General features: G+C 51.5%; 2 protein-coding genes and 3 pseudogenes across 2 annotated transcripts; all 5 read left to right on the top strand.

Moving 5' to 3' along the window:
- The first annotated feature begins 8,588 nt into the window (after nt 1–8,588).
- LOC130842232 (cancer/testis antigen 1-like) lies at nt 8,589–9,777 on the top strand. The gene is made up of 2 exons (XM_057718876.1): nt 8,589–9,319; nt 9,496–9,777. Exons 1-2 carry the CDS (start codon nt 8,589–8,591, stop codon nt 9,632–9,634), a joined length of 870 nt encoding a protein of 289 aa, XP_057574859.1. The 3' UTR covers nt 9,635–9,777.
- Nucleotides 9,778–13,449: 3,672 nt separating this feature from the next.
- LOC130842014 (olfactory receptor 1D2-like) lies at nt 13,450–19,105 on the top strand (annotated as a pseudogene).
- Nucleotides 19,106–28,358: 9,253 nt separating this feature from the next.
- Nucleotides 28,359–29,744, top strand: LOC130842231 (cancer/testis antigen 1-like). Its single transcript, XM_057718875.1, has 2 exons — nt 28,359–29,086; nt 29,263–29,744. The coding sequence occupies exons 1-2, from the start codon at nt 28,359–28,361 to the stop codon at nt 29,399–29,401; spliced, it is 867 nt and encodes a 288-aa protein (XP_057574858.1). The 3' UTR covers nt 29,402–29,744.
- Nucleotides 29,745–37,394: 7,650 nt separating this feature from the next.
- Nucleotides 37,395–38,902, top strand: LOC130842230 (olfactory receptor 1D2-like; annotated as a pseudogene).
- An 18,880-nt stretch (nt 38,903–57,782) lies between these two features.
- On the top strand, nt 57,783–59,441 carry LOC130842168 (olfactory receptor 1D2-like; annotated as a pseudogene).
- The last annotated feature ends 11,095 nt before the right edge of the window (nt 59,442–70,536 follow it).

Raw genomic sequence — 70,536 nt, 5'->3', positions numbered from 1 at the left:
AAGGAAACCAAGATCTGGTCCCTTGAAAAGAGCAACAACATAGACAAAGAAGAAAAATCCAGACAGACACCATTAGAAATGAGAAGACAATCTAACAACAGATATAGACATATGGAGGACATTTTAAAAATTCACAAAAATACTCCATATTGTTTTATGACAATCAGTTTTAAACTCTAGATGGGATGGGCAACTTTCTAGGAAAGTATGGAAAATATATGCAGCTCAAGAGGAGGTAGGAAAACAAAGCTGATCAAACAGCTTAGAAGAAATAGAATAAAAGATTTGCTTTTCCAGAAGGCACTAGGTCTTAGTCTAGTAAACTTTTTAGCACAGATGATACAATGTTATTTAACCTGTTGCAGAGCATAAAGAAGAAAACTTCTCAAGTTATTCCATAAGGCTGGCATTACTCCTGAAATACCTAAACTTGAGCTGAAGCCAGCACACAAAGTGAAAAGGGTTTAAAAGTGATGAAGAACATGTATCTTAAAACAATTTGGCCAACTTAGTACTAATGCCGAAACGCTGGGCATTCCCATTACGATCGGGACAACTGTCATTGAACATTTTTGTCAAAATTCTAGCCTAGCAATAAAGTGGAAATAGATGTATTAACTATTAACATCGGAAAGGAAGGGGTAAAAGTTATGATCATATGTAAATATGATTATCTTTCTAGAAAACTCAAGATAATCAGCTGAAAAACTGCTAGAGCTAGAGGATCAATCAAATGTAACAAGTGAGAAATAAGTAATGCAAAAATCCATACTACGACTCCAGTCCATGGGGAAAAAACTACTTAAAAGTGGCATTGGAGGGGACCTACCTGGTGGTCCAGTGGGTAAGACTTCATGCTCCCAATTCAGGGCGCCCAGGTTCCAGCCCTTGTCAGGGAACTAGATCCCACATGCTGCAACTAAAGATACTGCAGCCAAATAAATAAATAAATAAAAATATGTTTTTAAAGTGGCATTGGAAAAATATCCTAACACAATAGTAACCAGGATAAAATATTACCTTAGCAAGAATAAGAGGAGCTTATGTAAAGAGACTGAAGAGGTTCTCTTGAGAGAACCTGGTCAAAGGAAGGGACATAACACCTTTTGGTTTCAGGCATGTAGAACCCGAATATAATCTTTTTTTTTTTTTTATTTTGATGAAAGACTTTTACTGCTCATTTAGAAGAATAAATGTCAGAGAAAAAAAAATGTGATCACTGAGGACTTTTTGTACCAGACGTTAAAGGGTAAGATACTTTAAAGAGAGTGCTATTGGCAGACGAATCAACATACAGATCATGTGAATATGCATCCATCCTCACAATAGAGCATGAGGGTGATGGAAGAGATCACGAAGGAAAACTGATAGATTTGGCAACATAAAAATGAAAAGACAATCCACTCCCTAGAATAATGGAAATAAAAACAAAAATAAATAAGTGGGACCTAATGAAATTTAAAATCTTCTGCACAGCAAAGGGAACTATAAGCAAGATGAAAAGACAACCCTCAGAATGGGAGAAAATATTTGCAAACGAATCAACAGACAAAGGACTAATCTCCAAAATATATAAACAATTCATCCAGCTCAATATCAAAAAAACAAACAACCCAATCAAAAAATGGGCAGAAGACCTAAATAGGCATTTCTCCAAAGAAGACATGCAGATGGCCAAGAGGCACGTGAAGATGTGCTCAACATCACGAATAATTAGAGAAATGCCAATCAAAACTACACTGAGGTCAGGGTCATCAGAAAATCTACAAACAGTAAATGCTGGAGAAGGTGTGGAGAAAAGGGAACCCTCTTGCACTGTTGGTGGCAATGTAAATTGATAACAGCCACTATGGAGAACAGTATGGAGGTTCCTTGAAAAACTGAAAACAGAGTTACCATATGACCCAGCAATCTCACTGCTGGGCATATACCCAGAGAACGCCATCATTCAAAAAGACACATGCACTCCAATGTTCACTGCAGCACTATTTACAATAGCCAGGACATGGAAGCAACCTAAATGTCCATCAACAGATGAATGGATACAAAATTGTGGTACATATATACAATGGAATATTTTTACTCAGCTGTAAAAAGCAATGAAACTGGGATATGTGTAGAGACATAGATGGACCTAGAGACTGTCATACAGAGTGAATTGAGTCAGAAAGAGAAAAACAAATATTGTATATTAACACATATATGTGGAATATAGAAAAATGTTACAAATCAACTGGTTTGCAAGGCAGAAACAGAGACACAGATATAGAGAACAAACACGTGGACACCAAGTGGGGAAAGCGGGGGGCAGGGGTTGGGGGGGAATGAATTGGGAGGTTGGGATTGCCATATATACATTAGTAATAAGAAAAAAATATCAAATTGTATTCCTAAATGTATGCAGTTTATTGTATGTTAACTGGATCTCAATAAAAGTTCTTTAAAAAATGAAAAGACAAATCAAGTGGGAAAAGAGCTGACATTTATATAACAAACACTAATATCCTTTGTAGTATGATACAAACATATATAATACAAACATATATTTGGTCTTTGTCCCTGGTTCCTGACATAAAACTCTCAGAACTTCCTGCATGACAGAAGCATCTTTTGTTCTAATATGGCAACTCTTGTCAACCGCTAGATAGCTCCAGGACGGGGCTGCTCACCAGAAAACCAGCTCTTTATCAGGAGCTTGGAACCGTCATTCCCATCCCTTCCTCTCAACATCTTGAGAGAGGAGAGAGACTGGAGACTGATTTATTACTCTTGCCCACTTGATGAAACCGCCACAAAACCCTCTAAACGGTGATTTTCCACGTGCTTCCGGGTTGGTGAGCACATCTATGTGCTGGGAGGATGGAACGCCCCAACTCCAGGGATAGACGCTCTTGTGCTCAGGACTCTTCCAGACCTTGCTCTATGTAACTCTTCACCTGGCTTTTCATTGCAATCCTTTATAATATACAAATACACATAAGTGTGTTCCTGAGTTCTGTGAGCCATTCTAGCAAAATGTTGAGCCTGAGGAGGGGGTCATGGGAACCTCCGATTTATAGCCAATTTGTCTGAAGCATAGGGGGCCCCTGGGACTTGAAAGTGACATGTAAAGTGGGGGACAGTCTGGTTGGACCGAGCCTTTAACTTGTGAGGTCTCTGCTACTCCAGGCACTTAGTGTCAGATTTGAATTAAATCGTTGAATACTCGGTATCTGGAGAATCAGAGAATTGATGGTTGGTGTTGGAGAACACCCCATCCTGAAGTCACCTTCAAAACAAGTCTAAGAATCTGAATTTCCAAAATACTCCTCTAACCTGACCCAGTAAGTTTAGTGAAAATCCACTATATGAGATAATGTGTGCCATTCACTACCACTCCCCACCTCAAATCCAACGGTTCCATATTAGGAGAAACACCTGGCTTAAGTTGATTCAAATGTTTGAAAACAACAATTTCTAAAATGTACACTCTCTGTCTTTTATTCAAAGGATCACTATAGGTTTATAAAATGTGTAATACTCATAAGCAATTTATTCCCTTCCTCATAGAATTGAAAATGAACACTTTCCCACTTGGGTATTAAAAATAAAATCTGTTGTTTTGTCCTGAGGCTGTTTCTGAAAGGTTCGCCTCTCACAGATTAAAATGCCAACCTTCACACATTGGTGCGGAAGCTTGAGAGCTCATCGATCCTTCTCCCAGTGGACACAATTATATACTCCAACTTGACAGAAATTGTTCTATCCTTTTCTTTTCTTCAAAATCACTAGTGTCTTCTAGTGATTTGAGCCTGAAAGGTCATTTTAGCATCCAGCCTAAAGTCCATCAGATGCAAGGTAAGTGTAAAATCATGGAAGCCCCGCATGAGTAGAGACTTAGAGAACATCTAGTCCTGTCTCTTCTATGATTTAAGTATTCGCTTTGGCATTCCCACAAAGCAGTGTGGGAACACGGAGAAACTTGAAACAGCATATGGAGTGTAGGCTGTGACAGTTATTACTACGGATTAAAAGCACAGGCATAGGGACTTCCCTGGTGGCACAGTGGTTAAGATTCCGCCTGTGAATGCAGGGGACTCGGGTTCAAGCCCTGGTCCGGGAAGATCCCACATGCCACAGAGCAACTAAGCCCATGCGCAGCAACTAGTGAGCCTGCGCTCTAAAGCTCGAGAGCCACAACGAGTGAGCCCACGTGCCACAACTACTGCAGCCCGTGCTCCACAACAAGAGAAGCCACCACAATGAGAAGCCTGCCACCGTGACCAAGAGTAGCCCCTACTCATCGCAACTAGAGAAAGCCCTCGTGAAGCAACGAAGACCCAACACAGCCAATAAATACAGAAATAAATACAAATTTATTTTTTAAAAAAGCGAGCCATAGACGTGGAGTAGCCAGACGGAGGACTCTGTGGCTTGGCCCCTCGCCATCTCCTCCGGCCTTTGTCTGGTAAGCCCTCTTCTACCGCACACTCTTTGTATGTGAGAAATCAAAGCTGCATTGCCCTGAGCCCTTTTGGAACCAGCGTTCCGGGTGTGGTCCAGATGCGGACAGCTCGCTGCCCTCCCGTGTGATGTGGGGGGCACAGTGAGACGGAAGTCCGCTTCTGGGTGCCCTTCCTGTGAGTCCAAGAACCGCGGTTTCTGTGGGAGTCCTAGCAGAGTGTGTGTGTGCAGTGGGAGGCAGGGTGCCCTGGGGGGTGTGTTGGGCCACCTTAGACCTGCTGCTGACAACAGACCGCCGGGAGCATCTCTGTGCAGCTGGGAGACAACCGACCACCCGGGAGCATCTCTTTGGGTGACAGCTGACCGCCAGGGAGCATCTCTTTGGGCGACAGCCCACAACCAGGGAGCATCTCCCTGCAGCCAGGTGACAGCCAACTGCCCAGGAACATCTCTTTGGGCAACAGTCAACCGCCAGGGAGCATCTCCCTGCAGCCGGGCAACAGCCAACTGCCGGGGAGTAACTCTTTGGGCGACATTCGACGGCCCGGGAACATCTCTGTGCAGCTAGGCCACAGTCGACTGCCCAGGAGCATAGCTTTGGGAAACAACCAACTGCCCAAGAGCATCTCTCTGCAACCGGGCGACAACCGACCACCAGGGAGCATCACTTTGGGCGACATCTGAGTGCACGGGAGCATCTCTGTGAAGCTGGGTGACGGCCGACTTCCTGGGAGCATCTCCTTGGGGGACAGCCAACCGCCTGGGAGCCTCTTTTTGGGAAACAGCCAACCGCCCGGGAGAATCTCCCTGCAGCCAGGCGAGAGCCGACCACCCAGGAGCATCTCTGTGCAACTGGGCAACAGCCAACCACCTGGGAGCATCTCTCTGCAGGAGGTGACAACTGACCACCAGTGAGCATCTCTTTCGGCAACAGCCAACCGCCCAGGAGCATCGCTGTGAAGTGCGGTGACAGACAACCGTGCAGGAGCATCTCTCTGGGCAACAACCGACCACTCGAGAGCATATCTTTTGGTGACAATCGACCCCAAGGGAGCATTGCTGTGAAGTTCGGCGACAGCTGATCACGTGGTCGCATCACTTTGGGTGACAGCCGACCGCCCAGGACCATCTCTTTGGGCAACAGCCAACGGCCTGGGAATATCTCTGTGCAGCTGGGCGAGAGCCGACTGCCGAGGAGCATCTCTTTCGGCAACAGCCGACCACCCGGGAGCATCACTTTGGGCGACAGCTGACTGCCCGGGGGCATCTCTCTGCAGCCGGTGACTGCTGACCGCCCTGGAGCATCTCTTTTGGCACCAACCGACCACCCAGGAACATCTCTTGGGTGACAGCCGACCGCCCAGGAACATCTCTTGGGTGAGGGCCGACCACCCAGAAACATCTCTTTGGTCGACAGCCGACCACCTCGGATCATTTCTGTGCAGCTGGGTGACAGCTGACTGCCCGGAAGCATGTCTTTGGGCAACAGCCGACCACCCGGCAGCATCTCTGTGCAGCCGGGCGACTACCGACCGCACGGGAGCATCTCTTTGTGTGACAGCCGACTGCCCAGGAGCATCTCTTTGGGAGACAGCCGATCACCCAGGAGCATCTCCCTGCAGCCGGGCAACAGCCAACCGCCCGAAAGCATCTCTATGCAGTCGGGTGACAGCCGACCACCTGGGAGCATCACTTTCGGCGACAGCCTACCGCCGGGAGTTTCTCTTTGCGTGATAGCCGACGTCTGGGAGTTCTTCCCCGTGGCTGGGCGACAACTGACCTCCTGGGAGAATCTCTTTGGGTGACAACGGACCATGCAGGAGCTTCTCTGTGCAGCTGGATGACAGCTGACGGCCCGGGAGCATCGCTCTGCATCCAGACGACAACCAACCGCCTGGGAGCATCTCTTTGGGTGACAATCGACCATGCGGGAGCATCCCTGTGCTTCTGGCTGACAGCCAACCACCCAGGAGCATCTCTTCGGGGGACAGCTGACCGCCCAGGAGCATCTCTTTGGCTGGCAGCCAACCACCTGGGAGCAGCTCCCTGCAGCCAGGCGGCAGCTGACCACCTTCGAGCATCTCTTTGGGCGACAACCGACTGCCCAGGAGCTTCTCTATGCACCTGGGCGACAGCCCACCGCCGGGGAGCATCTCTTTGGGTGACAGCCAACCACCCAGGAGCAACTCTTTGGGCAACAGCCATCCACCCGGGAGCATCTCTGTGCAGCTGGGGGACAGCAGACCGCCCAGGAGCATCTCTGTGCAGCTGAGAGACAGCCGACCACCTGGGAGCATCTCTTTGGGAGACAGCCAATTGCCCAGGAGCATCTCTCTGCAGCTGGGTGACAGCTGACCGCCCGGGAGCATCTCTTTGGGCATCAGCCCACCACCCAGGTGCATCTCTTTGGGTGACAGCCGAACACCTGGGAGTATCTCCCTGTGCCCAGTTGACAACAGACCACCTGGGAGCATCTCTTTGGGCAACTACTGACCATTCATGAGCATCTCTGTGCAGCTGGGCGACAGCTGACGGCCGGGGAGCATCTCTCTGCAGCCAGACAACAACGGACCGCATGGGAGCATATCTTTGGGTGACGGCCGACCACCCGGGAGCATCTCCTTGGGCAACAGCAGACCACCCGAGGGCATCTCCCTGCAGCCTGGTGACAGCCGACGGCCCGGAACATCTCTCTGCAGCCGGGTGACAGCTGACTGCACTGGAGCACCTCTTTGGGCGACAGCCGACCGCCCGCGAGCATGTCTCTGCAGCCGGGCGCGCGGTGACATGGTGGTGGCGGCCCGCAGGCGGCTGTGGCGGGAGTGGGTACAGCCTGCAGATCCGCAGGCGCAGGGCCCCGGCTGCGTGCGGAGAGCCCCCCGGTCCGAGGGACGCTCCTGAGGGACGCCTCCACCTCGGGGCCGCCTCTGGGGCCGGGGCAGGGCTGGGGAAGGACGGTAGCCAGCCCAGCACGGGGCGCAGCGGCCTGCAGGCAGCCGAGAGGAGCGTGGAGCCCAGGCCTGCCCGGGGCCCCTCCCGGCCCGCAGGTGTGAGGGGCGGGGCGGGGCCGCCCGGGAGCGGGAGCGGGAGGGCCCACACCCCCGGCAAGGGCCGCAGGCGAAGCCTGTGGCCCGGAGGGAGCCCGAGGAGGGGAGGGGACGGCCGGGAGCAGGGGAGAGGGTGGAATCAGCGTCCGTGACCGCAGCTGCTGTCCCCCCCCAGCTCCGTGGATTCCCGGAGCTTCCTTAGGGCGCCGGGCTGTGACCTGCTTTCGCACTGCCGTGTCTCAGCATCGTGGACTCCTGTCTCCATGCCGCCCCTCAGCTGGGGGAGTGGGAGGCCTCGGCTGTCGGATCTCTCGGGACGGCTAAGGTGGCTTCTCGGTGCCCGGGAAAGATGCTGGTGTTCCGTCTGCCCAGGTCGGTCGCTGGCCACCCCCCCACCCCACCCCCCCGCCGCTGAGAATGCTCACGTGACCACGGATGGGGCGAGCTGAGCAGCGCTCGCCTCTGGACGGAGCTTCTGAGTCCCTCCCCCCCCAGCTCACCCGTGGAAGCGCCCGCCCCCGCGGGATGCAGTGTGGAGACGGCCCTTGGGAGGCGATAGGGTCTGGACGGGGTCCTGAGGGTGGGGGCGGGGCCTCAGGGAAGACCCCAGCAGTCCCCACCGCCCCCCTTGCGGGAGACCCCTCTTCTCGGAGGTCCCGCGCGTCCCCTGCTGCTTGTGTTTTACCTGGGGTTTTACCCGGGGGAGGGTTGCAGGGGCGTGGGGCGGGCGCCTCACTGCCTGGAGCACATGGTTTGGGAGACGCCGTCAAGGCCTTGCGAGTGGGACGCTGTCGTGCCCGTCTCGGCGGTGGCTCTGTCTGGGCCAGGGCGGGAGGGGCCCATCTGCGCAGGCGCACGGGGGGCGCCCGAGAGGAGCTGGGCTTCGCGCGGGAGGCGAGGCTGTCCCGCCCTACGGGGTCTCCGGGGGCAGCCCGTGGGTGGCAGGGCGGGCTGGCGGCAGCCAATGGGGTGCCGGGAGGGGCCCTGAAGGGTGTCTGCGCAGGCGCGGTGGGCCTCCCTGGGCAGAAGGGGCGGGGCTTCGTGAGGGGCTCGGCCTCTCCTGAGTTGTCGTTGGCCTCGGAGCCGGAGGCGGCAACCATGGAGGCGTCCGACGACGACGACGCGGGTGGCGCGGCGGGCGGTGCAGGGGACCAGGGTGGCCAGGGTGGTCCTGGTGGCCCTGAGGGTCAGGCCGGTGCGGGCGCAGGCGGTGGTGGTGGTGGTGGTGGTGCGATTCCGAGGCGAGGGCCAGGCGGAGAAGCGGCGCCTGCGGCCGGATGGCCCCCAGCCCATCCGAATGAGTTGTATCCTTTGGGCAGAAGCCGCGGTGGCCGGGAGGCCGGAGTCCCCGGGGAGGCCGGGGTGGCTGAGGGCGGCGGGGGGCAGTGCAGGAAGGGGAGCGAGGACGGACCAGCGGCTGCTGGAAGGCAAAAGCTCCAGGGCAGTAGGAAGGCCAGGGCGGCCGAGGGGACAGGATGGGTGTGGGGGGGGACGGCCTGCGGGGCCGGAGGAGAAGGCGGGCAGAGTGGGTGCGGGGCGCGGCGGCACCGAGGAGAGGAGCCGGGCCGGGGGGACGGGTGGGGTGGGGTCTGTGGACGGTCGGAGGGCCACCCTCTGGGGGAAGCGGGCCTGGGCGACGAGGAGACTCGAAGCACAGGTGACGCTGGTGACAAATGGCGCCTTGACCAGTCCTCCTGCAGCGTCCTAAGAGTGCCGTTCCTGTGTCCCATAGAGGCGGAGGCGGCGCGGCGGGCCCTGGCTGCTTATGAGGAGCCTCACCTGCAGGGCGTTCAGAAGGAGCTGTCGGTGGACGGCAGCTTCCTGATTGTGTCAGTTCTAGAAGGGCCCCGGGCTGGGGGTGGGGGGGCAGAACGTGCTAAGGGCCAAGCTCAGACGGAGGGATACTTCCGTGGCTAAGTGTTGAGTCCAAAGAGACGGTGTGGTGGGCTGGGCCCCGGCACGCGTTCTCACAGTCAGCTTGATTTTCCTTTGTCCTCACTTTCAGGAGATGGACTGCTGAAGATAGTCGCTGCCTTCAAGTTTCCGTCAGGTCCTTTCTTGACGACCTTGCCCTGGTGCAGCAGGTCATGCAGCACTTTGGGCCCCTGTTTCCCCCTATGTCTCTACCAGGAAAAGGGGGCTGAGGCCCAGCCTTCTGCCCCATGCCAGGCGATGCTTCCTTTACTGAGGCATGGCTTCCTGTAGTAGATGCCACTTCATTCTTGGAGCCTACTGTTGTTTTTTGGGTGCTCGGGGCCCACTTGTTTCGTTTCCTGGTTGCTGGAGGAGGGAGATGATTGAATGGTTCTTATTGCATGAAATAAAACTGAACTACTGTTCTGCATCTGAGTTTCTTTTTGGCTACAGCACCAGTGTATTGCTTTTCTCCTTGGGTTGCAGGGAAGTTCTGAGATTCAGATACTCAAGCAGTACAAGGTGATTGAAGACAGTTTAGGAAATGGGAGAAAATGAAAATCAGTTAAGTCCTACCATTCAGCATTATGTTCTGTCAACGTTTTGGAACATTTTTTTTGGTTTTAAATTCTTTTCATTTAACACGTGAGCTTTTATTCTTTGCAAAAATCCTTCAAAAACATGCTTTTAAATGGAGGCATAAAAGATGCATTATAATGTAATCAGTGACAAATTTTTCTCTTGTTTTCCCTTATTATCGATAATGATTCAGTGGAATTCTTGTACGTAAGTTTCCGCATCAATGCTTATTTGCTGAAGATAGATTCCAAAAGGTGCAAATACTGAGACAAAAGTTTACTTTCCTAGTTATTTTTTAAAAACTCAGTTTTTACACCATTGCTCTCACAGTACACAACTGCTCTCCAGGAAATGTGCCCTCCCACCAGAATTCTGACATAGATGTCTCCCCACATCTATGTCACCATTGGGTTAGTTTCCTGCAAAAATAAAACACTGAGTTTGCACGTGAAGAGCAAACAACCCAGAAGCACGGCGATAGGAGTTTCGTAGTTTACTGGCTTTGTTTCGGACCCGTGAAGAAAAGTGCTCGGACACTTGGTTCAGCATCTGGGCAGGCGGACTTCGCTCCCTCTAAAGTATCCTGTGATCTTGGAAGTTTTACTTCTTCCTTTTCAATCCGGATGCCTTTTATTGACGGCTCTATCTCCTTATAATGGGCTGGATTTCACTTCCTGTGTTCATGCCAAGTGTTTTTGATTGGATAACAGACCTTGTATGCTTTCCCTTGGGTGCTGAGTATTTTTGTATCCCCAAACTGTTGTTTTCTTTTTTGGCCGTGCTGCATGGCTTGTGGTATCTCAGTTCTCTGACCAGTGGTTGCACCCGGGCCCCAGCAGTGAAAGCCCAGAATCCTAACCACTAGGCCACCAGGGACTCCCCTTAAACCTACTCTTGAACTTTGTTTCCAAGTGCTGTGGTTACTTGGAAACAGTCTGATTCTTTAGACTCTTGCTTCTAAGATTTGCTGCATGGTACTAGAGCAGTTTTTAGTGTAGAATTATTTTGCCACTACTGAGGCTGGCCCCTTCTGAGTGGCCTCCCTCAGGCCTCTTCAATTCCGAGGTTTCCATTCCGGCCAGTGGGACAGGTGTTCCTCCGGGTCCTGCTTGAGCCCTGAGCATCGTTACCCTGAATCCTTGCTGGAAGCCCTGTCCCAGGCCCGGGTGGTTTCCTCACACACTGGTGCTGATCAGCACCCCCTGATACTCCAGGGGGACCCTCAGCAGATCCCCAGGATCCTCTCTGCTTGCAGCTCTTGAGCTACAGCATCCCGGGCTCTAGGGCCCGACGTCAGACTCATCCTCCCTCCCTCACCCAGCGAAGCCCAGAATCAGCCTACCGCCGTGGCCTGACAGATGACTGGTGAAGCTGCCGGGTTGTTTTAAGATGGACGTCAGATTGCATCACTCTTCTGTTAAAAAAAAAATCTGCAAAAGGGACTCTTAGGGACAAAGCCAAAGAACTTACAGTGGCCTACAAAGCCAGACGGGATCCAGCCCGATTCCTCTCTGACCGTCTCCACTCTCACCCTTTCACTTGCTCAACTTGACTCAGCCGCACTGGCTTCCTGACCCTTTCAAAAATGCCAGGCCGGGGACTTTGCTGGTGGCCCAGTGGCTAAGACTCTGTGCTCCTAGCAGGGGACCCGGGTTTGATCCCTGGTCAGGGAGCTAGATCCCGCGTGTGCAACTAAAAGATGACGCAACTAAAAAGGTCCCACGTGCCGCAACTAAGACCTGGCGCAGCTAAATGAATGAATATTTAAAAACCAAACCAAACCAAACCAGAAAACGCCAGGCTGACTCCTGCATCAGGGCCTTTGCGCTGGTGCTCTCCAGACTGGAGCCCTCTTCCTCTGGGGATCCACCTGGCTCACCCGAAAAGCATTCCCGGCCACTCTGTTTAAAATTGCGTCCCGCTTTCTCCCCACCCGGACTCCTTTAACAGGTGTGTGTGGGCTAAGAGGGAGGTAGGAGCGCAATGATGGCAGCGCACGCGGGGCAGTAAAGAGTCGGCAGGTACGAAGGCGTGTGGGGGCCACGAAGCCCTGGCCGGTTTTGAACAGAGTGGGGACAAGGTCCACCGTGTATCTTAACAGGGTCCCAGTGCCTCCCACGTTGAGGAGAGGCCGAGGGCGGCCAGGGCAGCAACGGGGAGACGGGCATCCAGGCAAGAGACAAGGGCGGCTTGGACCCCTTGGGGGCCGTGGAGGTGGGGAGAAGGGCGCAGATTCTGCAGGTGTCTCGAACGTGGAGCCACCGGGACTCGCTGATGGATTGGACATGGCCCCGGACCTCCTCAAATCCTCAGCAGCCCTGCAGCGAGTCACCCTTCCTCCCGTCAAGGGCGTCCAGCCCACGCAGGGTCCGGCAGCCCCCCCACCTGCCTCCACGTTCAGGGAACGGCCACCTGCCCCGAGGACAAAGCCACACACCGACTCCACTTCCCAACATTTAATTAGGAAAAAGATTACATGGGCAAAGAAAACCGCATGCAGAAAGAAAAAAGAAAAGCCACAGGGGGGCCGGGGGGGCGGGTGAAGTGGGTTTCCAGGAGCGCGGGCCGGGGCCAGGTTCCTCCAGGGAGTGGGAAGAACAAAGGAGGAAGGCACTGCCGCCTCTGCCCCTCGGGGCGGGTGCAGGACAGGGCAGCGGAGGAGGCGGGGCCCGGGCGCGCAGACCACGCGGAGGAGGTTTGGCGGTAGGGCCCGGAGAAGGAGAGCTGGGGGCCCCCAGGCCCAGCTCAGGCCCTGGCGGGAGCCTGCTTCCAGCTCTCCGGGCGCTCGGAGGCAACAGGGCCCTGGGAGGGGGTGCAGTCCCCGCCCGGGAAGCCCGGGGCGGGGGACTGCTGTGGCGGCCGCAGGGGGACCCCTTGGCAGAGCCACAGTCTGAGGGCGGCTTCCGTGCCTCACCCGCCCCCAGTGCCGCAGGTGCGAGGCCCCCTCCTCGGGATGGCTGGGGCCAGCCAGGGCCAGGGCGAGGGGCCAGGGGCTAGGCCACGGCTGACCACGTTCCAGGGGAGCCGGGAGGAGGGCTCGAGGAGAGCCGAGGGAGGCCGGCAACCTCCGGGGGGCGGGGGGGCCGCGTATGTACAGATGGAGGCGGTGAGGGGAGATAAATTAAATAAATAGGTGCTTGGGGTATAAACAGGAAGGAGGTCGGGGCGATCACGAGCCCCGGGCGCGAGGCCGGGAGGGCGGGGGTATTGCTGATGCCGGGGGTGGGGGTGGGGGTGGTGTGGGGGCTTGGTCTGGGCACCCCCTCCCCACGCAGGGCCCAAAGCAAGGCACTCATGACGGGGGCCCAGGTGTGCCGGGGGCATCTCGGCCGGGTGACCTCTCCCGTGCCACCCGATCCAGGGCTCAGCCCCGCGACCCAGGCGGGAGACCACCCCCCACCGCCCTGGGACCGGGGGGACGGCTCGGGACTGAGAAGCCCCCTCCTCACCGGGTCCGCCACCCTTAGCTGTTGCTGGACAAGAGGCCGATGATCTGTTCCAGCTTCTGGCGCAGCTTCTGCTTCCGGCAAGAGGCGTCCAGGTCCAGAGCGGTGAGAACCTGGGGGAGCAGGCCCCGAGCTGGGCCCTCGAGGCCGCGGCTCCTCCCGGCCACGCCCCCCCCACCCCCCGCTCCCCGCTCCGCACCCCCTCCCCGGCGAGAGCGCCCCCCTCCCTCGGGCCTCAGCGCCTCCCTCCCCTCCAGGGCCCTGGGCACGTGGGGAGGGGCCCGGCCCCCCTCCTCTACCACCTCTGAGCATCCCAGGGCCCCAGGGCTCAGGGCTTGGGCCGCGTCTCCCTCCGCAGCTGCCCGCGGGCCCCCTGGTGAGCCCTCCAGGCTCAGGGCTCGCAGGGCCCTGCGGTCCACCCCTTCCATTCCCGACTCCAGCCAGGAATCCGGTCCTGAAGCCCGCGCGTCTGTCTTCCCTGCCCACCTGCTCTGCAGTCACACACCAGGCAGGTGGGCTGTCTGTCTGTTGAGACATTTTTCTCCTGCTTTGCTGTAGCTTTTTGAACAGATTTAAGAAAGTTAATTTAGTCTTTCTCTAGGAAGTCCAATACCTCTGCTTCCTCATGAACATTTTCTGCTAACTTCTTTTCATCCTGTGAATGGGCTGTATTCACTTGTTTCTGTGCATGCCTCTTAATTTTTCATTGAAAGCTGGCCATCTTGAGTATTATAATGTGGTTAATGTGGAAATTGGATTCTTCCCGCTCTTCAGGGTTTGTTTTGTTGCTTTCTCTGAGTTGTGGTTGCTGATTGGTTTGGTGAGTTTTCGAAACTGTTTTCCAAAAATTACGTTTTATCATGTGTGCTCTCTGAATTTTCTGTTCTTTCAGCTTTTGGTCAGTTAGTTGGTTTGAGAGAGATTTCCTTAAACACTCAGAGACAAAAAAAAAAGAAATAAAGAAAGAAAATGAAGCATAAGCTACTCTCCTGGGCTCTGTCGATTGGCTCTGTGTTGGGGCACTCCTTCAATGCTTAGCCGCAACTCTGCCTTAGCCTTCATTCCTTATGCTTTTCGGAGCCTAAATAACCCCCGGAGGTGAAATGATAGTGTTACGGTATCTATCGTCAGGTCTTTTGTGAGAGTGTATCCAGCCCTGGGCATGCATATGACTTTCTGGATTCCCCATCACAAGCAGGAGCTTTTCAAAGCCAATATTTCCAAAGGTGACCTTCCCCAGTTTTTCCTCCAAGGCCTTTGGTGTGTCTATTGTTTGCCCCGGCTGTAATTTTGTTTTTGCCCCAAGAGGCTGCCGCTTGTTCATTGTTTTCAAGGAACAGGCTCTTAGCTGCTTTTCTGCCCTGAGAGAGTTGAGTTAGGTGAGATAAAGGCCGGTGTCCTGTGTCAGAGAATCCCCAGATAGGTCCAAACAGACAAACCCAGTTCCTTGGGAAAGAAGTCTGCTCTTCTCTTCTCTGGAGCCAAGTATCACACGGGGAACGCAGCCTGCTGCTGTACTGGGGAGGGGTGTGCGGGCAAGGCTAAAATTCAAACACCAGAAAGTTCTCCTGTGTTGAAGTCATCTTTTTCTTCTTTGGTCACTGGGAACATTTGATTATATTCGTGAGCTCTGACAACATTGATGGTGACCATTTTTGCTAAACATCTCATTGTTTCTGTGGAGGGACAGGCCCTTGGAAGTCCAGCTTCTGCTGTTTTTGCGGATGTCACTCTTGGGCTTTCTTTTTAAAGAGGAGAGGAAACCCCGTGCTGAAAAGTAGCACTGGGAGTGAGGAGAGGCCACTGATCGTGCCTCCTGACCCTGAGGTATAGGTACAGGGGTGTGATAAGAAAAGATGTGTACCTTGGAGAGGGCTGCAGAAGGGAGCGTCTGCAGGGTGCAGAGCTGGGCCTTCTTTATGGTGGGAGGTAGAGGGATGCTTTGAGAAGAGACTGATTACAAACGATGAGTTCCAGAGCACCCAGTGAAGGTTGGGGTCTGAGGGGAGGGGTTTGGACGAGGCATTTGGGTTGAGGGAAAGGACGTCCATGCTGTGGTGCTTTGAGATGAGGCTTTGATTCCAGTCTCACTATGGATTTTAAAAATCCAGCAGGAATGTCAGATTTTACAAGTGCCATTGTAGCCTCCAATAGAGATTTATAATATAGTTTTCCTTTCCCACCAATTTGTGTGATTATTTACCTGAATAGATGTCATGATATCAGTCGTCCTTATGTTCCTACTTGGTGCCTTATCCCTTCAATACTGCTGCACCGGTTTTGAATCTATTGAAGATTTTTGCCTCATTATTCTTCTGTGTGTATGCTGTTGTCACCGGATTTTGGTTTCAGTGTCATGCTGGCTTGAGGCCAGCTTGATTCAGTGGTGAATCAGACAGATGTCATTCCTTCCCTTGTAAAGTCTTGGCAATTAGGTAGGGGACTCGTGAGTTGAAAACCTGATGAACTAAAAGAATTTTCTCTTAAACTCAACGGGATTAAAAGCACGTGCTTATTTTTAGGTGCAGGTCTGTGAGATCGTTTCCAGTGTCTTCCGGGAGTGTTTGCTTGCTCATCACCTGCCTGTTCTTGAGTCAATATTTTAAAATCAGATTCTTAGTTTTTTAAAATACTTTAGTCAGTTTTTATTTTATTTTTTTAATTAAAAAGTTTTTATTTAGTATTTATTGGCTGTGTTGGGTCTTCATTGATGCACGCAGACTTTCTCTAGTTGTGGCGAGCGGGGGCTACTCTTCGTTGTGGTGCATGGGCTCCTCATTGCCGTGGCTGCTCCTGTTGCGGAGCACGGGCTCTGGCCGCATGGGCTTCAGTAGTTGTGGCACACGGGCTCATCGTTGTGGCTCATGGGCTCAATAGTCGTGGCACACGGTCTCAATAGTTGTGGCTCACGGGCTGAATAGTTGCGGCAAACGGGCTCAATAGTTGTGGCACACGGGCTTACTTGCTCCGCGACACGTGGGATCTTCCTGGAGCAGGGATTGAACCCGTGTCCCCTGCATTGGCAGGTGGATTCTTAACCACTGTGCCACCTAGGAAGCCCCCTTAGATTCCCAGTTCATCTGGATTTCAGGTTGGTGAGTGTAGATCTGTCTATCTAGTGGCGTCACGCCACACGAGCATTTAGCCTTTGTGGGTTCCATGACATGGACTTGAGAAGGAGAGACAAAGTCACAGGGACATAACTTCTTAGACATGCCCTTATGTGTGACAAGGCCTCGTGAGCCTTGAACCCCTAACTGTGCTTGTGCCCCAAAGCGAGTCCATCACAGACACCGCCTGAAAGCCTCGATAACATCCAAGAGAACAGTCTGGGAAACCGATACATGTTTATCATTGAAAGAAAGGTGGAAGTAAAGATTTCACCCCCCCCCCCAGAGATCACCACTGTTGGTGAGCGTTCTGGTGAACACCATTTCGTGAATCTTTGTGCGAATATATACACATGAATAGATATGTCTGTGTATACGCCTGTGAAGTAGATCTGTCTAAGGACACTCTCTCTCTCTCTCTCTCTCTCTCTCTCTCTCTCTCTCTCACGTGTGCACACAGAGACAGAATTGTTCCTAGTGGCCATCACCCAGACTCTTACCTGGATAAAACACAAAGGCCCTCAGGGGTCCAACCAGCGGTCTCACCTTGACAACTCAACTGCCCTTGCTGTCTCCAGCCACTCTCCCCAAACCAGGCCTCGCGTTCAGGTCTCTCTGTCTTCTTCTCTGGCCGGTTCTTCTTTCCTCCCAGGGAAGCAGGCGGAGCGCCCGCCCAAGCTGAGTCACAAGGAAAGCCTCAGCTCGCCCCTCCTGCATTCTGTGGCGACCAGACAGCCCCACGACGAGTGAGTCTTGTCGTTACTGCCCCAGTCTGGAGTTCCTTCCCCAAATGTCACAAGTACGGTTTTAGCCACCGAGGAAGGTTGTGGTGCATGTTACCCCAGACTGCCTCTGGCCTTGTGGACGGATGTGTTTCCAGCGCATATCGACAGAAACCAGAAGCCATGGTGAGAGGCGACCCAACCGTCATCTCGGAATTCCTCCTCCTGGGACTGTCCGAGGTGCCTGAACATCAGCCCCTCCTCTTCTGTCTGTTCCTGTGCACGTACCTGGTCGCTGTGGTGGGGAACCTGCTCATCGTTCTGGCCATCAGCTCCATCTCCAGCCTCCACACCCCCGTGTACTGCTTCATAGCCACCCTGTCCCGCGTGGACATCTGCTTCACCTCCGCCATGGTACCAAAGATGCTGCTAAACATCCAAACCCAGAGCCAAGCCATCCCCTACGCAGCATGCCTCACGCAGATGTACTTCCTAATTGTGTTTGCAGAGCTGGACAGTGTCCTCTCGGCAGTGATGGCCTATGACAGAGTTGTAGCCGTCGGTCACCCTCTCCACTCCACCACACCCAGGAGCCCCAAATTCTGCATCACATCTCTGTCTGTGGCTCTGGCGGTCACAAACATCTATCCCTGACCCTCACCCTCCTCGCGAGTAGCCTGTCATTCCGCGCAAGTGTCAGAATCCACCACATCTTCTGCGAGCTGTGCGCCTTGCTGAAGCGCTCCTGCTCAGATATCCGCATCGGCGAGTTGGTGGTTTACAGCGCGGGGGGCGCTGTCTGTCTGTCACTCCCTTCCTCTTTATTTCTGTCTCCTACGTGCGCATTTTCTCAGCCATCCTGAGACTTCGGTCTTCGCAGGGCAAGCTGAAAGCCTTCTCCACTTGCAGTCCCCACCTGGCCGTGGCGTCACTGTTCCACGGGACCCTATTTGGGGCGAACCTGTGACCCTCGTCCTCCTGCGCAGCCGAGGACTCAGTGGCCACGGCGCTGTATGCGGCGGTGGCTCCCATGCTCCGCGCTTTCATTTACAGTCTGAGCAACGAGGACGTGGAGGGGGCCCTGAGGCGCCTCCTGGGCTGGAGAAGGGTCTGGTCCTGGTGACAGCAAGACAAAGATGCCTTTTCTTCTCCTTGCCTTCAGGTGGGAGCGGACCGTCCAGGACACGGATGTGTTCTGCCCAAGTCAGGGGTCCAGCTCGGCCCCGAATCTCTGCTGTCCTCGCGTTCATCTGCTCATTCCGCCACTCCTCCCTGAGCGACTCTCGTGTGTCAGGCCGCGGGGGGACAGCCTGCCTGCGCGAGCACTTAATTTTCCATTCATTCTATATGTCTTTCGAGATGCGCCTCAAACCCTGACGGCCCCGTGAATTCTTACCACGTCACAAGTAATGGAGCGTTCCGTTGTGTGCTGAGCAGGCACTCTTTTGAGTGCGTATGTGTAATGACTCAACGTCCAAAACATCCTGTGATGGAGACGCCATCATATCCCCATTTTCTAGCTGAGGAACGTCATCAGAGAAGTGATGGCATCCTCACCTGCTTGTGGGGGAGTCCCTTCTCAAGAGAACAAAAGCTGCCATGGGCGGCTCCCGTCACCAGGTGGCAGTAGACGCACGGGTTGAGGAAGGAGCCGGGGGCCCCTCAAAGGGCTGCGCGGACCCACCCTGCCGTGTGACACACTTCCCAGACCACAGACTTACCTGCTGCCTTCACAAAGGACATTCCTCGTGCACGTGAAGAGAATGCATGCACCACCCCCACCACCCGCCCCTTTCTCGGCACGTGCACGTGACAACAGTCACAGCTGTGTGGCTGGGAGCCTTTTCCAGGGATGGATACGATGATGGTCCGTCCCATGTTCTCTGCTACAAGATGGGCTTTTCAGCCTCCTCTTGGGAGGTGGGCTCCGTGTCCCCGACACTTGAATCTGGGCTGGCTTGTGACTATTAATTTCCAAAATTGACTTAAGAAGAGATGAACAATTTTTTTACACTAAAACTAAAGGGAGAGTTTGAAAGGTGGCCAAAGATTTAGCCCAAAGAGAAAGAGAAATCAGGTCCGCATTATTTCATCCAACTTCAAGAAAGGGACACAGTTTGAAGGTATTAGCCTGCTGTGGTCCCCTTTGCCTGGTAAAGCAATAAAGTATTCTTTTCTACTTCAGCCCCCACATAAAAGAAATTCACGAAAGAGAATATTCACCTATACCAAATTATTCTTTAAAATCAATAAGATTAACTTTAGCCTGGAAATGGAAACTCATGGGCATGCACACACCTACACATACAGAAAGAAAAAAAAAATCAAGGACAGAAACCACCTGTTAAAAGAGTATCATAGCACAACTTACTACTCACTCTGCCTTTTTTTCTTAGCCCTTAGCAATTCTTTTAGCTCTTTTTTCTCTACCTCCATGAGGCCAGAGATTTTGTCTGTCCTATTTATGTGACATTAATAGGTGCTCAGTAAATACGGGTTGAATGAAGGACTGAGAGAATGTAATTACATATAATTCACTGCATTGATAGGTTGATTGATAAGTATCCAAGGGTGTGTATGCAAGGGTGTCTATCTTAACTGGTTTCTTATTGTTAATGTAATTGATGCTCCTTGTAAATTATCAACAACAATGCAATAGAATGGACAAGGAAGTGAACAGAAATTCATGGAAAGAGAAATACGAGTGGTTTTTTAAAAATTTTTTATTAATTTTTATTTGTTTATTGGCTGCATTAAGTGTTTGTTGCTGCACGCAGGCTTTCTCTATTTCCAGTGAGCAGGGGTGACTCTTTGTTGTGGTGGTGGGCTTCTCATTGCAGTGGCTTCTCTTGTTGTGGAGCATGGGCTATAGGCATGCAGGCTTCAGTAGTTGTGGCACGTGGGCTCAATAGTTGTGACTCACGGGCTCTAGAGCACAACCTCAGTAGTTGTGGCTCTCGGGCTTTGTTGCTTCAAGGCATGTGGGATCTTCCCGGAGCACGGCTCGAACCTGTGTCTCCTGCACTGGCAGGCGGATCCTTAACCACTGCGCCACCAGGGAAGTCCCAAAATGCAAGTGGTTTTTAAACATAAGGAGAGACAATTGCATTCATAATTTCAGAAATGCAAATTGAACTCACAATGAAATTCCCTTTCTCAACTCTCAGATACCAAAATCCAAAAAGATAGAAATATAATTTCCCACAAAAAGACTTCAGACTTGCAGTGTTTTATGGGAAAGTTTTACTTTTTAATGTTCATGGAATATACACATACCATAATGTACTCCAAAGATGGAAAACCAGCAAATTTTTAAGAAGCTACTATGACCCTGATACTGAATCACCTTCAGTTAAGTAGAGAAGAAACCTTTGCGATGGTCAAAGTAATATTCATAGGGCAAATAACAACCTTAAGAGGATTCAATATAAATTGATTAAGCATTCAAATCCAGAAGGTATTAAAATGACAACAGAAACACCAAAACAAAACACGGAAGGTGAAAAGTAATAAAGATAAAAGCAAGTAGCTTGAAAAACTCATGTAGTATAGGGCAAGGAAACCAAGATCTGGTCCCTTGAAAAGAGCAACAACATAGACAAAGAAGAAAAATCCAGACAGACACCATTAGAAATGAGAAGACAATCTAACAACAGATATAGACATATGGAGGACATTTTAAAAATTCACAAAAATACTCCATATTGTTTTATGACAATCAGTTTTAAACTCTAGATGGGATGGGCAACTTTCTAGGAAAGTATGGAAAATATATGCAGCTCAAGAGGAGGTAGGAAAACAAAGCTGATCAAACAGCTTAGAAGAAATAGAATAAAAGATTTGCTTTTCCAGAAGGCACTAGGTCTTAGTCTAGTAAACTTTTTAGCACAGATGATACAATGTTATTTAACCTGTTGCAGAGCATAAAGAAGAAAACTTCTCAAGTTATTCCATAAGGCTGGCATTACTCCTGAAATACCTAAACTTGAGCTGAAGCCAGCACACAAAGTGAAAAGGGTTTAAAAGTGATGAAGAACATGTATCTTAAAACAATTTGGCCAACTTAGTACTAATGCCGAAACACTGGGCATTCCCATTACGATCGGGACAACTGTCATTGAACATTTTTGTCAAAATTCTAGCCTAGCAATAAAGTGGAAATAGATGTATTAACTATTAACATCGGAAAGGAAGGGGTAAAAGTTATGATCATATGTAAATATGATTATCTTTCTAGAAAACTCAAGATAATCAGCTGAAAAACTGCTAGAGCTAGAGGATCAATCAAATGTAACAAGTGAGAAATAAGTAATGCAAAAATCCATACTACGACTCCAGTCCATGGGGAAAAAACTACTTAAAAGTGGCATTGGAGGGGACCTACCTGGTGGTCCAGTGGTTAAGACTTCATGCTCCCAATTCAGGGCGCCCAGGTTCCAGCCCTTGTCAGGGAACTAGATCCCACATGCTGCAACTAAAGATACTGCAGCCAAATAAATAAATAAATAAATAAATAAATATGTTTTTAAAGTGGCATTGGAAAAATATCCTAACACAATAGTAACAAGGATAAAATATTACCTTAGCAAGAATAAGAGGAGCTTATGTAAAGAGACTGAAGAGGTTCTCTTGAGAGAACCTGGTCAAAGGAAGGGACATAACACCTTTTGGTTTCAGGCATGTAGAACCCGAATATAATCTTTTTTTTTTTTTTTTTTTTTTTGATGAAAGACTTTTACTGCTCGTTTAGAAGAATAAATGTCAGAGAAAAAAAAATGTGATCACTGAGGACTTTTTGTACCAGACGTTAAAGGGTAAGATACTTTAAAGAGAGTGCTATTGGCAGACGAATCAACATACAGATCATGTGAATATGCATCCATCCTCACAATAGAGCATGAGGGTGATGGAAGAGATCACGAAGGAAAACTGATAGATTTGGCAACATAAAAATGAAAAGACAATCCACTCCCTAGAATAATGGAAATAAAAACAAAAATAAATAAGTGGGACCTAATGAAATTTAAAATCTTCTGCACAGCAAAGGGAACTATAAGCAAGATGAAAAGACAACCCTCAGAATGGGAGAAAATATTTGCAAACGAATCAACAGACAAAGGACTAATCTCCAAAATATATAAACAATTCATCCAGCTCAATATCAAAAAAACAAACAACCCAATCAAAAAATGGGCAGAAGACCTAAATAGGCATTTCTCCAAAGAAGACATGCAGATGGCCAAGAGGCACGTGAAAATGTGCTCAACATCACGAATAATTAGAGAAATGCCAATCAAAACTACAATGAGGTCAGGGTCATCAGAAAATCTACAAACAGTAAATGCTGGAGAAGGTGTGGAGAAAAGGGAACCCTCTTGCACTGTTGGTGGCAATGTAAATTGATAACAGCCACTATGGAGAACAGTATGGAGGTTCCTTGAAAAACTGAAAACAGAGTTACCATATGACCCAGCAATCTCACTGCTGGGCATATACCCAGAGAACGCCATCATTCAAAAAGACACATGCACTCCAATGTTCATTGCAGCACTATTTACAATAGCCAGGACATGGAAGCAACCTAAATGTCCATCAACAGATGAATGGATACAAAATTGTGGTACATATATACAATGGAATATTTTTACTCAGCTGTAAAAAGCAATGAAACTGGGATATGTGTAGAGACATAGATGGACCTAGAGACTGTCATACAGAGTGAATTGAGTCAGAAAGAGAAAAACAAATATTGTATATTAACACATATATGTGGAATATAGAAAAATGTTACAAATCAACTGGTTTGCAAGGCAGAAACAGAGACACAGATATAGAGAACAAACACGTGGACACCAAGTGGGGAAAGCGGGGGGCAGGGGTTGGGGGGGAATGAATTGGGAGGTTGGGATTGCCATATATACATTAGTAATAAGAAAAAAATATCAAATTGTATTCCTAAATGTATGCAGTTTATTGTATGTTAACTGGATCTCAATAAAAGTTCTTTAAAAAATGAAAAGACAAATCAAGTGGGAAAAGAGCTGACATTTATATAACAAACACTAATATCCTTTGTAGTATGATACAAACATATATAATACAAACATATATTTGGTCTTTGTCCCTGGTTCCTGACATAAAACTCTCAGAACTTCCTGCATGACAGAAGCATCTTTTGTTCTAATATGGCAACTCTTGTCAACCGCTAGATAGCTCCAGGACGGGGCTGCTCACCAGAAAACCAGCTCTTTATCAGGAGCTTGGAACCGTCATTCCCATCCCTTCCTCTCAACATCTTGAGAGAGGAGAGAGACTGGAGACTGATTTATTACTCTTGCCCACTTGATGAAACCGCCACAAAACCCTCTAAACGGTGATTTTCCACGTGCTTCCGGGTTGGTGAGCACATCTATGTGCTGGGAGGATGGAACACCCCAACTGCAGGGATAGACGCTCTTGTGCTCAGGACTCTTCCAGACCTTGCTCTATGTAACTCTTCACCTGGCTTTTCATTGCAATCCTTTATAATATACAAATACACATAAGTGTGTTCCTGAGTTCTGTGAGCCATTCTAGCAAAATGTTGAGCCTGAGGAGGGGGTCATGGGAACCTCCGATTTATAGCCAATTTGTCTGAAGCATAGGGGGCCCCTGGGACTTGAAAGTGACATGTAAAGTGGGGGACAGTCTGGTTGGACCGAGCCTTTAACTTGTGAGGTCTCTGCTACTCCAGGCACTTAGTGTCAGATTTGAATTAAATCGTTGAATACTCGGTATCTGGAGAATCAGAGAATTGATGGTTGGTGTTGGAGAACACCCCATCCTGAAGTCACCTTCAAAACAAGTCTAAGAATCTGAATTTCCAAAATACTCCTCTAACCTGACCCAGTAAGTTTAGTGAAAATCCACTATATGAGATAATGTGTGCCATTCACTACCACTCCCCACCTCAAATCCAACGGTTCCATATTAGGAGAAACACCTGGCTTAAGTTGATTCAAATGTTTGAAAACAACAATTTCTAAAATGTACACTCTCTGTCTTTTATTCAAAGGATCACTATAGGTTTATAAAATGTGTAATACGCATAAGCAATTTATTCCCTTCCTCATAGAATTGAAAATGAACACTTTCCCACTTGGGTATTAAAAATAAAATCTGTTGTTTTGTCCTGAGGCTGTTTCTGAAAGGTTCGCCTCTCACAGATTAAAATGCCAACCTTCACACATTGGTGCGGAAGCTTGAGAGCTCATCGATCCTTCTCCCAGTGGACACAATTATATACTCCAACTTGACAGAAATTGTTCTATCCTTTTCTTTTCTTCAAAATCACTAGTGTCTTCTAGTGATTTGAGCCTGAAAGGTCATTTTAGCATCCAGCCTAAAGTCCATCAGATGCAAGGTAAGTGTAAAATCATGGAAGCCCCGCATGAGAAGAGACTTAGAGAACATCTAGTCCTGTCTCTTCTATGATTTAAGTATTCGCTTTGGCATTCCCACAAAGCAGTGTGGGAACACGGAGAAACTTGAAACAGCATATGGAGTGTAGGCTGTGACAGTTATTACTACGGATTAAAAGCACAGGCACAGGGACTTCCCTGGTGGCCCAGTGGTTAAGATTCCGCCTGTGAATGCAGGGGACTCGGGTTCAAGCCCTGGTCCGGGAAGATCCCACATGCCACAGAGCAACTAAGCCCGTGCGCAGCAACTAGTGAGCCTGCGCTCTAAAGCTCGAGAGCCACAACGAGTGAGCCCACGTGCCACAACTACTGCAGCCCGTGCTCCACAACAAGAGAAGCCACCACAATGAGAAGCCTGCCACCGTGACCAAGAGTAGCCCCTACTCATCGCAACTAGAGAAAGCCCTCGTGAAGCAACGAAGACCCAACACAGCCAATAAATACAGAAATAAATACAAATTTATTTTTTAAAAAAGCGAGCCATAGACGTGGAGTAGCCAGACGGAGGACTCTGTGGCTTGGCCCCTCGCCATCTCCTCCGGCCTTTGTCTGGTAAGCCCTCTTCTACCGCACACTCTTTGTATGTGAGAAATCAAAGCTGCATTGCCCTGAGCCCTTTTGGAACCAGCGTTCCGGGTGTGGTCCAGATGCGGACAGCTCGCTGCCCTCCCGTGTGATGTGGGGGGCACAGTGAGACGGAAGTCCGCTTCTGGGTGCCCTTCCTGTGAGTCCAAGAACCGCGGTTTCTGTGGGAGTCCTAGCAGAGTGTGTGTGTGCAGTGGGAGGCAGGGTGCCCTGGGGGGTGTGTTGGGCCACCTTAGACCTGCTGCTGACAACAGACCGCCGGGAGCATCTCTGTGCAGCTGGGAGACAACCGACCACCCGGGAGCATCTCTTTGGGTGACAGCTGACCGCCAGGGAGCATCTCTTTGGGCGACAGCCCACAACCAGGGAGCATCTCCCTGCAGCCAGGTGACAGCCAACTGCCCAGGAACATCTCTTTGGGCAACAGTCAACTGCCAGGGAGCATCTCCCTGCAGCCGGGCAACAGCCAACTGCCGGGGAGTAACTCTTTGGGCGACATTCGACGGCCCGGGAACATCTCTGTGCAGCTAGGCCACAGTCGACTGCCCAGGAGCATAGCTTTGGGAAACAACCAACTGCCCAAGAGCATCTCTCTGCAACCGGGCGACAACCGACCACCAGGGAGCATCACTTTGGGCGACATCTGGGTGCACGGGAGCATCTCTGTGAAGCTGGGTGACGGCCGACTTCCTGGGAGCATCTCCTTGGGGGACAGCCAACCGCCTGGGAGCCTCTTTTTGGGAAACAGCCAACCGCCCGGGAGAATCTCCCTGCAGCCAGGCGAGAGCCGACCACCCAGGAGCATCTCTGTGCAACTGGGCAACAGCCAACCACCTGGGAGCATCTCTCTGCAGGAGGTGACAACTGACCACCAGTGAGCATCTCTTTCGGCAACAGCCAACCGCCCAGGAGCATCGCTGTGAAGTGCGGTGACAGACAACCGTGCAGGAGCATCTCTCTGGGCAACAACCGACCACTCGAGAGCATATCTTTTGGTGACAATCGACCCCAAGGGAGCATTGCTGTGAAGTTCGGCGACAGCTGATCACGTGGTCGCATCACTTTGGGTGACAGCTGACCACCTTCGAGCATCTCTTTGGGCGACAACCGACTGCCCAGGAGCTTCTCTATGCACCTGGGCGACAGCCCACCGCCGGGGAGCATCTCTTTGGACGACAGCCGACCACTCAGGAGCATCTCTTTTGGTGACTACTGACCGCACAGGAGCATCTCTGTGCAGCTGAGAGACAGCTGACCACCTGGGAGCATCTCTTTGGGCGAGAGTGGACTGCCCAGGAGCATCTCTCTGCAGCCAAGCGGCAGCCGACCAACTGGGAGCATCTCTGTGAAACTGGGCGACAGCCGACAGCCTGGTAGCAACTCTTTGGGCGACAGCCAACAGCCCCAGAGCATCTCTGTGCAGCTGGGCGACAGCTGATGGCCGGGGAGCATCTCTCTGCAGCCAGACAACAACGGACCGCATGGGAGCATATCTTTGGGTGACGGCCGACCACCCGGGAGCATCTCCTTGGGCAACAGCAGACCACCCGAGGGCATCTCCCTGCAGCCTGGTGACAGCCGACGGCCCGGAACATCTCTCTGCAGCCGGGTGACAGCTGACTGCACTGGAGCACCTCTTTGGGCGACAGCCGACCGCCCGCGAGCATGTCTCTGCAGCCGGGCGCGCGGTGACATGGTGGTGGCGGCCCGCAGGCGGCTGTGGCGGGAGTGGGTACAGCCTGCAGATCCGCAGGCGCAGGGCCCCGGCTGCGTGCGGAGAGCCCCCCGGTCCGAGGGACGCTCCTGAGGGACGCCTCCACCTCGGGGCCGCCTCTGGGGCCGGGGCAGGGCTGGGGAAGGACGGTAGCCAGCCCAGCACGGGGCGCAGCGGCCTGCAGGCAGCCGAGAGGAGCGCGGAGCCCAGGCCCGCCCGGGGCCCCTCCCGGCCCGCAGGTGTGAGGGGCGGGGCGGGGCCGCCCGGGAGCGGGAGCGGGAGGGCCCACACCCCCGGCAAGGGCCGCAGGCGAAGCCTGTGGCCCGGAGGGAGCCCGAGGAGGGGAGGGGACGGCCGGGAGCAGGGGAGAGGGTGGAATCAGCGTCCGTGACCGCAGCTGCTGTCCCCCCCCAGCTCCGTGGATTCCCGGAGCTTCCTTAGGGCGCCGGGCTGTGACCTGCTTTCGCACTGCCGTGTCTCAGCATCGTGGACTCCTGTCTCCATGCCGCCCCTCAGCTGGGGGAGTGGGAGGCCTCGGCTGTCGGATCTCTCGGGACGGCTAAGGTGGCTTCTCGGTGCCCGGGAAAGATGCTGGTGTTCCGTCTGCCCAGGTCGGTCGCTGGCCACCCCCCCACCCCACCCCCCCGCCGCTGAGAATGCTCACGTGACCACGGATGGGGCGAGCTGAGCAGCGCTCGCCTCTGGACGGAGCTTCTGAGTCCCTCCCCCCCCCAGCTCACCCGTGGAAGCGCCCGCCCCCGCGGGATGCAGTGTGGAGACGGCCCTTGGGAGGCGATAGGGTCTGGACGGGGTCCTGAGGGTGGGGGCGGGGCCTCAGGGAAGACCCCAGCAGTCCCCACCGCCCACCTTGCGGGAGACCCCTCTTCTCGGAGGTCCCGCGCGTCCCCTGCTGCTTGTGTTTTACCTGGGGTTTTACCCGGGGGAGGGTTGCAGGGGCGTGGGGCGGGCGCCTCACTGCCTGGAGCACATGGTTTGGGAGACGCCGTCAAGGCCTTGCGAGTGGGACGCTGTCGTGCCCGTCTCGGCGGTGGCTCTGTCTGGGCCAGGACGGGAGGGGCCCATCTGCGCAGGCGCACGGGGGGCGCCTGAGAGGAGCTGGGCTTCGCGCGGGAGGCGAGGCTGTCCCGCCCTACGGGGTCTCCGGGGGCAGCCCGTGGGTGGCAGGGCGGGCTGGCGGCAGCCAATGGGGTGCCGGGAGGGGCCCTGAAGGGTGTCTGCGCAGGCGCGGTGGGCCTCCCTGGGCAGAAGGGGCGGGGCTTCGTGAGGGGCTCGGCCTCTCCTGAGTTGTCGTTGGCCTCGGAGCCGGAGGCGGCAGCCATGGAGGCGTCCGACAACGACGACGCGGGTGGCGCGGCGGGCGGTGCAGGGGACCAGGGTGGCCAGGGTGGTCCTGGTGGCCCTGAGGGTCAGGCCGGTGCGGGCGCAGGCGGTGGTGGTGGTGGTGGTGCGATTCCGAGGCGAGGGCCAGGCGGAGAAGCGGTGCCTGCGGCCGGATGGCCCCCAGCCCATCCGAATGAGTTGTATCCTTTGGGCAGAAGCCGCGGTGGCCGGGAGGCCGGAGTCCCCGGGGAGGCCGGGGTGGCTGAGGGCGGCGGGGGGCAGTGCAGGAAGGGGAGCGAGGACGGACCAGCGGCTGCTGGAAGGCAAAAGCTCCAGGGCAGTAGGAAGGCCAGGGCGGCCGAGGGGACAGGATGGGTGTGGGGGGGGACGGCCTGCGGGGCCGGAGGAGAAGGCGGGCAGAGTGGGTGCGGGGCGCGGCGGCACCGAGGAGAGGAGCCGGGCCGGGGGGACGGGTGGGGTGGGGTCTGTGGACGGTCGGAGGGCCACCCTCTGGGGGAAGCGGGCCTGGGCGACGAGGAGACTCGAAGCACAGGTGACGCTGGTGACAAATGGCGCCTTGACCAGTCCTCCTGCAGCGTCCTAAGAGTGCCGTTCCTGTGTCCCATAGAGGCGGAGGCGGCGCGGCGGGCCCTGGCTGCTTATGAGGAGCCTCACCTGCAGGGCGTTCAGAAGGAGCTGTCGGTGGACGGCAGCTTCCTGATTGTGTCAGTTCTAGAAGGGCCCCGGGCTGGGGGTGGGGGGGCAGAACGTGCTAAGGGCCAAGCTCAGACGGAGGGATACTTCCGTGGCTAAGTGTTGAGTCCAAAGAGACGGTGTGGTGGGCTGGGCCCCGGCACGCGTTCTCACAGTCAGCTTGATTTTCCTTTGTCCTCACTTTCAGGAGATGGACTGCTGAAGATAGTCGCTGCCTTCAAGTTTCCGTCAGGTCCTTTCTTGACGACCTTGCCCTGGTGCAGCAGGTCATGCAGCACTTTGGGCCCCTGTTTCCCCCTATGTCTCTACCAGGAAAAGGGGGCTGAGGCCCAGCCTTCTGCCCCATGCCAGGCGATGCTTCCTTTACTGAGGCATGGCTTCCTGTAGTAGATGCCACTTCATTCTTGGAGCCTACTGTTGTTTTTTGGGTGCTCGGGGCCCACTTGTTTCGTTTCCTGGTTGCTGGAGGAGGGAGATGATTAAATGGTTCTTATTGCATGAAATAAAACTGAACTACTGTTCTGCATCTGAGTTTCTTTTTGGCTACAGCACCAGTGTATTGCTTTTCTCCTTGGGTTGCAGGGAAGTTCTGAGATTCAGATACTCAAGCAGTACAAGGTGATTGAAGACAGTTTAGGAAATGGGAGAAAATGAAAATCAGTTAAGTCCTACCATTCAGCATTATGTTCTGTCAACGTTTTGGAACATTTTTTTGGTTTTAAATTCTTTTCATTTAACACGTGAGCTTTTATTCTTTGCAAAACTCCTTCAAAAACATGCTTTTAAGGGAGTCCAACTCGAGGATGGAAGATGCCTTTGAGGACTGGGGCGGGGAGGGTGGGGGGGCTTGGGGGGGGGAGTCAGGGAAGGGAGGGAAGATGGGGATATGTGTGTAAAAGCGGATGGTTGAACCTGGTGTACCCCCCCAAAAAATAAATAAATAAATAAATAAATTAAAAAACATGCTTTTAAATGGAGGCATAAAAGATGCATTATAATGTAATCAGTGACAAATTTTTCTCTTTTTTTCCCTTATTATCGATAATGATTCAGTGGAATTCTTGTACGTAAGTTTCCGCATCAATGCTTATTTGCTGAAGATAGATTCCAAAAGGTGCAAATACTGAGACAAAAGTTTACTTTCCTAGTTATTTTTTAAAAACTCAGTTTTTACACAATTGCTCTCACAGTACACAACTGCTCTCCAGGAAATGTGCCCTCCCACCAGAATTCTGACATAGATGTCTCCCCACATCTATGTCACCATTGGGTTAGTTTCCTGCAAAAATAAAACACTGAGTTTGCACGTGAAGAGCAAACAACCCAGAAGCACGGCGATAGGAGTTTCGTAGTTTACTGGCTTTGTTTCGGACCCGTGAAGAAAAGTGCTCGGACACTTGGTTCAGCGTCTGGGCAGGCGGACTTCGCTCCCTCTAAAGTATCCTGTGATCTTGGAAGTTTTACTTCTTCCTTTTCAATCCGGATGCCTTTTATTGACGGCTCTATCTCCTTATAATGGGCTGGATTTCACTTCCTGTGTTCATGCCAAGTGTTTTTGATTGGATAACAGACCTTGTATGCTTTCCCTTGGGTGCTGAGTATTTTTGTATCCCCAAACTGTTGTTTTCTTTTTTGGCCGTGCTGCATGGCTTGTGGTATCTCAGTTCTCTGACCAGTGGTTGCACCCGGGCCCCAGCAGTGAAAGCCCAGAATCCTAACCACTAGGCCACCAGGGACTCCCCTTAAACCTACTCTTGAACTTTGTTTCCAAGTGCTGTGGTTACTTGGAAACAGTCTGATTCTTTAGACTCTTGCTTCTAAGATTTGCTGCATGGTACTAGAGCAGTTTTTAGTGTAGAATTATTTTGCCACTACTGAGGCTGGCCCCTTCTGAGTGGCCTCCCTCAGGCCTCTTCAATTCCGAGGTTTCCATTCCGGCCAGTGGGACAGGTGTTCCTCCGGGTCCTGCTTGAGCCCTGAGCATCGTTACCCTGAATCCTTGCTGGAAGCCCTGTCCCAGGCCCGGGTGGTTTCCTCACACACTGGTGCTGATCAGCACCCCCTGATACTCCAGGGGGACCCTCAGCAGATCCCCAGGATCCTCTCTGCTTGCAGCTCTTGAGCTACAGCATCCCGGGCTCTAGGGCCCGACGTCAGACTCATCCTCCCTCCCTCACCCAGCGAAGCCCAGAATCAGCCTACCGCCGTGGCCTGACAGATGACTGGTGAAGCTGCCGGGTTGTTTTAAGATGGACGTCAGATTGCATCACTCTTCTGTTAAAAAAAAAAAATCTGCAAAAGGGACTCTTAGGGACAAAGCCAAAGAACTTACAGTGGCCTACAAAGCCAGACGGGATCCAGCCCGATTCCTCTCTGACCGTCTCCACTCTCACCCTTTCACTTGCTCAACTTGACTCAGCCGCACTGGCTTCCTGACCCTTTCAAAAATGCCAGGCCGGGGACTTTGCTGGTGGCCCAGTGGCTAAGACTCTGTGCTCCTAGCAGGGGACCCGGGTTTGATCCCTGGTCAGGGAGCTAGATCCCGCGTGTGCAACTAAAAGATGACGCAACTAAAAAGGTCCCACGTGCCGCAACTAAGACCTGGCGCAGCTAAATGAATGAATATTTAAAAACCAAACCAAACCAAACCAGAAAACGCCAGGCCGACTCCTGCATCAGGGCCTTTGCGCTGGTGCTCTCCAGACTGGAGCCCTCTTCCTCTGGGGATCCACCTGGCTCACCCGAAAAGCATTCCCGGCCACTCTGTTTAAAATTGCGTCCCGCTTTCTCCCCACCCGGACTCCTTTAACAGGTGTGTGTGGGCTAAGAGGGAGGTGGGAGCGCAATGATGGCAGCGCACGCGGGGCAGTAAAGAGTCGGCAGGTACGAAGGCGTGTGGGGGCCACGAAGCCCTGGCCGGTTTTGAACAGAGTGGGGACAAGGTCCACCGTGTATCTTAACAGGGTCCCAGTGCCTCCCACGTTGAGAAGAGGCCGAGGGCGGCCAGGGCAGCAACGGGGAGACGGGCATCCAGGCAAGAGACAAGGGCGGCTTGGACCCCTTGGGGGCCGTGGAGGTGGGGAGAAGGGCGCAGATTCTGCAGGTGTCTCGAACGTGGAGCCACCGGGACTCGCTGATGGATTGGACATGGCCCCGGACCTCCTCAAATCCTCAGCAGCCCTGCAGCGAGTCACCCTTCCTCCCGTCAAGGGCGTCCAGCCCACGCAGGGTCCGGCAGCCCCCCCACCTGCCTCCACGTTCAGGGAACGGCCACCTGCCCCGAGGACAAAGCCACACACCGACTCCACTTCCCAACATTTAATTAGGAAAAAGATTACATGGGCAAAGAAAACCGCATGCAGAAAGAAAAAAGAAAAGCCACAGGGGGGCCGGGGGGGCGGGTGAAGTGGGTTTCCAGGAGCGCGGGCCGGGGCCAGGTTCCTCCAGGGAGTGGGAAGAACAAAGGAGGAAGGCACTGCCGCCTCTGCCCCTCGGGGCGGGTGCAGGACAGGGCAGCGGAGGAGGCGGGGCCCGGGCGCGCAGACCACGCGGAGGAGGTTTGGCGGTAGGGCCCGGAGAAGGAGAGCTGGGGGCCCCCAGGCCCAGCTCAGGCCCTGGCGGGAGCCTGCTTCCAGCTCTCCGGGCGCTCGGAGGCAACAGGGCCCTGGGAGGGGGTGCAGTCCCCGCCCGGGAAGCCCGGGGCGGGGGGCTGCTGTGGCGGCCGCAGGGGGACCCCTTGGCAGAGCCACAGTCTGAGGGCGGCTTCCGTGCCTCACCCGCCCCCAGTGCCGCAGGTGCGAGGCCCCCTCCTCGGGATGGCTGGGGCCAGCCAGGGCCAGGGCGAGGGGCCAGGGGCTAGGCCACGGCTGACCACGTTCCAGGGGAGCCGGGAGGAGGGCTCGAGGAGAGCCGAGGGAGGCCGGCAACCTCCGGGGGGCGGGGGGGCCGCGTATGTACAGATGGAGGCGGTGAGGGGAGATAAATTAAATAAATAGGTGCTTGGGGTATAAACAGGAAGGAGGTCGGGGCGATCACGAGCCCCGGGCGCGAGGCCGGGAGGGCGGGGGTATTGCTGATGCCGGGGGTGGGGGCTTGGTCTGGGCACCCCCTCCCCACGCAGGGCCCAAAGCAAGGCACTCATGACGGGGGCCCAGGTGTGCCGGGGGCATCTCGGCCGGGTGACCTCTCCCGTGCCACCCGATCCAGGGCTCAGCCCCGCGACCCAGGTGGGAGACCCCCCCCCCCCGCCCCGGGACGGGGGGACGGCTCGGGACTGAGAAGCCCCCTCCTCACCGGGTCCGCCACCCTTAGCTGTTGCTGGACACGAGGCCGATGATCTGTTCCAGCTTCTGGCGCAGCTTCTGCTTCCGGCAAGAGGCGTCCAGGTCCAGAGCGGTGAGAACCTGGGGGAGCAGGCCCCGAGCTGGGCCCTCGAGGCCGCGGCTCCTCCCGGCCACGCCCCCCCCACCCCCCGCTCCCCGCTCCCCGCTCCGCACCCCCTCCCCGGCGAGAGCGCCCCCCTCCCTCGGGCCTCAGCGCCTCCCTCCCCTCCAGGGCCCTGGGCACGTGGGGAGGGGCCCGGCCCCCCTCCTCTGCCGCCTCTGAGCATCCCAGGGCCCCAGGGCCCCAGGGCTCAGGGCTTGGGCCGCGTCTCCCTCCGCAGCTGCCCGCGGGCCCCCTGGTGAGCCCTCCAGGCTCAGGGCTCGCAGGGCCCTGCGGTCCACCCCTTCCATTCCCGACTCCAGCCAGGAATCCGGTCCTGAAGCCCGCGCGTCTGTCTTCCCTGCCCACCTGCTCTGCAGTCACACACCAGGCAGGTGGGCTGTCTGTCTGTTGAGACATTTTTCTCCTGCTTTGCTGTAGCTTTTTGAACAGATTTCAGAAAGTTAATTTAGTCTTTCTCTAGGAAGTCCAATACCTGTGCTTCGTCATGAACATTTTCTGCTAACTTCTTTTCATCCTGTGAATGGGCTGTATTCACTTGTTTCTGTGCATGCCTCTTAATTTTTCATTGAAAGCTGGCCATCTTGAGTATTATAATGTGGTTAATGTGGAAATTGGATTCTTCCCACTCTTCAGGGTTTGTTTTGTTGCTTTCTCTGAGTTGTGGTTGCTGATTGGTTTGGTGAGTTTTCGAAACTGTTTTCCAAAAATTACGTTTTATCATGTGTGCTCTCTGAATTTTCTGTTCTTTCCGCTTTTGGTCAGTTAGTTGGTTTGAGAGAGATTTCCTTAAACACTCAGAGACAAAAAAAAAGAAATAAAGAAAGAAAATGAAGCATAAGCTACTCTCCTGGGCTCTGTCGATTGGCTCTGTGTTGGGGCACTCCTTCAATGCTTAGCCGCAACTCTGCCTTAGCCTTCATTCCTTATGCTTTTCGGAGCCTAAATAACCCCCGGAGGTGAAATGATAGTGTTACGGTATCTATCGTCAGGTCTTTTGTGAGAGTGTATCCAGCCCTGGGCATGCATATGACTTTCTGGATTCCCCATCACAAGCAGGAGCTTTTCAAAGCCAATATTTCCAAAGGTGACCTTCCCCAGTTTTTCCTCCAAGGCCTTTGGTGTGTCTATTGTTTGCCCCGGCTGTAATTTTGTTTTTGCCCCAAGAGGCTGCCGCTTGTTCATTGTTTTCAAGGAACAGGCTCTTAGCTGCTTTTCTGCCCTGAGAGAGTTGAGTTAGGTGAGATAAAGGCCGGTGTCCTGTGTCAGAGAATCCCCAGATAGGTCCAAACAGACAAACCCAGTTCCTTGGGAAAGAAGTCTGCTCTTCTCTTCTCTGGAGCCAAGTATCACACGGGGAACGCAGCCTGCTGCTGTACTGGGGAGGGGTGTGCGGGCAAGGCTAAAATTCAAACACCAGAAAGTTCTCCTGTGTTGAAGTCATCTTTTTCTTCTTTGGTCACTGGGAACATTTGATTATATTCGTGAGCTCTGACAACATTGATGGTGACCATTTTTGCTAAACATCTCATTGTTTCTGTGGAGGGACAGGCCCTTGGAAGTCCAGCTTCTGCTGTTTTTGCGGATGTCACTCTTGGGCTTTCTTTTTAAAGAGGAGAGGAAACCCCGTGCTGAAAAGTAGCACTGGGAGTGAGGAGAGGCCACTGATCGTGCCTCCTGACCCTGAGGTATAGGTACAGGGGTGTGATAAGAAAAGATGTGTACCTTGGAGAGGGCTGCAGAAGGTAGCGTCTGCAGGGTGCAGAGCTGGGCCTTCTTTATGGTGGGAGGTAGAGGGATGCTTTGAGAAGAGACTGATTACAAACGATGAGTTCCAGAGCACCCAGTGAAGGTTGGGGTCTGAGGGGAGGGGTTTGGACGAGGCATTTGGGTTGAGGGAAAGGACGTCCATGCTGTGGTGCTTTGAGATGAGGCTTTGATTCCAGTCTCACTATGGATTTTAAAAATCCAGCAGGAATGTCAGATTTTACAAGTGCCATTGTAGCCTCCAATAGAGATTTATAATATAGTTTTCCTTTCCCACCAATTTGTGTGATTATTTACCTGAATAGATGTCATGGTATCAGTCGTCCTTATGTTCCTACTTGGTGCCTTATCCCTTCAATACTGCTGCACCGGTTTTGAATCTATTGAAGATTTTTGCCTCATTATTCTTCTGTGTGTATGCTGTTGTCACCGGATTTTGGTTTCAGTGTCATGCTGGCTTGAGGCCAGCTTGATTCAGTGGTGAATCAGGCAGATGTCATTCCTTCCCTTGTAAAGTCTTGGCAATTAGGTAGGGGACTCGTGAGTTGAAAACCTGATGAACTGAAAGAATTTTCTCTTAAAATCAACGGGATTAAAAGCACGTGCTTATTTTTAGGTGCAGGTCTGTGAGATCGTTTCCAGTGTCTTCCGGGAGTGTTTGCTTGCTCATCACCTGCCTGTTCTTGAGTCAATATTTTAAAATCAGATTCTTAGTTTTTTAAAATACTTTAGTCAGTTTTTATTTTATTTTTTTAATTAAAAAGTTTTTATTTAGTATTTATTGGCTGTGTTGGGTCTTCATTGATGCACGCAGACTTTCTCTAGTTGTGGCGAGCGGGGGCTACTCTTCGTTGTGGTGCATGGGCTCCTCATTGTCGTGGCTGCTCCTGTTGCGGAGCACGGGCTCTGGCCGCATGGGCTTCAGTAGTTGTGGCACACGGGCTCATCGTTGTGGCTCATGGGCTCAATAGTCGTGGCACACGGTCTCAATAGTTGTGGCTCACGGGCTGAATAGTTGCGGCAAACGGGCTCAATAGTTGTGGCACACGGGCTTACTTGCTCCGCGACACGTGGGATCTTCCTGGAGCAGGGATTGAACCCGTGTCCCCTGCATTGGCAGGTGGATTCTTAACCACTGCGCCACCTAGGAAGCCCCCTTAGTTTCCCAGTTCATCTGGATTTCAGGTTGGTGAGTGTAGATCTGTCTATCTAGTGGCGTCACGCCACACGAGCATTTAGCCTTTGTGGGTTCCATGACATGGACTTGAGAAGGAGAGACAAAGTCACAGGGACATAACTTCTTAGACATGCCCTTATGTGTGACAAGGCCTCGTGAGCCTTGAACCCCTAACTGTGCTTGTGCCCCAAAGCGAGTCCATCACAGACACCGCCTGAAAGCCTCGATAACATCCAAGAGAATAGTCTGGGAAACCGATACATGTTTATCATTGAAAGAAAGGTGGAAGTAAAGATTTCACCCCCCCCCCCAGAGATCACCACTGTTGGTGAGCGTTCTGGTGAACACCATTTCGTGAATCTTTGTGCGAATATATACACGTGAATAGATATGTCTGTGTATACGCCTGTGAAGTAGATCTGTCTAAGGACACTCTCTCTCTCTCTCTCTCTCTCTCTCTCTCTCTCATTCTCACGTGTGCACACAGAGAAAGAATTGTTCCTAGTGGCCATCACCCAGACTCTTACCTGGATAAAACACAAAGGCCCTCAGGGGTCCAACCAGCGGTCTCACCTTGACAACTCAACTGCCCTTGCTGTCTCCAGCCACTCTCCCCAAACCAGGCCTCGCGTTCAGGTCTCTCTGTCTTCTTCTCTGGCCGGTTCTTCTTTCCTCCCAGGGAAGCAGGCGGAGCGCCCGCCCAAGCTGAGTCACAAGGAAAGCCTCAGCTCGCCCCTCCTGCATTCTGTGGCGACCAGACAGCCCCACGACGAGTGAGTCTTGTCGTTGCTGCCCCAGTCTGGAGTTCCTTCCCCAAATGTCACAAGTACGGTTTTAGCCACCGAGGAAGGTTGTGGTGCATGTTACCCCAGACTGCCTCTGGCCTTGTGGACGGATGTGTTTTCAGTGCATATCGACAGAAACCAGAAGCCATGGTGAGAGGCGACCCAACCGTCATCTCGGAATTCCTCCTCCTGGGCCTGTCCGAGGTGCCTGAACATCAGCCCCTCCTCTTCTGTCTGTTCCTGTGCACGTACCTGGTCGCTGTGGTGGGGAACCTGCTCATCGTTCTGGCCATCAGCTCCGTCTCCAGCCTCCACACCCCCGTGTACTGCTTCATAGCCACCCTGTCCCGCGTGGACATCTGCTTCACCTCCGCCATGGTACCAAAGATGCTGCTAAACATCCAAACCCAGAGCCAAGCCATCCCCTATGCAGCATGCCTCACGCAGATGTACTTCCTAATTGTGTTTGCAGAGCTGGACAGTGTCCTCTCGGCAGTGATGGCCTATGACAGAGTTGTAGCCGTCGGTCACCCTCTCCACTCCACCACACCCAGGAGCCCCAAATTCTGCATCACATCTCTGTCTGTGGCTCTGGCGGTCACAAACATCTATCCCTGACCCTCACCCTCCTCGCGAGTAGCCTGTCATTCCGCGCAAGTGTCAGAATCCACCACATCTTCTGCGAGCTGTGCGCCTTGCTGAAGCGCTCCTGCTCAGATATCCGCATCGGCGAGTTGGTGGTTTACAGCGCGGGGGGCGCTGTCTGTCTGTCACTCCCTTCCTCTTTATTTCTGTCTCCTACGTGCGCATTTTCTCAGCCATCCTGAGACTTCGGTCTTCGCAGGGCAAGCTGAAAGCCTTCTCCACTTGCAGTCCCCACCTGGCCGTGGCGTCATTGTTCCACGGGACCCTATTTGGGGCGAACCTGTGACCCTCGTCCTCCTGCGCAGCCGAGGACTCAGTGGCCACGGCGCTGTATGCGGCGGTGGCTCCCATGCTCCGCGCTTTCATTTACAGTCTGAGCAACGAGGACGTGGAGGGGGCCCTGAGGCGCCTCCTGGGCTGGAGAAGGGTCTGGTCCTGGTGACAGCAAGACAAAGATGCCTTTTCTTCTCCTTGCCTTCAGGTGGGAGCGGACCGTCCAGGACACGGATGTGTTCTGCCCAAGTCAGGGGTCCAGCTCGGCCCCGAATCTCTGCTGTCCTCGCGTTCATCTGCTCATTCCGCCACTCCTCCCTGAGCGACTCTCGTGTGTCAGGCCGCGGGGGGACAGCCTGCCTGCGCGAGCACTTAATTTTCCATTCATTCTATATGTCTTTCGAGATGCGCCTCAAACCCTGACGGCCCCGTGAATTCTTACCACGTCACAAGTAATGGAGCGTTCCGTTGTGTGCTGAGCAGGCACTCTTTTGAGTGCGTATGTGTAATGACTCAACGTCCAAAACATCCTGTGATGGAGACGCCATCATATCCCCATTTTCTAGCTGAGGAACGTCATCAGAGAAGTGATGGCATCCTCACCTGCTTGTGGGGGAGTCCCTTCTCAAGAGAACAAAAGCTGCCATGGGCGGCTCCCGTCACCAGGTGGCAGTAGACGCACGGGTTGAGGAAGGAGCCGGGGGCCCCTCAAAGGGCTGCGCGGACCCACCCTGCCGTGTGACACACTTCCCAGACCACAGGCTTACCTGCTGCCTTCACAAAGGACATTCCTCGTGCACGTGAAGAGAATGCATGCACCACCCCCACCACCCGCCCCTTTCTCGGCACGTGCACGTGACAACAGTCACAGCTGTGTGGCTGGGAGCCTTTTCCAGGGATGGATACGATGATGGTCCGTCCCATGTGCTCTGCTACAAGATGGGCTTTTCAGCCTCCTCTTGGGAGGTGGGCTCCGTGTCCCCGACACTTGAATCTGGGCTGGCTTGTGACTATTAATTTCCAAAATTGACTTAAGAAGAGATGAACAATTTTTTTACACTAAAACTAAAGGGAGATTTTGAAAGGTGGCCAAAGATTTAGCCCAAAGAGAAAGAGAAATCAGGTCCGCATTATTTCATCCAGCTTCAAGAAAGGGACACAGTTTGAAGGTATTAGCCTGCTGTGGTCCCCTTTGCCTGGTAAAGCAATAAAGTATTCTTTTCTACTTCAGCCCCCACATAAAAGAAATTCACGAAAGAGAATATTCACCTATACCAAATTATTCTTTAAAATCAATAAGATTAACTTTAGCCTGGAAATGGAAACTCATGGGCATGCACACACCTACACATACAGAAAGAAAAAAAAAATCAAGGACAGAAACCACCTGTTAAAAGAGTATCATAGCACAACTTACTACTCACTCTGCCTTTTTTTCTTAGCCCTTAGCAATTCTTTTAGCTCTTTTTTCTCTACCTCCATGAGGCCAGAGATTTTGTCTGTCCTATTTATGTGACATTAATAGGTGCTCAGTAAATACGGGTTGAGTGAAGGACTGAGAGAATGTAATTACATATAATTCACTGCATTGATAGGTTGATTGATAAGTATCCAAGGGTGTGTATGCAAGGGTGTCTATCTTAACTGGTTTCTTATTGTTAATGTAATTGATGCTCCTTGTAAATTATCAACAACAATGCAATAGAATGGACAAGGAAGTGAACAGAAATTCATGGAAAGAGAAATACAAGTGGTTTTTTAAAAAATTTTTATTAATTTTTATTTGTTTATTGGCTGCATTAAGTGTTTGTTGCTGCACGCAGGCTTTCTCTATTTCCAGTGAGCAGGGGTGACTCTTTGTTGTGGTGGTGGGCTTCTCATTGCAGTGGCTTCTCTTGTTGTGGAGCATGGGCTATAGGCGTGCAGGCTTCAGTAGTTGTGGCACGTGGGCTCAATAGTTGTGACTCACGGGCTCTAGAGCACAACCTCAGTAGTTGTGGCTCACAGGCTTTGTTGCTTCAAGGCATGTGGGATCTTCCCGGAGCACGGCTCGAACCTGTGTCTCCTGCACTGGCAGGCGGATCCTTAACCACTGCGCCACCAGGGAAGTCCCAAAATGCAAGTGGTTTTTAAACATAAGGAGAGACAATTGCATTCATAATTTCAGAAATGCAAATTGAACTCACAATGAAATTCCCTTTCTCAACTCTCAGATACCAAAATCCAAAAAGATAGAAATATAATTTCCCACAAAAAGACTTCAGACTTGCAGTGTTTTATGGGAAAGTTTTACTTTTTAATGTTCATGGAATATACACATACCATAATGTATTCCAAAGATGGAAAACCAGCAAATTTTTAAGAAGCTACTATGACCCTGATACTGAATCACCTTCAGTTAAGTAGAGAAGAAACCTTTGCGATGGTCAAAGTAATATTCATAGGTCAAATAACAACCTTAAGAGGATTCAATATAAATTGATTAAGCATTCAAATCCAGAAGGTATTAAAATGACAACAGAAACACCAAAACAAAACACGGAAGGTGAAAAGTAATAAAGATAAAAGCAGTAGCTTGAAAAACTCATGTAGTATAGGGCAAGGAAACCAAGATCTGGTCCCTTGAAAAGAGCAACAACATAGACAAAGAAGAAAAATCCAGACAGACACCATTAGAAATGAGAAGACAATCTAACAACAGATATAGACATATGGAGGACATTTTAAAAATTCACAAAAATACTCCATATTGTTTTATGACAATCAGTTTTAAACTCTAGATGGGATGGGCAACTTTCTAGGAAAGTATGGAAAATATATGCAGCTCAAGAGGAGGTAGGAAAACAAAGCTGATCAAACAGCTTAGAAGAAATAGAATAAAAGATTTGCTTTTCCAGAAGGCACTAGGTCTTAGTCTAGTAAACTTTTTAGCACAGATGATACAATGTTATTTAACCTGTTGCAGAGCATAAAGAAGAAAACTTCTCAAGTTATTCCATAAGGCTGGCATTACTCCTGAAATACCTAAACTTGAGCTGAAGCCAGCACACAAAGTGAAAAGGGTTTAAAAGTGATGAAGAACATGTATCTTAAAACAATTTGGCCAACTTAGTACTAATGCCGAAACACTGGGCATTCCCATTACGATCGGGACAACTGTCATTGAACATTTTTGTCAAAATTCTAGCCTAGCAATAAAGTGGAAATAGATGTATTAACTGTTAACATCGGAAAGGAAGGGGTAAAAGTTATGATCATATGTAAATATGATTATCTTTCTAGAAAACTCAAGATAATCAGCTGAAAAACTGCTAGAGCTAGAGGATCAATCAAATGTAACAAGTGAGAAATAAGTAATGCAAAAATCCATACTACGACTCCAGTCCATGGGGAAAAAACTACTTAAAAGTGGCATTGGAGGGGACCTACCTGGTGGTCCAGTGGTTAAGACTTCATGCTCCCAATTCAGGGCGCCCAGGTTCCAGCCCTTGTCAGGGAACTAGATCCCACATGCTGCAACTAAAGATACTGCAGCCAAATAAATAAATAAATATGTTTTTAAAGTGGCATTGGAAAAATATCCTAACACAATAGTAACCAGGATAAAATATTACCTTAGCAAGAATAAGAGGAGCTTATGTAAAGAGACTGAAGAGGTTCTCTTGAGAGAACCTGGTCAAAGGAAGGGACATAACACCTTTTGGTTTCAGGCATGTAGAACCCGAATATAATCTTTTTTTTTTTTTTTATTTTGATGAAAGACTTTTACTGCTCGTTTAGAAGAATAAATGTCAGAGAAAAAAAAATGTGATCACTGAGGACTTTTTGTACCAGACGTTAAAGGGTAAGATACTTTAAAGAGAGTGCTATTGGCAAACGAATCAACATACAGATCATGTGAATATGCATCCATCCTCACAATAGAGCATGAGGGTGATGGAAGAGATCACGAAGGAAAACTGATAGATTTGGCAACATAAAAATGAAAAGACAATCCACTCCCTAGAATAATGGAAATAAAAACAAAAATAAATAAGTGGGACCTAATGAAATTTAAAATCTTCTGCACAGCAAAGGGAACTATAAGCAAGATGAAAAGACAACCCTCAGAATGGGAGAAAATATTTGCAAACGAATCAACAGACAAAGGACTAATCTCCAAAATATATAAACAATTCATCCAGCTCAATATCAAAAAAACAAACAACCCAATCAAAAAATGGGCAGAAGACCTAAATAGGCATTTCTCCAAAGAAGACATGCAGATGGCCAAGAGGCACGTGAAAATGTGCTCAACATCACGAATAATTAGAGAAATGCCAATCAAAACTACACTGAGGTCAGGGTCATCAGAAAATCTACAAACAGTAAATGCTGGAGAAGGTGTGGAGAAAAGGGAACCCTCTTGCACTGTTGGTGGCAATGTAAATTGATAACAGCCACTATGGAGAACAGTATGGAGGTTCCTTGAAAAACTGAAAACAGAGTTACCATATGACCCAGCAATCTCACTGCTGGGCATATACCCAGAGAACGCCATCATTCAAAAAGACACATGCACTCCAATGTTCATTGCAGCACTATTTACAATAGCCAGGACATGGAAGCAACCTAAATGTCCATCAACAGATGAATGGATACAAAATTGTGGTACATATATACAATGGAATATTTTTACTCAGCTGTAAAAAGCAATGAAACTGGGATATGTGTAGAGACATAGATGGACCTAGAGACTGTCATACAGAGTGAATTGAGTCAGAAAGAGAAAAACAAATATTGTATATTAACACATATATGTGGAATATAGAAAAATGTTACAAATCAACTGGTTTGCAAGGCAGAAACAGAGACACAGATATAGAGAACAAACACGTGGACACCAAGTGGGGAAAGCGGGGGGCAGGGGTTGGGGGGGAATGAATTGGGAGGTTGGGATTGCCATATATACATTAGTAATAAGAAAAAAATATCAAATTGTATTCCTAAATGTATGCAGTTTATTGTATGTTAACTGGATCTCAATAAAAGTTCTTTAAAAAATGAAAAGACAAATCAAGTGGGAAAAGAGCTGACATTTATATAACAAACACTAATATCCTTTGTAGTATGATACAAACATATATAATACAAACATATATTTGGTCTTTGTCCCTGGTTCCTGACATAAAACTCTCAGAACTTCCTGCATGACAGAAGCATCTTTTGTTCTAATATGGCAACTCTTGTCAACCGCTAGATAGCTCCAGGACGGGGCTGCTCACCAGAAAACCAGCTCTTTATCAGGAGCTTGGAACCGTCATTCCCATCCCTTCCTCTCAACATCTTGAGAGAGGAGAGAGACTGGAGACTGATTTATTACTCTTGCCCACTTGATGAAACCGCCACAAAACCCTCTAAACGGTGATTTTCCACGTGCTTCCGGGTTGGTGAGCACATCTATGTGCTGGGAGGATGGAACGCCCCAACTGCAGGGATAGACGCTCTTGTGCTCAGGACTCTTCCAGACCTTGCTCTATGTAACTCTTCACCTGGCTTTTCATTGCAATCCTTTATAATATACAAATACACATAAGTGTGTTCCTGAGTTCTGTGAGCCATTCTAGCAAAATGTTGAGCCTGAGGAGGGGGTCATGGGAACCTCCGATTTATAGCCAATTTGTCTGAAGCATAGGGGGCCCCTGGGACTTGAAAGTGACATGTAAAGTGGGGGACAGTCTGGTTGGACCGAGCCTTTAACTTGTGAGGTCTCTGCTACTCCAGGCACTTAGTGTCAGATTTGAATTAAATCGTTGAATACTCGGTATCTGGAGAATCAGAGAATTGATGGTTGGTGTTGGAGAACACCCCATCCTGAAGTCACCTTCAAAACAAGTCTAAGAATCTGAATTTCCAAAATACTCCTCTAACCTGACCCAGTAAGTTTAGTGAAAATCCACTATATGAGCTAATGTGTGCCATTCACTACCACTCCCCACCTCAAATCCAACGGTTCCATATTAGGAGAAACACCTGGCTTAAGTTGATTCAAATGTTTGAAAACAACAATTTCTAAAATGTACACTCTCTGTCTTTTATTCAAAGGATCACTATAGGTTTATAAAATGTGTAATACGCATAAGCAATTTATTCCCTTCCTCATAGAATTGAAAATGAACACTTTCCCACTTGGGTATTAAAAATAAAATCTGTTGTTTTGTCCTGAGGCTGTTTCTGAAAGGTTCGCCTCTCACAGATTAAAATGCCAACCTTCACACATTGGTGCAGAAGCTTGAGAGCTCATCGATCCTTCTCCCAGTGGACACAATTATATACTCCAACTTGACAGAAATTGTTCTATCCTTTTCTTTTCTTCAAAATCACTAGTGTCTTCTAGTGATTTGAGCCTGAAAGGTCATTTTAGCATCCAGCCTAAAGTCCATCAGATGCAAGGTAAGTGTAAAATCATGGAAGCCCCGCATGAGAAGAGACTTAGAGAACATCTAGTCCTGTCTCTTCTATGATTTAAGTATTCGCTTTGGCATTCCCACAAAGCAGTGTGGGAACACGGAGAAACTTGAAACAGCATATGGAGTGTAGGCTGTGACAGTTATTACTACGGATTAAAAGCACAGGCACAGGGACTTCCCTGGTGGCCCAGTGGTTAAGATTCCGCCTGTGAATGCAGGGGACTCGGGTTCAAGCCCTGGTCCGGGAAGATCCCACATGCCACAGAGCAACTAAGCCCGTGCGCAGCAACTAGTGAGCCTGCGCTCTAAAGCTCGAGAGCCACAACGAGTGAGCCCACGTGCCACAACTACTGCAGCCCGTGCTCCACAACAAGAGAAGCCACCACAATGAGAAGCCTGCCACCGTGACCAAGAGTAGCCCCTACTCATCGCAACTAGAGAAAGCCCTCGTGAAGCAACGAAGACCCAACACAGCCAATAAATACAGAAATAAATACAAATTTATTTTTTAAAAAAGCGAGCCATAGACGTGGAGTAGCCAGACGGAGGACTCTGTGGCTTGGCCCCTCGCCATCTCCTCCGGCCTTTGTCTGGTAAGCCCTCTTCTACCGCACACTCTTTGTATGTGAGAAATCAAAGCTGCATTGCCCTGAGCCCTTTTGGAACCAGCGTTCCGGGTGTGGTCCAGATGCGGACAGCTCGCTGCCCTCCCGTGTGATGTGGGGGGCACAGTGAGACGGAAGTCCGCTTCTGGGTGCCCTTCCTGTGAGTCCAAGAACCGCGGTTTCTGTGGGAGTCCTAGCAGAGTGTGTGTGTGCAGTGGGAGGCAGGGTGCCCTGGGGGGTGTGTTGGGCCACCTTAGACCTGCTGCTGACAACAGACCGCCGGGAGCATCTCTGTGCAGCTGGGAGACAACCGACCACCCGGGAGCATCTCTTTGGGTGACAGCTGACCGCCAGGGAGCATCTCTTTGGGCGACAGCCCACAACCAGGGAGCATCTCCCTGCAGCCAGGTGACAGCCAACTGCCCAGGAACATCTCTTTGGGCAACAGTCAACCGCCAGGGAGCATCTCCCTGCAGCCGGGCAACAGCCAACTGCCGGGGAGTAACTCTTTGGGCGACATTCGACGGCCCGGGAACATCTCTGTGCAGCTAGGCCACAGTCGACTGCCCAGGAGCATAGCTTTGGGAAACAACCAACTGCCCAAGAGCATCTCTCTGCAACCGGGCGACAACCGACCACCAGGGAGCATCACTTTGGGCGACATCTGGGTGCACGGGAGCATCTCTGTGAAGCTGGGTGACGGCCGACTTCCTGGGAGCATCTCCTTGGGGGACAGCCAACCGCCTGGGAGCCTCTTTTTGGGAAACAGCCAACCGCCCGGGAGAATCTCCCTGCAGCCAGGCGAGAGCCGACCACCCAGGAGCATCTCTGTGCAACTGGGCAACAGCCAACCACCTGGGAGCATCTCTCTGCAGGAGGTGACAACTGACCACCAGTGAGCATCTCTTTCGGCAACAGCCAACCGCCCAGGAGCATCGCTGTGAAGTGCGGTGACAGACAACCGTGCAGGAGCATCTCTCTGGGCAACAACCGACCACTCGAGAGCATATCTTTTGGTGACAATCGACCCCAAGGGAGCATTGCTGTGAAGTTCGGCGACAGCTGATCACGTGGTCGCATCACTTTGGGTGACAGCCGACCGCCCAGGACCATCTCTTTGGGCAACAGCCAACGGCCTGGGAATATCTCTGTGCAGCTGGGCGAGAGCCGACTGCCGAGGAGCATCTCTTTCGGCAACAGCCGACCACCCGGGAGCATCACTTTGGGCGACAGCTGACTGCCCGGGGGCATCTCTCTGCAGCCGGTGACTGCTGACCGCCCTGGAGCATCTCTTTTGGCACCAACCGACCACCCAGGAACATCTCTTGGGTGACAGCCGACCGCCCAGGAACATCTCTTGGGTGAGGGCCGACCACCCAGAAACATCTCTTTGGTCGACAGCCGACCACCTCGGATCATTTCTGTGCAGCTGGGTGACAGCTGACTGCCCGGAAGCATGTCTTTGGGCAACAGCCGACCACCCGGCAGCATCTCTGTGCAGCCGGGCGACTACCGACCGCACGGGAGCATCTCTTTGTGTGACAGCCGACTGCCCAGGAGCATCTCTTTGGGAGACAGCCGATCACCCAGGAGCATCTCCCTGCAGCCGGGCAACAGCCAACCGCCCGAAAGCATCTCTATGCAGTCGGGTGACAGCCGACCACCTGGGAGCATCACTTTCGGCGACAGCCTACCGCCGGGAGTTTCTCTTTGCGTGATAGCCGACGTCTGGGAGTTCTTCCCCGTGGCTGGGCGACAACTGACCTCCTGGGAGATTCTCTTTGGGTGACAGCTGACCATCGGGGAGCATCTCTTGGGTCGACAGCCAACCGCCCGGGAGCAACTCCCTGCAGCCAGGGGACAGCCGACGGCCCAGACATCTCTCTGCAACCAGGGGACAGCTGACAGCCCTGGAGCAGCTCTTTGGGCGACAGCCGACCACTCAGGAGCATCTCTTTTGGCGACTACTGACCGCACAGGAGCATCTCTGTGCAGCTGAACGACTGCCGACCACCTGGGAGCATCTCTTTGGGCGAGAGTGGACTGCCCAGGAGCATCTCTCTGCAGCCAAGCGGCAGCCGACCAACTGGGAGCATCTCTGTGAAACTGGGCGACAGCCGACAGCCTGGTAGCAACTCTTTGGGCGACAGCCAACAGCCCCAGAGCATCTCTGTGCAGCTGACGGCCGGGGAGCATCTCTCTGCAGCCAGACAACAACGGACCGCATGGGAGCATATCTTTGGGTGACGGCCGACCACCCGGGAGCATCTCCTTGGGCAACAGCAGACCACCCGAGGGCATCTCCCTGCAGCCTGGTGACAGCCGACGGCCCGGAACATCTCTCTGCAGCCGGGTGACAGCTGACTGCACTGGAGCACCTCTTTGGGCGACAGCCGACCGCCCGCGAGCATGTCTCTGCAGCCGGGCGCGCGGTGACATGGTGGTGGCGGCCCGCAGGCGGCTGTGGCGGGAGTGGGTACAGCCTGCAGATCCGCAGGCGCAGGGCCCCTGCTGCGTGCGGAGAGCCCCCCGGTCCGAGGGACGCTCCTGAGGGACGCCTCCACCTCGGGGCCGCCTCTGGGGCCGGGGCAGGGCTGGGGAAGGACGGTAGCCAGCCCAGCACGGGGCGCAGCGGCCTGCAGGCAGCCGAGAGGAGCGCGGAGCCCAGGCCCGCCCGGGGCCCCTCCCGGCCCGCAGGTGTGAGGGGCGGGGCGGGGCCGCCCGGGAGCGGGAGCGGGAGCGGGAGGGCCCACACCCCCGGCAAGGGCCGCAGGCGAAGCCTGTGGCCCGGAGGGAGCCCGAGGAGGGGAGGGGACGGCCGGGAGCAGGGGAGAGGGTGGAATCAGCGTCCGTGACCGCAGCTGCTGTCCCCCCCCAGCTCCGTGGATTCCCGGAGCTTCCTTAGGGCGCCGGGCTGTGACCTGCTTTCGCACTGCCGTGTCTCAGCATCGTGGACTCCTGTCTCCATGCCGCCCCTCAGCTGGGGGAGTGGGAGGCCTCGGCTGTCGGATCTCTCGGGACGGCTAAGGTGGCTTCTCGGTGCCCGGGAAAGATGCTGGTGTTCCGTCTGCCCAGGTCGGTCGCTGGCCACCCCCCCACCCCACCCCCCCGCCGCTGAGAATGCTCACGTGACCACGGATGGGGCGAGCTGAGCAGCGCTCGCCTCTGGACGGAGCTTCTGAGTCCCTCCCCCCCCCAGCTCACCCGTGGAAGCGCCCGCCCCCGCGGGATGCAGTGTGGAGACGGCCCTTGGGAGGCGATAGGGTCTGGACGGGGTCCTGAGGGTGGGGGCGGGGCCTCAGGGAAGACCCCAGCAGTCCCCACCGCCCCCCTTGCGGGAGACCCCTCTTCTCGGAGGTCCCGCGCGTCCCCTGCTGCTTGTGTTTTACCTGGGGTTTTACCCGGGGGAGGGTTGCAGGGGCGTGGGGCGGGCGCCTCACTGCCTGGAGCACATGGTTTGGGAGACGCCGTCAAGGCCTTGCGAGTGGGACGCTGTCGTGCCCGTCTCGGCGGTGGCTCTGTCTGGGCCAGGACGGGAGGGGCCCATCTGCGCAGGCGCACGGGGGGCGCCTGAGAGGAGCTGGGCTTCGCGCGGGAGGCGAGGCTGTCCCGCCCTACGGGGTCTCCGGGGGCAGCCCGTGGGTGGCAGGGCGGGCTGGAGCAGCCAATGGGGTGCCGGGAGGGGCCCTGAAGGGTGTCTGCGCAGGCGCGGTGGGCCTCCCTGGGCAGAAGGGGCGGGGCTTCGTGAGGGGCTCGGCCTCTCCTGAGTTGTCGTTGGCCTCGGAGCCGGAGGCGGCAGCCATGGAGGCGTCCGACAACGACGACGCGGGTGGCGCGGCGGGCGGTGCAGGGGACCAGGGTGGCCAGGGTGGTCCTGGTGGCCCTGAGGGTCAGGCCGGTGCGGGCGCAGGCGGTGGTGGTGGTGGTGGTGCGATTCCGAGGCGAGGGCCAGGCGGAGAAGCGGTGCCTGCGGCCGGATGGCCCCCAGCCCATCCGAATGAGTTGTATCCTTTGGGCAGAAGCCGCGGTGGCCGGGAGGCCGGAGTCCCCGGGGAGGCCGGGGTGGCTGAGGGCGGCGGGGGGCAGTGCAGGAAGGGGAGCGAGGACGGACCAGCGGCTGCTGGAAGGCAAAAGCTCCAGGGCAGTAGGAAGGCCAGGGCGGCCGAGGGGACAGGATGGGTGTGGGGGGGGACGGCCTGCGGGGCCGGAGGAGAAGGCGGGCAGAGTGGGTGCGGGGCGCGGTGGCACCGAGGAGAGGAGCCGGGCCGGGGGGACGGGTGGGGTGGGGTCTGTGGACGGTCGGAGGGCCACCCTCTGGGGGAAGCGGGCCTGGGCGACGAGGAGACTCGAAGCACAGGTGACGCTGGTGACAAATGGCGCCTTGACCAGTCCTCCTGCAGCGTCCTAAGAGTGCCGTTCCTGTGTCCCATAGAGGCGGAGGCGGCGCGGCGGGCCCTGGCTGCTTATGAGGAGCCTCACCTGCAGGGCGTTCAGAAGGAGCTGTCGGTGGACGGCAGCTTCCTGATTGTGTCAGTTCTAGAAGGGCCCCGGGCTGGGGGTGGGGGGGCAGAACGTGCTAAGGGCCAAGCTCAGACGGAGGGATACTTCCGTGGCTAAGTGTTGAGTCCAAAGAGACGGTGTGGTGGGCTGGGCCCCGGCACGCGTTCTCACAGTCAGCTTGATTTTCCTTTGTCCTCACTTTCAGGAGATGGACTGCTGAAGATAGTCGCTGCCTTCAAGTTTCCGTCAGGTCCTTTCTTGACGACCTTGCCCTGGTGCAGCAGGTCATGCAGCACTTTGGGCCCCTGTTTCCCCCTATGTCTCTACCAGGAAAAGGGGGCTGAGGCCCAGCCTTCTGCCCCATGCCAGGCGATGCTTCCTTTACTGAGGCATGGCTTCCTGTAGTAGCTGCCACTTCATTCTTGGAGCCTACTGTTGTTTTTTGGGTGCTCGGGGCCCACTTGTTTCGTTTCCTGGTTGCTGGAGGAGGGAGATGATTAAATGGTTCTTATTGCATGAAATAAAACTGAACTACTGTTCTGCATCTGAGTTTCTTTTTGGCTACAGCACCAGTGTATTGCTTTTCTCCTTGGGTTGCAGGGAAGTTCTGAGATTCAGATACTCAAGCAGTACAAGGTGATTGAAGACAGTTTAGGAAATGGGAGAAAATGAAAATCAGTTAAGTCCTACCATTCAGCATTATGTTCTGTCAACGTTTTGGAACATTTTTTTGGTTTTAAATTCTTTTCATTTAACACGTGAGCTTTTATTCTTTGCAAAACTCCTTCAAAAACATGCTTTTAAATGGAGGCATAAAAGATGCATTATAATGTAATCAGTGACAAATTTTTCTCTTTTTTTCCCTTATTATCGATAATGATTCAGTGGAATTCTTGTACGTGAGTTTCTGCATCAATGCTTATTTGCTGAAGATAGATTCCAAAAGGTGCAAATACTGAGACAAAAGTTTACTTTCCTAGTTATTTTTTAAAAACTCAGTTTTTACACAATTGCTCTCACAGTACACAACTGCTCTCCAGGAAATGTGCCCTGCCACCAGAATTCTGACATAGATGTCTCCCCACATCTATGTCACCATTGGGTTAGTTTCCTGCAAAAATAAAACACTGAGTTTGCACGTGAAGAGCAAACAACCCAGAAGCACGGCGATAGGAGTTTGGTAGTTTACTGGCTTTGTTTCGGATCCGTGAAGAAAAGTGCTCGGACACTTGGTTCAGCATCTGGGCAGGCGGACTTCGCTCCCTCTAAAGTATCCTGTGATCTTGGAAGTTTTACTTCTTCCTTTTCAATCCGGATGCCTTTTATTGACGGCTCTATCTCCTTATAATGGGCTGGATTTCACTTCCTGTGTTCATGCCAAGTGTTTTTGATTGGATAACAGACCTTGTATGCTTTCCCTTGGGTGCTGAGTATTTTTGTATCCCCAAACTGTTGTTTTCTTTTTTGGCCGTGCTGCATGGCTTGTGGTATCTCAGTTCTCTGACCAGTGGTTGCACCCGGGCCCCAGCAGTGAAAGCCCAGAATCCTAACCACTAGGCCACCAGGGACTCCCCTTAAACCTACGCTTGAACTTTGTTTCCAAGTGCTGTGGTTACTTGGAAACAGTCTGATTCTTTAGACTCTTGCTTCTAAGATTTGCTGCATGGTACTAGAGCAGTTTTTAGTGTAGAATTATTTTGCCACTACTGAGGCTGGCCCCTTCTGAGTGGCCTCCCTCAGGCCTCTTCAATTCCGAGGTTTCCATTCTGGCCAGTGGGACAGGTGTTCCTCCGGGTCCTGCTTGAGCCCTGAGCATCGTTACCCTGAATCCTTGCTGGAAGCCCTGTCCCAGGCCCGGGTGGTTTCCTCACACACTGGTGCTGATCAGCACCCCCTGATACTCCAGGGGGACCCTCAGCAGATCCCCAGGATCCTCTCTGCTTGCAGCTCTTGAGCTACAGCATCCCGGGCTCTAGGGCCCGACGTCAGACTCATCCTCCCTCCCTCACCCAGCGAAGCCCAGAATCAGCCTACCGCCGTGGCCTGACAGATGACTGGTGAAGCTGCCGGGTTGTTTTAAGATGGACGTCAGATTGCATCACTCTTCTGTTAAAAAAAAAAAATCTGCAAAAGGGACTCTTAGGGACAAAGCCAAAGAACTTACAGTGGCCTACAAAGCCAGACGGGATCCAGCCCGATTCCTCTCTGACCGTCTCCACTCTCACCCTTTCACTTGCTCAACTTGACTCAGCCGCACTGGCTTCCTGACCCTTTCAAAAATGCCAGGCCGGGGACTTTGCTGGTGGCCCAGTGGCTAAGACTCTGTGCTCCTAGCAGGGGACCCGGGTTTGATCCCTGGTCAGGGAGCTAGATCCCGCGTGTGCAACTAAAAGATGACGCAACTAAAAAGGTCCCACGTGCCGCAACTAAGACCTGGCGCAGCTAAATGAATGAATATTTAAAAACCAAACCAAACCAAACCAGAAAACGCCAGGCCGACTCCTGCATCAGGGCCTTTGCGCTGGTGCTCTCCAGACTGGAGCCCTCTTCCTCTGGGGATCCACCTGGCTCACCCGAAAAGCATTCCCAGCCACTCTGTTTAAAATTGCGTCCCGCTTTCTCCCCACCCGGACTCCTTTAACAGGTGTGTGTGGGCTAAGAGGGAGGTAGGAGCGCAATGATGGCAGCGCACGCGGGGCAGTAAAGAGTCGGCAGGTACGAAGGCGTGTGGGGGCCACGAAGCCCTGGCCGGTTTTGAACAGAGTGGGGACAAGGTCCACCGTGTATCTTAACAGGGTCCCAGTGCCTCCCACGTTGAGAAGAGGCCGAGGGCGGCCAGGGCAGCAACGGGGAGACGGGCATCCAGGCAAGAGACAAGGGCGGCTTGGACCCCTTGGGGGCCGTGGAGGTGGGGAGAAGGGCGCAGATTCTGCAGGTGTCTCGAACGTGGAGCCACCGGGACTCGCTGATGGATTGGACATGGCCCCGGACCTCCTCAAATCCTCAGCAGCCCTGCAGCGAGTCACCCTTCCTCCCGTCAAGGGCGTCCAGCCCATGCAGGGTCCGGCAGCCCCCCCACCTGCCTCCACGTTCAGGGAACGGCCACCTGCCCCGAGGACAAAGCCACACACCGACTCCACTTCCCAACATTTAATTAGGAAAAAGATTACATGGGCAAAGAAAACCGCATGCAGAAAGAAAAAAGAAAAGCCACAGGGGGGCCGGGGGGGCGGGTGAAGTGGGTTTCCAGGAGCGCGGGCCGGGGCCAGGTTCCTCCAGGGAGTGGGAAGAACAAAGGAGGAAGGCACTGCCGCCTCTGCCCCTCGGGGCGGGTGCAGGACAGGGCAGCGGAGGAGGCGGGGCCCGGGCGCGCAGACCACGCGGAGGAGGTTTGGCGGTAGGGCCCGGAGAAGGAGAGCTGGGGGCCCCCAGGCCCAGCTCAGGCCCTGGCGGGAGCCTGCTTCCAGCTCTCCGGGCGCTCGGAGGCAACAGGGCCCTGGGAGGGGGTGCAGTCCCCGCCCGGGAAGCCCGGGGCGGGGGGCTGCTGTGGCGGCCGCAGGGGGACCCCTTGGCAGAGCCACAGTCTGAGGGCGGCTTCCGTGCCTCACCCGCCCCCAGTGCCGCAGGTGCGAGGCCCCCTCCTCGGGATGGCTGGGGCCAGCCAGGGCCAGGGCGAGGGGCCAGGGGCTAGGCCACGGCTGACCACGTTCCAGGGGAGCCGGGAGGAGGGCTCGAGGAGAGCCGAGGGAGGCCGGCAACCTCCGGGGGGCGGGGGGGCCGCGTATGTACAGATGGAGGCGGTGAGGGGAGATAAATTAAATAAATAGGTGCTTGGGGTATAAACAGGAAGGAGGTCGGGGCGATCACGAGCCCCGGGCGCGAGGCCGGGAGGGCGGGGGTATTGCTGATGCCGGGGGTGGGGGCTTGGTCTGGGCACCCCCTCCCCACGCAGGGCCCAAAGCAAGGCACTCATGACGGGGGCCCAGGTGTGCCGGGGGCATCTCGGCCGGGTGACCTCTCCCGTGCCACCCGATCCAGGGCTCAGCCCCGCGACCCAGGCGGGAGACCCCCCCCCCCCGCCCCGGGACGGGGGGACGGCTCGGGACTGAGAAGCCCCCTCCTCACCGGGTCCGCCACCCTTAGCTGTTGCTGGACACGAGGCCGATGATCTGTTCCAGCTTCTGGCGCAGCTTCTGCTTCCGGCAAGAGGCGTCCAGGTCCAGAGCGGTGAGAACCTGGGGGAGCAGGCCCCGAGCTGGGCCCTCGAGGCGGCGGCTCCTCCCGGCCAACGCCCCCCCCCCTCCCCCCCGCTCCCCGCTCCCTGCTCCGCACCCCCTCCCCGGCGAGAGCGCCCCCCTCCCTCGGGCCTCAGCGCCTCCCTCCCCTCCAGGGCCCTGGGCACGTGGGGAGGGGCCCGGCCCCCCTCCTCTGCCGCCTCTGAGCATCCCAGGGCCCCAGGGCTCAGGGCTTGGGCCGCGTCTCCCTCCGCAGCTGCCCGCGGGCCCCCTGGTGAGCCCTCCAGGCTCAGGGCTCGCAGGGCCCTGCGGTCCACCCCTTCCATTCCCGACTCCAGCCAGGAATCCGGTCCTGAAGCCCGCGCGTCTGTCTTCCCTGCCCACCTGCTCTGCAGTCACACACCAGGCAGGTGGGCTGTCTGTCTGTTGAGACATGTTTCTCCTGCTTTGCTGTAGCTTTTTGAACAGATTTCAGAAAGTTAATTTAGTCTTTCTCTAGGAAGTCCAATACCTGTGCTTCGTCATGAACATTTTCTGCTAACTTCTTTTCATCCTGTGAATGGGCTGTATTCACTTGTTTCTGTGCATGCCTCTTAATTTTTCATTGAAAGCTGGCCATCTTGAGTATTATAATGTGGTTAATGTGGAAATTGGATTCTTCCCGCTCTTCAGGGTTTGTTTTGTTGCTTTCTCTGAGTTGTGGTTGCTGATTGGTTTGGTGAGTTTTCGAAACTGTTTTCCAAAAATTACGTTTTATCATGTGTGCTCTCTGAATTTTCTGTTCTTTCAGCTTTTGGTCAGTTAGTTGGTTTGAGAGAGATTTCCTTAAACACTCAGAGACAAAAAAAAAAGAAATAAAGAAAGAAAATGAAGCATAAGCTACTCTCCTGGGCTCTGTTGATTGGCTCTGTGTTGGGGCACTCCTTCAATGCTTAGCCGCAACTCTGCCTTAGCCTTCATTCCTTATGCTTTTCGGAGCCTAAATAACCCCCGGAGGTGAAATGATAGTGTTACGGTATCTATGGTCAGGTCTTTTGTGAGAGTGTATCCAGCCCTGGGCATGCATATGACTTTCTGGATTCCCCATCACAAGCAGGAGCTTTTCAAAGCCAATATTTCCAAAGGTGACCTTCCCCAGTTTTTCCTCCAAGGCCTTTGGTGTGTCTATTGTTTGCCCCGGCTGTAATTTTGTTTTTGCCCCAAGAGGCTGCCGCTTGTTCATTGTTTTCAAGGAACAGGCTCTTAGCTGCTTTTCTGCCCTGAGAGAGTTGAGTTAGGTGAGATAAAGGCCGGTGTCCTGTGTCAGAGAATCCCCAGATAGGTCCAAACAGACAAACCCAGTTCCTTGGGAAAGAAGTCTGCTCTTCTCTTCTCTGGAGCCAAGTATCACACGGGGAACGCAGCCTGCTGCTGTACTGGGGAGGGGTGTGCGGGCAAGGCTAAAATTCAAACACCAGAAAGTTCTCCTGTGTTGAAGTCATCTTTTTCTTCTTTGGTCACTGGGAACATTTGATTATATTCGTGAGCTCTGACAACATTGATGGTGACCATTTTTGCTAAACATCTCATTGTTTCTGTGGAGGGACAGGCCCTTGGAAGTCCAGCTTCTGCTGTTTTTGCGGATGTCACTCTTGGGCTTTCTTTTTAAAGAGGAGAGGAAACCCCGTGCTGAAAAGTAGCACTGGGAGTGAGGAGAGGCCACTGATCGTGCCTCCTGACCCTGAGGTATAGGTACAGGGGTGTGATAAGAAAAGATGTGTACCTTGGAGAGGGCTGCAGAAGGTAGCGTCTGCAGGGTGCAGAGCTGGGCCTTCTTTATGGTGGGAGGTAGAGGGATGCTTTGAGAAGAGACTGATTACAAACGATGAGTTCCAGAGCACCCAGTGAAGGTTGGGGTCTGAGGGGAGGGGTTTGGACGAGGCATTTGGGTTGAGGGAAAGGACGTCCATGCTGTGGTGCTTTGAGATGAGGCTTTGATTCCAGTCTCACTATGGATTTTAAAAATCCAGCAGGAATGTCAGATTTTACAAGTGCCATTGTAGCCTCCAATAGAGATTTATAATATAGTTTTCCTTTCCCACCAATTTGTGTGATTATTTACCTGAATAGATGTCATGATATCAGTCGTCCTTATGTTCCTACTTGGTGCCTTATCCCTTCAATACTGCTGCACCGGTTTTGAATCTATTGAAGATTTTTGCCTCATTATTCTTCTGTGTGTATGCTGTTGTCACCGGATTTTGGTTTCAGTGTCATGCTGGCTTGAGGCCAGCTTGATTCAGTGGTGAATCAGACAGATGTCATTCCTTCCCTTGTAAAGTCTTGGCAATTAGGTAGGGGACTCGTGAGTTGAAAACCTGATGAACTAAAAGAATTTTCTCTTAAACTCAACGGGATTAAAAGCACGTGCTTATTTTTAGGTGCAGGTCTGTGAGATCGTTTCCAGTGTCTTCCGGGAGTGTTTGCTTGCTCATCACCTGCCTGTTCTTGAGTCAATATTTTAAAATCAGATTCTTAGTTTTTTAAAATACTTTAGTCAGTTTTTATTTTATTTTTTTAATTAAAAAGTTTTTATTTAGTATTTATTGGCTGTGTTGGGTCTTCATTGATGCACGCAGACTTTCTCTAGTTGTGGCGAGCGGGGGCTACTCTTCGTTGTGGTGCATGGGCTCCTCATTGCCGTGGCTGCTCCTGTTGCGGAGCACGGGCTCTGGCCGCATGGGCTTCAGTAGTTGTGGCACACGGGCTCATCGTTGTGGCTCATGGGCTCAATAGTCGTGGCACACGGTCTCAATAGTTGTGGCTCACGGGCTGAATAGTTGCGGCAAACGGGCTCAATAGTTGTGGCACACGGGCTTACTTGCTCCGCGACACGTGGGATCTTCCTGGAGCAGGGATTGAACCCGTGTCCCCTGCATTGGCAGGTGGATTCTTAACCACTGCGCCACCTAGGAAGCCCCCTTAGTTTCCCAGTTCATCTGGATTTCAGGTTGGTGAGTGTAGATCTGTCTATCTAGTGGCGTCACGCCACACGAGCATTTAGCCTTTGTGGGTTCCATGACATGGACTTGAGAAGGAGAGACAAAGTCACAGGGACATAACTTCTTAGACATGCCCTTATGTGTGACAAGGCCTCGTGAGCCTTGAACCCCTAACTGTGCTTGTGCCCCAAAGCGAGTCCATCACAGACACCGCCTGAAAGCCTCGATAACATCCAAGAGAATAGTCTGGGAAACCGATACATGTTTATCATTGAAAGAAAGGTGGAAGTAAAGATTTCAGCCCCCCTCTCAGAGATCACCACTGTTGGTGAGCGTTCTGGTGAACACCATTTCGTGAATCTTTGTGCGAATATATACACATGAATAGATATGTCTGTGTATACGCCTGTGAAGTAGATCTGTCTAAGGACACTCTCTCTCTCTCTCTCTCTCTCTCTCTCTCTCTCACGTGTGCACACAGAGACAGAATTGTTCCTAGTGGCCATCACCCAGACTCTTACCTGGATAAAACACAAAGGCCCTCAGGGGTCCAACCAGCGGTCTCACCTTGACAACTCAACTGCCCTTGCTGTCTCCAGCCACTCTCCCCAAACCAGGCCTCGCGTTCAGGTCTCTCTGTCTTCTTCTCTGGCCGGTTCTTCTTTCCTCCCAGGGAAGCAGGCGGAGCGCCCGCCCAAGCTGAGTCACAAGGAAAGCCTCAGCTCGCCCCTCCTGCATTCTGTGGCGACCAGACAGCCCCACGACGAGTGAGTCTTGTCGTTCCTGCCCCAGTCTGGAGTTCCTTCCCCAAATGTCACAAGTACGGTTTTAGCCACCGAGGAAGGTTGTGGTGCATGTTACCCCAGACTGCCTCTGGCCTTGTGGACGGATGTGTTTCCAGCGCATATCGACAGAAACCAGAAGCCATGGTGAGAGGCGACCCAACCGTCATCTCGGAATTCCTCCTCCTGGGACTGTCCGAGGTGCCTGAACATCAGCCCCTCCTCTTCTGTCTGTTCCTGTGCACGTACCTGGTCGCTGTGGTGGGGAACCTGCTCATCGTTCTGGCCATCAGCTCCATCTCCAGCCTCCACACCCCCGTGTACTGCTTCATAGCCACCCTGTCCCGCGTGGACATCTGCTTCACCTCCGCCATGGTACCAAAGATGCTGCTAAACATCCAAACCCAGAGCCAAGCCATCCCCTACGCAGCATGCCTCACGCAGATGTACTTCCTAATTGTGTTTGCAGAGCTGGACAGTGTCCTCTCGGCAGTGATGGCCTATGACAGAGTTGTAGCCGTCGGTCACCCTCTCCACTCCACCACACCCAGGAGCCCCAAATTCTGCATCACATCTCTGTCTGTGGCTCTGGCGGTCACAAACATCTATCCCTGACCCTCACCCTCCTCGCGAGTAGCCTGTCATTCCGCGCAAGTGTCAGAATCCACCACATCTTCTGCGAGCTGTGCGCCTTGCTGAAGCGCTCCTGCTCAGATATCCGCATCGGCGAGTTGGTGGTTTACAGCGCGGGGGGCGCTGTCTGTCTGTCACTCCCTTCCTCTTTATTTCTGTCTCCTACGTGCGCATTTTCTCAGCCATCCTGAGACTTCGGTCTTCGCAGGGCAAGCTGAAAGCCTTCTCCACTTGCAGTCCCCACCTGGCCGTGGCGTCATTGTTCCACGGGACCCTATTTGGGGCGAACCTGTGACCCTCGTCCTCCTGCGCAGCCGAGGACTCAGTGGCCACGGCGCTGTATGCGGCGGTGGCTCCCATGCTCCGCGCTTTCATTTACAGTCTGAGCAACGAGGACGTGGAGGGGGCCCTGAGGCGCCTCCTGGGCTGGAGAAGGGTCTGGTCCTGGTGACAGCAAGACAAAGATGCCTTTTCTTCTCCTTGCCTTCAGGTGGGAGCGGACCGTCCAGGACACGGATGTGTTCTGCCCAAGTCAGGGGTCCAGCTCGGCCCCGAATCTCTGCTGTCCTCGCGTTCATCTGCTCATTCCGCCACTCCTCCCTGAGCGACTCTCGTGTGTCAGGCCGCGGGGGGACAGCCTGCCTGCGCGAGCACTTAATTTTCCATTCATTCTATATGTCTTTCGAGATGCGCCTCAAACCCTGACGGCCCCGTGAATTCTTACCACGTCACAAGTAATGGAGCGTTCCGTTGTGTGCTGAGCAGGCACTCTTTTGAGTGCGTATGTGTAATGACTCAACGTCCAAAACATCCTGTGATGGAGACGCCATCATATCCCCATTTTCTAGCTGAGGAACGTCATCAGAGAAGTGATGGCATCCTCACCTGCTTGTGGGGGAGTCCCTTCTCAAGAGAACAAAAGCTGCCATGGGCGGCTCCCGTCACCAGGTGGCAGTAGACGCACGGGTTGAGGAAGGAGCCGGGGGCCCCTCAAAGGGCTGCGCGGACCCACCCTGCCGTGTGACACACTTCCCAGACCACAGACTTACCTGCTGCCTTCACAAAGGACATTCCTCGTGCACGTGAAGAGAATGCATGCACCACCCCCACCACCTGCCCCTTTCTCGGCACGTGCACCTGACAACAGTCACAGCTGTGTGGCTGGGAGCCTTTTCCAGGGATGGATACGATGATGGTCCGTCCCATGTGCTCTGCTACAAGATGGGCTTTTCAGCCTCCTCTTGGGAGGTGGGCTCCGTGTCCCCGACACTTGAATCTGGGTTGGTTCGTGGCCTCTTGCTGCACTGGCAAGCAGCAGAAGTGATGCAGGATGACGTCCAAGGCTGAGTCATAGATGGCAGTGCAGCTTCTGGATTGTTACCTGGGCTGTGTGCTCTCAGATCCCTGAGCTGCCTGTGAGAAGACGGAACGCCCCGAGGTCGCCATGCTGCGAGGAAGCCAACCTCTACGGAGGGGCCACGTGGAGATGTTCTGGTCCTCAGAGCCCTGCCTTCCAGTTGTCACAGACAGACGGGAGACACGTGAGTGAGCCAGCCCTCAGAGGATTCTGTCCCCACCTGCCTCAGTCTTCCCAGCCGAGGCCCCAGACATCACAGAGAAGAGAAAACAGGCCCCCGCTGTGCCCTGTCATAATTCCCAACCCCCAGGCTCTGTGTGCACAAGCTGTGCTGGTTTTACATCATCTACCTTTTGGGCTAATTTCTTTTGTTTTGTTTTGTTTTCCTTTTTCTCATCTTTGTCGGAGTATCACTGCGTTACAATGCTGTGTCAGTTTCTGCTGTACAACACAGTGGAGCATGGGGCCGTTGCTATGCAGCCGCAGTCAGTAGAACAGATAGCAGTGGCTACAGCAGCAAAACAACAAAATAATGCTGCCAGCCTTTCCCTGACTCTGACTTTGTTTGGGTCCTCATTCCACTCACTTTAGTCAAACTTACAAACCTCGTTTCTCTGATCTTTAGCGATTAGTCCATGTGCTTATTGGAGAAGGTCAAGCTCAGTACTGGATGGAAACTGCTAATTGGGAAAGCCCCGAACAATCTTTAGAATTCCAAATAAGTCAGCCATCAGCTCCTTTATATGACTGAGCTCATGCCATCGCCAAAAGGCTGCATCATGCCATCCCCTGGGTTTTCCCTAAACCAGTAGAATGGAACGAAATTCAGGCATGCACCCAAGAGCCTGCCGAACCCGTTCATGACTACTACACCACACTCCAAGTTGTTCCTACGGAAAACTCTGGGCTCCTTCTAGATGTCGAATCCACCAGAGTGGCCTTTAATCCAATGTTTATGTGGTTTGAACAGATCTATCTCTGTTAGTCAAGAGAAGCCACATAGAATGGGAAACAATGTCCACCTCTGATCTTGTCAATCTAGCTAATCCGTTAGCCCACACCCTAGAAGATGATTCCAAGAGGCGGGCAAATAAAAATTTAAATCTCCAACTTCAACAGATGGAATCTCCCAGGCATACTCTCCCTACCAGACCCTGTCATCATTGTTAAAACTTAGCCATTGGAAAAAGGACTGTTACAAATTAAAAAGGTCTAGATGATGATAGCTTTCCAAGAGCCAAGGGTCAAACTCATCCCATTGATGGGGCTCTGAGGATGCACAGGGACTCTTTCCCATTGTTCCATTAAATAGAGCATTAAAGTTTCCGTTCAAGTTTCTGGGGGGAGCTACTCTCCAGATCAGGAAAGCATCCCTGACAATATTGACACAGTACTCAACCCACTACAGTTAACAGGGGTTCTCAAATAAACCACGACGTGTCCCTATCTCTAAACCTATATCCTCTTGCTTGGGGTCTTTCGCAAGATAAGCATCCATTTCTCTCTAGTGAAGTGTCATGTTGCCATTTCTTTCTCTCAAAAGGGAGAAATAACTCGAGTTTAAGTCCCCTGAACTCAAATCCCTTGAATCTAATCTCCAAGAAAATCCAAACCCTTTTTCTTTGACATGTACCTTACAAAGCAGGGAAGACCAAACCTCAGACTCATCCCTGTTATTAGATTTAGTGTCCCCTACTCTATGGGCAAAATCCTCCACGGACATAGGCAGAGTTCCTAGTGCTGCCTCCCATCTTAAGGTCCAAATTGATCCCTCCAAACCTCTCCCCAGACTTAATCACGACCCTATAAATAAAGAAGCTTTACAGGGCACAAGACCTATCATAGAAGGCTATAAAGCACAGGGACTTATTATCGCTTGCAGCCGTCCTTGTAATACCTTTATTTTACATGTAAGAAAACCTAATGTTCAAGGATGGAGATATGTTCAAGTTCTCCATTGTGATTAATAACATTGTCATTCCTAATGCCCATACATTAGTAGCATTCATCCCTACTGAAAGCAAATTTTCCACTGTGATGGGTTTATGCAGTTCATTCCTTAGTGCTTCAGTTGATCAAGCTAGCCAATATCTTTTTTTAAAAATTTATTTATTTATTATTTTTTGGGGGGTACACCAAGTTCAATCATCTGTTTTTATACACATATCCCCGTATTCCCTAGCCAATATCTTTTTGCCTTTACCTGGGAAGGACAATATACCTGGACAAGAATGGCCCAGGGTTTTACTGAAAGTCCTTCTCAGAAATTTTAAAAGCTGACCTAGATGATATAAAATTTTCTGGAGGCTCCACTTTACTACTATATGTAGATGATTTACATCTCTGCTCACCCTCCCAGGCCTCCTCACAAGCGGACAGTATTCACGTGTTAGGGCACAAGGTCTCAAAGGAAAAGTTGCAATTTGTTCAAACTCGAGTCCAGTATTTAGGACATTTAATCTCAGAACAAGGGTTACACTCACATTCGGATAGGCTTCATGGTATCTTTTTTTTTCTTTTCTGCTGCACCACGCAGCATGTGAGATCTTAGTTCCCTAACCAGGGATCGAACCTGCAGCCCCTGCATTGGAAGCATGGAGTCTTAACCACTGGGCCACCAGGGAAGTCCCTTGTGGCATCTTGAGTTTACCAAAACCTAAAACCAAATGTCAGTTATGGGGTGTTCTTGGGCTAGCAGGTTATTGTCGCAGTTGGATTAGAAACTTCTCCTCAGTGGCACAGCCCCTATATGTCTTATTTTAATTAATTAATTAATTAATTAATTGGCTGTGTTGGGTGTTTTGTTGCTGTGCGCAGGCTTTCTCTAGTTGCGGTGAGCAGGGGCTACTCTTTGTTGTGGTGCACAGGCTTCTCATTGCGGTGGCTTCTCTTGTTGCAGAGCATGGGCTCTAGGCACATGGGCTTCAGTAGTTGTGGTGCACGGGCTCAGTAGTTGTGGCATACAGGCTTAGTTGCTCCGCAGCGTGTGGGATCTTCCCGGCCCAGGACTCAAACCCGTGTCCCCTGCATTGGAAGATGGCTTCTTTTTTTTTTTTTAATTTTTTTATTGAATATTTATTATATTTGTTTTTATATTTTAATATTTAAAATTAACATAGGGTCAAATTACTCACTTTTAAGACATGTATGGATTCATATAACTAGTACCATAATCAGGATACAGAATGGTTCTATCACCCCAAAAAAGCCGCTTTGTAATCTACACCCTTTATGGTCACACCCCCTAATCCCTGCATCTCTCATCTCAACCTCTGGCAATCACTGATTGCTATTGTTTTGTGCTTTAGAGAATGCCCTAAAAGGGACTCATACAATATGCCACCCTTACAACTGGTTTCTTTGAGTGGACATAACATCTTTGATATTTCTCAGAGTTGCTGCATATATCAATCATTTATTCCTTTTTGTTGCTGAATAGAATTCCATTGTATGGCTGTTTCTGTTTATTTACCTAATAACCCAAAAGGACAGGCAGATGGATTCTTAACCACTGTGCCACCAGGGAAGTCCCTATATGTCTTATTAAAAACCACCAAACCTGACCCCATTATCTGGGAAAACCAAGATGAAGTGGCCTTTAAAATCTTGAAGGAAAACTTAATAAATCCACCTACCCTTGGACATCCAAACTATCAACAATCCCTTAACCTTTTTGTCTGTGAAGAAGAGGGAAATGTCCTCAGAGTACTTACCCTAAAACATGGGGGTTACCACTGACCTCTAGGTTACTACAGACAACCATTAGATCCCATGGCCCGAGGTTACACCCCATGCCTTAGGGCTATCCCTGTTACTGCCCTCCTGCTACATGCCACTGAAGAAATAGTCATGGGATCCTCTTTGATCAACTTTGTAACTCTTGCTGCTGAAGCTCTCTTGAAGTCATGCCACACTTTCAGCAAGCCATCTTACTCCAGTGAAAGTGGTAATAGTGTTGGAAAATGGGAAGCGGATGGGAAAAGTCCTCTCAACGGTACTTCAATGGGAACTGACCAAAAATCTAATGAGTAGTAGAAACTTAATTCAACCTACTTTTTCCTTAGAGATATTCTAGATGTCCACCAAAATCTTACTTCTGCTAGGTCCCTTGTTACTTCAGATCTATAGAAATTTAAGGTACTCACATAACTATTCCCATAATGCTAGTGAGCCAGACTATTTCTCACCATGAGATGCCCTCTTTCATGTCAGGGAAGAGATCCTGGGCAAAGGGCCCAACTATGCCTTAGCCTTAGATGACATTTGCTATTTCTTTCTATGCAGAATGTGGAAGAAACATATTCTACACTTACCCTTAATTGCAAGAAATTTGTGGGATCATTACCCTCACCCTTGACGCCGAAATTAGAAAAAACTCTTCCCTCTACTTCTTATATATCTAATCTGGGGTCTTTCTCCTGTCAGTACAAAAGAAAGCATTGGAGCTTGGAAGGTTATAATTTTCAGTGGATGCCTACACATAACACTAGAACAGGTAGAAAGGGTTGGGGCTTGCTTTCGCCAGAGCCTTTTTTTCCTCGGATTGGATGAACAAACCTTGAAAAAGCAACTCACTATCTTTCTGTGGTGATGTCCACCACTTTTAATGCTTCTCTCTGAGCTTTTGAGTATCAACAAACCCAAAGAGATGGCCTTGCAGAAGTAGTCCTACAGAACCACTGTGCTCTAAACCTCCTCACTGCTCAGCAAGGGGGAATTTGTGCCCTACTTGGAGAAAAATGTCGTTTTTATGTTAATAAGTCAGGAAAAATAACACGAGAACTAAAAATGATGAAGGACAATATCATGCTGATATCAGAAGTTGGCCAAGCTCCTGGAACTAGGGACATTTTTGATCTATTATACATAGGCAGTTGGGGAAACTGGTTGAGCAGTATATTTCAACCAGTAACTATCGTTGGGCCTTTTGGTCCTCAGCTTAATCTCTTTATTTAAATTTCTACTGTTTCGCATTAGCAAATAAATGCCTTCTTGCATTTGTACAAAATACAGTTATTTTCCTATCAAAGGCTTTTCCTGAAACTCAACTGACCATGGAAACTTAACCATCCACCTTAGAGGGACATAACTGAGATTCTTCATTTTTCTCCCTCTTGTTCAAATGAAACCAATGAAATTTCATAACATTTCCCTATTCTGTGGGACAAGACACCTGAAGATGATCCTCCTGAGCTTCAAGGGCAAAGACACCTGAGGACAACCCTCCTCAGGTCCATGGGACATGCAATACCGTCCACCCACAAAGAACTATACCGCCAACACCTGAGTGACAGGACTGATCAGCAGTGCTTTCTGCAAAAGCTCTTGATCAAAAGGGGACAGTGTGAGAAATTTCAACTTGAAATAGAACTCTCGATGGGAAATGGAAGATCTCAGGCATGTGCCCTCAGGAGACTGACTTCCCGTAAATAGCTGATTTGTAGAAAAGTGATTATGCTGGAATTTTCTGGAAGGAAAGACAATTGATCAGGGGTTGCCTCATGTCAACCTTGGGAAGTTTTGCTTATGGTTTCCAGTGCAATGAACAAGCAGTGACCCAGATTGGGTTAGTCTCACAAAATAAGCCAAATTGAGCTTTGTTTGTATGACTGAACTGGTTTTGTCAGTTCAGGGAATTTCCAAAGCTGGTCTCCATTTGTTTTTTATTTTAACAGACTCTAACTGAACTCTCCCCTCATTACCTTTCCTGCCCATAAATACAGCCTACCTCCAAACCCTCAGGCCTCACTGTAGCTTGCCTGTAGTTTGTGTGTCCCTAACTGCAATTCCTCTGCTATTCCCAAATAAACTCATCTTTCTTTGACAATTTTGAGCTTGCCTCTGTTGACCTCTCTCTGTGTCAACAACACAAGCTCCACCTCCCAAAAGGAAAGAATGTTTGCATTCTTCTCTCTGATGCAAAGAGAAGGCTGGGATTGTCACGATCTTCTTGTCTTAGAGTCTGGGACACCTTTCGGACATTCCAACATAACTACTCAGACCTGAGATTGTGAGCAAGTGCCAAGGCATCTCACAGCAGCAACGGAACAGATCAGCAAAAAGATTAGAAGCAATTTAAATGAAAACAACAGTTCTTGCTCCTAACAGTCTCCACAATGTTCAAGCTTTTATTTTGAGCAGGCAAACGCTGGATTATACTAATTGCTCCCAATGATAACCTCTTGCTGTCCTGCACGCCTGACACCACATGAACAGAGCAGAAAGAGAAATGGAGAGCAGGCCAGGTCTAGAGGGCCCAGGAGAAAGGCAGGATTTTTTTCAGGACAGGAGAGGCAGAGCCAGGAGGAGTTGGGAACACTGCTTCATGGTCTAGACCACCTGGAACTTATCATTCTCTCCTGACTCCTGCCTGACACTGTTCAAAGGCTCCTTACCGCCCAAGAGCCCTCGTGTGGATGTGTATACACATATGTAGCCTCACCTTCACCGGTTTTTAATTTTAAAACTGAGACTTGCCCACCATAAAAACATTCCGTGATACAAAAGCATAAAAGGTAGACATTTTAATTCACAGACACCCCCTTTCCCCAGTCCTTTCCTGTGGTGCGCAGAATTTGAAGATGTCCACCTAGACTCCCATCCCTGTTGTGCACACCTCATATGAACTCCTCCTCTTGTGGGCAGAAGGGAGCCGTGAAGGTGACAGCGTTAGCAACCTGCGCCCGGTGTGCTGGCGGCCGTCTGCAGCCCACCGCTGATTGGGGTGTTGGGTGGCATTAGGTGGGCAATTTAAAATGCCATAGCACTCTCCTCTCACAAATCAGCAACTTCTTTCTTCATCAACCTTTTCCTAGTGGTACTTTTTTTTCTTTTACTAGATTCCAGAGTTCTGTGAATGTTGGTTCTGATTAGCCGCATTTGTGGAGGAATAGAGCCCCGGAGTTCCTCACTTGCCAGTTGTTGGCGATGTCACCCACAGCACCCATGTGTTATATTTTTACTAAATATCCAAACTCTCAGAAATGAGCAGAATCTAATAGAACTATAATGGAAGAATGAGGAGGGAAGCAGGGTGTATAGTGTTATAAAAGAGCTGAATTCTATTCATTAGTAATTAACCTCTAAAAAAAGAATCAAGATAGAAAGACAAAAGGATACAGGAGCAAGAAAGAGAGGAAGGGAAGGGAGAGGAATAGGGAGAAGGAGGAAGAAAGGCAGGAAACAGACCCTTGATGTAGTCGCATCATCCTCACCAAGATAATCTTCACCACTGTTGCCATCACCATCACCACCATCACCACCATCACCTTCATCACCTTCATCGCCATCATTATCATGCCCACCAGCACCACCACCATCACCATCACCATCAACAGCATCTCTCTCCCTCCAGCTCATAACGCCGGGGCTCTCCAGGTTCTACAATGGCAGACTCTATGTCCAGGCATAAGGAGTGACAGGAACCGGACTTACCCTCCCCCTTGAAACACCCCACAAAAACCAGACAGCAGATATAAAGTGCAGGTTTGGAGACACGGGCTATCAGGTGGTGAAGGACAGTGATCTCTGAGAGCTGGGAACAAATGGGTAAGCCCTGCAATTGCCCAAGCTGATTGTCTGGACAGGGAGTTTCCTGGTGCAGACCAACGGTCACCCTGAGTTTAGGAGATGGCACTGAAATTCTGAGCCCCTAGAGTTGGTGGGCAGAGGATCAGAGAGAAGAGAGAGGCAGCGGGGGAGAAGCCTGAATACGGGCAGAGGGTCCTGCTGGAGTCTGCTGCAGACCACTGATCTCCACAAGTGAGTGAGGAAATTATGTGAGGCCAAGGAAAGGACCACTGCAAAGGATGGAAGGTAACTCTGTCCAGCGCTCAGGCAGGACAGGGACTGGGGGCTGTCCCCACTGGTCAGAATGGCAATCATAATTTCAGGAGGCCTCAGGCAGAGAGCTCAGAGCACTCTCGCCTCAGCAGTGTGGGAAAAAAATGAATCCTACACCGAAAGCTGCTCTGGTCCCACACAGCAAATCTTCAAAGCAAGTATCAAAAAGCTGTCCCTGGTAATCTAACAGCATCCCAGATCAAAGCTCGTGCATGTTTAGGAATACAAAAAATAACCAGCACCCAAGGTGAAATCATAGTGTCTCATAGCCAATCTAAATTTACCAGAGCCGGGACTTCCCTGGTGCCACAGTGGTTAAGAAGCCACTTACCAATGCAGCCTTACAACTGCTGAGCCCGCACGCCTAGAGCCCATGCTCCGCAAACAAGAGAAGCCACTGTCATGAGAAGCCCGTGCACTGCAACAAAGAGTAGCCCCCGCTATCTGCAGCTAGAGAAAGCCCGCACACAGCAAAGAAGACCCAACAAAGCCAATAACAAACTAACTAAATAAATAAATTTATAAAAATACATAAATAAATTTACCAGAGGCATGCAGAGAAGCAGTAAAATATAACCATAATGAGGAGAGAAATCAAGCAATAAAACACATCCAGATTGGAAAGAAAGAAGACAAACTGCCTTCATTTGCAGACATTATCACCTAGATAGAAAATCTGATGGAGTCTCCAAAAGGACAACTAGGCTAATTAAGAAATGTAGCAAGGAGAAAAAAGATGGCGGCAAAGTAGAGGGACGTGGAATGCATCCCTCTCCACAGATGCATTGGGAATGCACGGAAGGACGCAATAATTCCCACAGAGAACCAGCTGAACACCAGCAGACGGCCTCGGACACCAGAAAGGACCACAAGGAGCCCGACATAACTGGTAGGGAGGCATCTACGATGGCTCAAAGAGGGTGAAGCGGCGGAACTGTGGCAGACGGGAGGGAGTGAGAAACATACGGAGGGTCTGCAGCGCAGCTCAGCGTTCCCGGACCGGGACGTCGATCCACAGCTGAACAGAGGGTCCGGGAGCAGGAGTGTGGGAACCGGAGAGCTGGTTCAGGGTGAGAAACATTGTTGCCAGTAAGGTGACGGACCGAGAGGACAGGAGGGAGGAGGTCCGCGGCGAGGAGTGCCCGTCCCTGAGAGCTGCCCGGCCATGATGGCGGCTGGAGGCTGCAGGCTCACGGGTGGGGGGGAGGAGCCGCGGGCACAGCCTCTCTCTGTCTTTCCTTGCCTCTGCAACAGGCAGTGGAGAGACGCCCGTGGGCCACCTAAGGCGCTCAGGGATAACAAGCACCCTCAGGTGCTCGGGCGGGGCTGGATTAAAACCCCTTGGAACGCCGGCAGCAGGGAGGCTGCCGAGAAACAAATAAACAAACAAACAAACAAAAAAACCCAAGAGAGGCCCAACTCTAAGACTTTCTGTTTATGCCTGAGCCACCAGCGTCCCTCTGCAACAGGCACCTCCAAGCCCGACTGAAACAACAGTGTGCCACTGCTCACTCACTCCCAGGAGAAGGAGCCACTATTGTACCCTCTCCCTCCCCACACACCTACACTTAGAGACGAACAATAAAGGAACCTCTGCAGGTCACAGAATAATGCAAAAAAACCCAAGGCGAGGAGAAGGACACTTACAGCTGAGACTCTAAGGAAACAGAAATAGTAGTATCAATTCCTATTGAACTGGTCCATTCTGGGATCAGTTCTGGATTTTTTTTTTCTTTTTCCTTTTTTTTCTTTCTCTCTCTCTCTCTCTTTTTTTTTTTTTTTCATTAAATACAATCTTAGCCCTAAGGGATCTACAAGTTTTATAACATAATTTTTTAATGATTTTTTTATTCTTTTTTTTTTTTTTTGCCTTTTTATATACTTCTATATCTAGCTAAGTTTTTGGTAGTACGGACAATATATCTCTCATACTTTCCTTTCATCCCTATCTTTTATACATTTCTATTTCTTTCTTTTTATTTGCATATTTCCAACCACACTATGCTCTTCTGTTCCCCTTTCTTCCAGTCATTTTAAGTTTATTTTATCTTAACCTACTTATAAGCAACACTATTGATCTGCTCAGACTCCTTGCTCTATTCTCCAGATGACGCACCGACTTGGTATTTAATATTAGGTTTTTGTCTTTATCTTAGTTCTTAGTACAGTTGTCTAATTACATTCTGAGAATCTCCATTCTCTCTGGTGGTACTCTGGCTCTTTTCTGTATTTGATCCTAGCTTACAAAATCTCCCTGGATTAATGTTTGTATGTGTAAGGTGTTATTTGTTTGTTTGTTTGCTTTTGCTTTTGTCTCTGATTTGTTCTGTTTCAGTTGTCAGTTTCGGTTGGGTTTCTCTTTGAATATCTGGTAGCACACTGGGGTTCTGTCAGGTCTTTCTAGAGCCTTATGTCCTAATGGATTCAGTAATGGTGTGTCTTATACATGTATGTGTTTCCTAGACTTAATATTTGTTTAATCCAATACTTGGACATTAGTCTGAGGCTTGGACAGTCTTCTATAAACACCTCTATCGCCAGGACAAGCAACCCCAAAAGGCTGGACAACCATGAGGAAACAAAGAAACACCATGCAGGCAAAGGAGCAGGAAAAAAACCCACAAGACCAAATAAATGAGGAGGAAATAGGAAAAATGCCTGAAAAAGAATGTAGAGTAATGATAGTAAAAATGATACAAAATCTCAATACCAAAATAAAGTATAAGAAACAGTTCCTAAGAACTCAGAAAAACAAACAGCAATGGATAACAAAATAACTGAAATTTAAAATACTCTAGATGCTATAACCAGCAGAATGACTGAGGCAGAAGAACGAATAAGTGAGTTGGAAGATAGAATGGGGGAAATAAACGCCACAGAGCAGGAAAAAGAAAAAAGAATAAAAAGAATAGAAGACAGTCTCAGAGACCTCAGTGATAACATTAAGCATACCAACATTCGAATTATAGGCATCCCAGAAGAAGAAG

Source organism: Hippopotamus amphibius, chromosome X (assembly GCF_030028045.1).
Source record: "Hippopotamus amphibius kiboko isolate mHipAmp2 chromosome X, mHipAmp2.hap2, whole genome shotgun sequence".
In the NCBI taxonomy this organism is placed as follows: domain Eukaryota; kingdom Metazoa; phylum Chordata; class Mammalia; order Artiodactyla; family Hippopotamidae; genus Hippopotamus; species Hippopotamus amphibius.
The sequence above is the reverse complement of the archived record's forward strand: the minus strand, read 5'-3'. Positions and strand labels throughout refer to the sequence as shown.

Coding starts and splice junctions, on each gene's coding strand:
- LOC130842231 (XM_057718875.1), top strand. CDS start 28,359: ATGGAGGCGTCCGACAACGACGACGCGGGTGGCGCGGCGGGCGGTGCA. Junction 29,087..29,262: donor GACGGCAGCTTCCTGATTGT/GTCAGTTCTAGA, acceptor CCTCACTTTCAG/GAGATGGACTGCTGAAGATA.
- LOC130842232 (XM_057718876.1), top strand. CDS start 8,589: ATGGAGGCGTCCGACGACGACGACGCGGGTGGCGCGGCGGGCGGTGCA. Junction 9,320..9,495: donor GACGGCAGCTTCCTGATTGT/GTCAGTTCTAGA, acceptor CCTCACTTTCAG/GAGATGGACTGCTGAAGATA.